This window comes from Tachyglossus aculeatus, chromosome 12 (assembly GCF_015852505.1).
Source record: "Tachyglossus aculeatus isolate mTacAcu1 chromosome 12, mTacAcu1.pri, whole genome shotgun sequence".
NCBI classification, from domain to species: domain Eukaryota; kingdom Metazoa; phylum Chordata; class Mammalia; order Monotremata; family Tachyglossidae; genus Tachyglossus; species Tachyglossus aculeatus.
In genome coordinates, this window is record NC_052077.1 from 41185674 (window position 1) to 41257762 (window position 72089).

The 72089-nt window shown below is 42.3% G+C and overlaps 2 non-coding genes across 2 annotated transcripts; both read right to left on the reverse strand.

The window, feature by feature from the left end:
- Positions 1–33430: 33430 nt before the first annotated feature.
- Positions 33431–33568, reverse strand: LOC119935910. Its single transcript, XR_005453508.1, has one exon. It is a non-coding gene; the product is annotated as a small nucleolar RNA SNORA7 (small nucleolar RNA).
- A 34314-nt stretch (positions 33569–67882) lies between these two features.
- Positions 67883–68020, reverse strand: LOC119935982. The gene has a single exon (XR_005453576.1). It is a non-coding gene; the product is annotated as a small nucleolar RNA SNORA7 (small nucleolar RNA).
- Between the last annotated feature and the right edge of the window lie 4069 nt (positions 68021–72089).

Below are 72089 nucleotides of genomic sequence, written 5' to 3' on the forward strand. Positions count from 1 at the left end.
CTTGGTAGGGAACTGTGATCATTGATGAACTACTTAATGGGATTCAAAGCGTACCATCGGTATTGTTAAACATGTTGTGAAAATCCAGCTCCAAGAGATATTTTTCTCCCCAGCTACTTTTAAAACATTTCTGAGGACATGAAAAGAGGGATTTGCAATTGTCAAATGTAAACAAAAATGTGGCATACGGCAGTGAATTTTGCCCTAAAATATTTAAAGACTGTGTTGTATTCTTCTTTCATTTCAGAGATGTCTTAAATCTGGGTATTTCTATTTTTGTCCCATGTTATGCATTTCTTATACTATTTCCTTTGATGCAAAGCTATTTACTCTTCTTTTTTTTCCTGAGACAAGGAAAATTCTCTCTCCTTATCATCTGACTCCTTGGTTTCACCTATGATTTACACTGCTAGAACCATCACACCAACAATTGGCACTGACCGCCTAATGGGTTCAGAGCACTGTACTAAACACATGGAAATCTAAACTAGAAGTAGTAGATACGATCCCTCCCATGGCAGGTACACTGAACTGTGTGCAGAGCACTGTACCAAACATTTGGTAGATGCAATAGAGTTAAAAGACACCAGCCCTGATTTCAAGGACTTCACAGTTCTATAATAATTAATAATAATAATAATTCTGGTACTTGTTAAGCGCTTACTATGTCTCAAGCACTGTTCTAAGCACTGGGGTAAGTACGAGGTAATCAGGTTGGACAGAGTCCCTATCCCACATAGGGCCCCCGCTCTTAATCTCCATTTTACAGATGAGGTAACTGAGACCCAGAGAAGTGAAATGCCTTGACCAAGGTCACACAGCAGATGTGCGGCGGAGCCAGGATTAGAACCTGTGACCTTATGACTCCCATGTCCATGGTCTATCCAGGTGCAGAGCACTGTATTAAACCCTTAGGAGAATATTATAAAGTTAGAAGACACGGTCCCTGCCATGCAGGAGTTTACTTTCAGTAGAACACTATACTAAGCCCTTGGGAGAGTAGCTTAGAGTTAATAACAATTATTACTAGAGTTATTATTGTGGTATTTGTTAAGTGCTTACTATGTGCCAGGCACTCTTCTAAGCACTGGGGTAGATACAAGGTAATCAGATTGTCCCCCGTGGGGCTTACCGTCTTGATCCCCATTTGACAGATGAGGTAACTGAGGCACAGAGAAGTTAAGTGGCTTGCCCAAAGTCACACAGCAGACAAGTGGCAGAGCTGGGATTAGAAGCCATGTCCTCTGATTCCCAAGCCCGTGCTCTTGCCACTAAGTCATGCTGCTTCTCAAGATCCTTACCCTCCGGGAGTTTACAGCCTAACAGGGATAGAATGGGGGACAGAAATAGAATAATTGACCAACAGACATGGAAGAAGGAAAAGTGGATCCCTTGGGAGACTATGATAGATTAGGAGATCGAAACCGGCCCTCAAGGAGCAAATGGTTTAATGAGGGAAGAAATGGGGGGAGGAAAAGAGACAGAAGTATTTACAGACAGAAGACAAAAAAGGGCAATGGATAGGTAGCTCATTGTCAAATAGGAGAAAATGTAAACTCATACGCAAAGAAAGCTAAAGTGCATAGTTGGTGTGGGAGAGCTGCAGTGGTGGAAGGGAGATTGGTTTGTTTTTTTTAATGGTATTTGTTAATCGCTTACAATGTGCCAGGCACCATACTTAGCCCTGGGGTCTATACAAACTAACCAGGTCGGACACAGTCTATGTTCCACGTGGGTATCACCGTCTCAATCCCCATATTTACAGATGAGGCAACTGAGGCCCAGAGCAGTTAAGTAATGTGCCCAAGCTCACTTAGCAGACAAGTAGAGGAGCCGGGATATCTGTAACTTATTTATTGCATCTGTAATTGGTTTGTTTATATTAATGTCTGTCTCCCCCATAGGTTATAAGCACTTTGTGGGCAGGGAATTTGTCTGTTTATTAATATAATGTACTGTCCCAGCTACTTAGTACAGTGCTCAATAAATTGGCCGACTGATGGACTAATTGACAAACCCAAGTCCGTCTGATTCCCAGGCCCGTGCTCTATCCACTTAAGCCATGCTGGGGAGGAGAAAAATGAATTCAAGGAGGTTTTAGAACATCTTCCACCCACATCCCCACAACAGACCTCAGTTCATGGCATCCTTCAAATGAGGATTCTGCCTCTCTCTCAGCCCCATCACCATTTTCCAGACTAACGAGTACCATCATCCATCCCACTCAGGGTCTTCTCCAAAAATTCAGCATCATGTTCCAAAGAACGGAAATTCCAACAACCCCTGGATATTAGCAGCATCTGTTTGGATCATCCTGGAGCAGATAATTAAAGGAAGCGAGCTCAATTTCCCCAGCTGATCTTCCGGAAATGCTGAGGGGGCCCGCGATCCCGCGAGTTAGCATGTGCATATAAATCTCCCATAAATCAATAGATAGTGGAAGTACCTAAGGAGAAATGCTCCATAAAGGATAAATTCCTTTTAATCCCCTTCCTGGCTACAGACGGAACAAACTAATATATAAATGTGTTATTTATGTATTTATTAGGATTGACAGTCTCCGCACAAAGCTAATTACAGCCAGAACGCACAGTGCATGTTTTATGCATGGTGGCTGTGTTTAGAAAGCCATGAAACTCAAGGTCTGCAATTTAACAAAAAGAAGGTCAGAAGCCCACTTGGCCTTTTCAGGGGGAGGGGGACACCCTCATTCATTCATTCAACCGTATTTATTGAGCGCTTACTGGGTGCAAAGCATTGTACTGAGTTTTTGGGAGAGTACAATATAATAACAAATAGACACAGTTCCTGACTATATTGAATTCACATCATCATGACCCTGTGGCTATTAACAGGTACTATCGATCCCTTAGTGACTTAGTGGCCTAGTAGATAGCCTCTGCCACCTGTCTGTCTGCTGTGTGACCTTGGGCAAGTCTTCCTACTTCTCGGTTCCCTCATCTGAAAAATGGGGATTAAGACTGTGAGCGCCAGAGGGGACATGGGCTTTGTCAAACACGATTAGTTCGTATCTACCCCAGTGCTTAAAACCCTACCTGGCATGTAGTAAGCTATTGACAAATACTATAAAAAAAGGAAAAAAACAAACCCAATAATCTGCATCAGGGTAAGAGCAACCACAATGAGTGCTAATTCAACATTTTTTTAATAACCACCCAGATACTAAAATGATTTATTGTTGGCCTACAGTCTATTTGCTGTGTCCATCCATGCTGAAGGGATTTGCTTTAGCTACAAGGAGTTTAGGGCTAACCTCATACTTCCAATACTTTCTTTTGACTCCATGTTTGCCCCATTCTCTTGGAAGCAGTGAGGGTATATGAACTGTCCATTGTGGAAAGGAAGTCTAGTCAGGAAACAGACTCCTCCAGCTGAGAAACAGACTGGATATGAGTTTTCATCTGAATGGTCTGAGTATTGAGTGACCTTGGGCAAGCTACTTCACTTCTCTGTGCCTCAGTCACCTCATATGTGAAATGGGGATGTAGACTGCGATCCCCACGTGGGACAACCTGAATAGCTTGTATCTACCCCAGTGCTTAGAACAGTGCTTGACATATAGTAAGCACTTAACAAATGCCAACATTATTGTTATTATTATTATTATTATTATTATTATTATTATTATTATTATTATTATTCAGATGAGAACTCTGGTCTGGTGAAAAGCACCATAGCACAAAGACATCATGAGGTGTCATTAAAACCATCATCGGCCTTCTAACGCCACCCTACTTTCCGTGCCTCCGACTCATCTCTCCCAACTAGGCAATGCTGATTCTCTAGCCTCTCTGGTCCTCGGTTTCCTCATCTGAAAATGGGGATAGTAGTCCCTGGCACTCACGCCCTCATAAGGAAGTGACACCAAAATAAATATGATTGGTTAATCAACCGAATAAGATCACTGATTTTAAAGTGCTTTGGAAAAATCTAAATGTAATTCATAGATATTATTTTGTATTACTGCTCAAAGTTTTGATCCTAGAGTGTACTTTTAAAATAGAGTTTTATGTATTAGTTTCTTCCATACTTATGCTTAACTGCCCACCCTCCAGGTTTTTGCATAGAATACTTATGCTACCCTTAGTTTGTATAAAACATTTGATTAAACCAACTTTTCCAGCTGATCAGGATCAATTTCACCCTTCACGGTGTCAGCTGCCTCAAAGACTGTGCTTCAATACTGTTAGTTTTTATATATTCTGCTAGGCAGAACTGAATTTCATAAAATTAATGGAATCTTCATCAATTATTTATTCATTCATTCATCCAATCGTATTTATTGAGGGCTTGCTGTGTGCACATACCTGTACTAAGCGCTTGGGAGAGTACAATATAACAGTAAGCAGACCCGTTCCCTGCCCACCACGAGCTTGCGGTCTAGAGGGGGAGATGGACATTAAACTAGACTGTGAGCCCGCTGTTGGGTAGGGACCGTCTCTATATGTTGCCAACTTGTACTTCCCAAGTGCTTAGTACAGTGCTCTGCACACTTTAAGCACTCAATAAATATGACTGACTGACTGAATGAATGAATAGAAATATGTAAAATACAGATATGGACATAAATGATGTGGAGCTGGATTTAATAAATTAATAGTATGTTTTGGTAATAATAATAGCATTTGGTAAGCACTTCCTATGTGTTAAAAACTGTTCTAAACACTGGAATGAATACAAGTTAGTCGACTTGGACATAGGCCCTGTCCCTCACGGGGCTCGCACTCTAAGTCAGAACAGAAGCAGGGGTTAAATCCCCATTCTATAGATGAGAAAACTGAGGCAGAGAGAAGTTCAGTGATTTGACCAGTGTCACCCAGCAGACAAGAGGCAGAATTGTGGGATTAGAACCCAGGTCATCTGGCTCCCAGGCCTGTGCTTATTCCACCGGTCCACACTGCTTCTCCGTAAATGAACAATTCCTCCATGCTTTCTCTGTGCAGAGCAGTGTACTAAGGATTTGGAGAGTGTGACAGTGCTAGTAGACACAATCCCTCCCATAGCCCATGAAGATTCAGTGGAATTGAAAACCTATTAGAAAAGACCAATCCTAAAACTTCTACGGGGTCATATTTTGTTTATTATCCAGGAACTGGTGAGCCAATATCTGAAGAAAAATATTTACTCTCATATTTAAATTTGATTTTCCATTTTCTCAGCACTTTTGAGACTTGTTCACACTCTTTAGAAAACATTGCAAGGCAAAGGAAATTAAAATAAGCAGATGAGGGTTTTGGTGGCAGCAAATGAAGGCCTGTGTCATTGTCCATTCGTTTTTACTCCCAAAATAAGATTTTTACACAGAATACTAACAGAAGTGACGGCATTTAAGGAACCTATAGACTGAAAGCTCACCATGGGCAGGGGTTGAGTCTACCAACTTGGTTTTGTATTTTCCCAGAACTCTATGACCTTTGAACATTTGGAATTTGCCCCAATCTCAACCCTAGAGCAGTTACGTACAATTCTATAAATTATATATTGTACATTCATAATAATAAATAATGTATAATAATATAAGCATAGATACATTCATATATTATAAATTATTCTTTTATGTTAATGCCTGTCTCCCCTTCTGGACTCTAAGCTTGTTGTGAGCAGGGAAAATATCTACCAACTCGGTTGTAGTGTACTCTCCCAAGCACTTAGCATAGTGTTCTGCACACAATAATTGTTCAGTAAATACCATCGACTGACTGATGCTCTACACACAAGAAGTGCTTAGTAAATGCCTTCAATTGAGTAACTGATTTATTGAGTACCCACCAGATCCAACGTACTGCACTTGGGAAGTGAGGAAACAGGGAAGAGTCAATCAGTCAGTCAATCCTATTTACTGAGTGCTTACTTGTGCAGAGCACTGTACTAAGCACTTAGGAGAGGACAATATTACAATATAGCATTCATTCATTCAATCATATTTATTGAGCGCTTACTGTGTGCAGAGCACTGTACTAAGCGCTTGGGAAGTACAAGTCGGCAACATACAGAGACGGCCCCTACCCAACAGCTGGCTCACAGTCTAGAAGGAGGAGACAGACAACAAAACAAAACATGTAGACAGGTGTCAAAATCGTCAGAACAAACAGAATAAGAGCTATATGCACATCATTAACAAAAAAATAGAATAGTAAATATGTACAAGTAAAAATGAATAGAGTAATAAATCTGTACAAATATATACAAGCGCTGTGGGGAGGGGAAGGAGGTAGGGTGGGAGGGATGGGGAGGAGGAGAGGAAAAAGGGGGCTTAGTCTAGGAAGGCCTCCTGGAGGAGGTGAGCTCTCAGGAGGGCTTTGAAGGGAGGAAGAGAGCTAGCTTGGTGGATGTGTGGAGGGAGGGCATTCCAGGCCAGGGGGATGACATGGGCCGTGGGTCGACAGCGGGACAGGTAGGAATGAGGTACAGTGAGGAGGTGAGCGGCAGCAGAGGAGCGGAGGGTCCAGGCTGGGCTGGAGAAGGTAAGAAGGGAGGGGAGGGAAAAGGGGGCCAGGGGATGGACAGCCTCGAAGCCGAGAGTGAGGAGTTTTTGCCTCATTTGTAGGTTGACAGGCCGCCACTGGGGATGTTTTTGAGGAGGGGAGTAACATGCCCAGAGTGTTTCTGCACAAAGATAATCCAGGCAGCAGTGTGAAGTATAGACTGAAGAGGGGAGAAACAGGAGGATGGGACATCAGAGAGGAGGCTGATGCAGTAATCCAGTGGGGATAGGATGAGAGACTGAACCAGCAAGTTAGCGGTTTGGATGGAGAAGAAAGGGCAGATCTTGGTGATGTTGTGGAGGTGAGACCGGCAGGTTTGGTGACGGATTGGATGTGAGGGGTGAACGAGAGAGCGGAGTCTAGGATGACACCAAGTTTGTGGGCTTGTGAGATGGGAAGGATGGTAGTGTCGTCAACAGTGATGGAAAAGTCAGGGAGAGGGCAGGGTTTGGGAGGGAAGATAAGAAGTCCTGTCTTGGACATAATTAGTTCAAGCAGATATATCCCTTTGCCTATATTGAGCGCACAATCTAGAGGGGGAGACAGACATTAGTAGAAAGAAATAAATGACAGATCTGGACATAAGTGCTGTGGGGTTGGGAGGGGGAATGAATAAAGGGAGCAAGTCAGGGTGGAAAAAAAAAAGAGAGTGGGAGACGTTTCTATTGCCCTCAGTTAGCTTAAAGGTATCATAATGAGAGGGAGAGGGAGAGGCAGTTTTCAGTCCATCCATGCAGACATCTTTTTAACGAAGAGACCCAGTGGCATCCACTTAACAATAATAATAATAATAATAATAATAATAATAATAATAATAATAATAATAATAATTGCATTTGTTAAGCACTTACTATGTGCAAAGCACTGTTCTAAGCTCTGGGGGGGATACAAGGTGATCAGGTTGTCCCACGTGGGGCTCACAGTCAATCCCCATTTTACAGATGAGGGAACTGAGGCACAGAGAAGTTAAATGATTTGCCTAAAGTCACACAGCTGACAAGCAGCGGAGCTGGGATTTGAACCCATGACCTTTGACTCCCAAGCCCGTGCACTTTCCACTGAGCCATGCTGCTTCTGGGATAAACCCTTTGAAACCCATTTAGAGAGGAGGTGACACTTTCAACATTAGTCCTGAAAAGGAAAAAAAAATAAAAAAAGAATAAAGGTTTGTTTGCAGTGTTTATTGCTATGTGGTGTCTACCTTGTGCATTAAGTACACTGGTCTTTTATTTCTGTTTGAGTTGTACATTTTGACACTTTGGAAATTGTTACCAGGCACAGAGAGTTTCATTAGGAAATGCCTAAAGGCTACAGGCTGAGAGCCCTGTTGGGTAGGGACCGTCTCTGTATGTTTCCAACTTGTACTTCCCAAGCGCTTAGTACAGTGCTCTGCTGCTTTTCACAATGTTGAATACTACATCAGGTTCCTCGCTAACTTCCCAGCTTCCTGTCTCTCCCCACTCGAGTCCAGGCTTCACTCTGCTGCCCAGATCGTTTTTCTACAAAAAATGTTCAGTCCATGTTTCCTCACGTCTCAAGAAGATGCGGTCGCCATCCTCCTCCCCATCAAACTCCTTACTGTCATCTTTAAATCATTCAGTCAACTTGCCCCCTCCTAACTCACCTCACTGCTTTCCCACTGCAACCCATCCTGCACATTTCATTCCTCTAATGTCACCCTCCTCATAGTACCTCTATTTCGTCTCTCTCATGACTGACTTCTCCCCTGCAGCCCGCCTCCGGCCTGGAATGCCCTTCCACTTCATATCTGCAACCCAATCACTCTCCCCACCTTCATAACCTTATTAAAATCACGACTCCTCCAAGAAGCCTTCCCCAACTAAGCCCTCTTTTCCTCTTCTCCCCCTCCTTGGATTTTCACCCTTTATTTAGAAGGGAAGAGAAGCAGTGTGGCTTAAAGGAAAGAGCACGGGCTTGGGAGTGAGGTTGTGGATTCTAATCCTGGCTCCACCACTTGTCTGCTGTGTTACTTTGGGCATAAGCACTTGGTACAGTGCTCTGCAAACAGTAAGCGCTCAATAAATGCGATTGACTGAATGAATGAAATTGCTTAACATCTCTGTGCCCAAGTTACCTCATCTGTAAAATGTGGATAAAGACTGTGAGCCCCACGTGGAACAACCTGATTACCTTGTATCTACCCCAGTGCTTAAAACAGTGCTTGGCACATAGTAAGTGCTTAGTAACTATATTATTATTATTATTATTATTATTATTATTATTATTATTATTACCCATCCCTCAGCCCTACAGTCCTTATATCCATATCAATCATGTCTTTTTATTAATGTCTGCCTCCCCCTCTAGACTGTAAATTCATGGTGGACAGGGATTTTATTTTCCAATGTTATTGAATTGTATGAGAAGCAGCGTAGCTTAGTGGAAAGAGCACGGTCTTTGGAGTCAGTGGCCATGAGTTCAAATCCCAGCTCTGCCAATTGTCAGCTGTGTGACTTTGGGCAAGTCCCTTAACTTCTCTGTGCCTCAGTGACCTCATCTGTAAAATGGGGATGAAAACTGTGAGCTCCTCGTGGGACAACCTGATCATCTTGTAACCTCCTCAGTGCTTAGAGCACTGCTTTGCACATAGTAACTGCTTAATAAATTCCATTATTATTATTATTATTATTATTATTATTATTCTCCCAAGTGCTTAGTTCAGTGCTTTGCACACTGCTACTACTGATTGATTGATTGGTATGACCTGTCCTGGGGAATATATCATCGAAGGAATATCTCGTGATCCCAAGGTGAAAGTAGCTGGACTTTAAATAAAATAAAACCAGAAACTTGTACTCCTATCTGATGCCTTTCCTTGAGTAGGTGAAGATGTTTTCATTAACACTGCGGTAAATTAATGCTAAAATAAAATTACTTGGGTTTTTACCTGCCAACACCTTGAACCAGTTCTTTAACTTTCTCTTTGACTTATAAAAGTCAACCATCTTCCCAACACCTGCCAATGAAAAGATTTTGTTTTTCATCCAGTTTGGAGCAATTACTACATGAGGAAGAAAATTAGAAATCTCAAGTCTTTGAGCACTGCTTTATTGCGTTGTAGCATTTCCCCACTGAAGGGCACATTTTATTATCAATATAAACACCATACTGATATCAAGGAAGGGACTGTAAGGAGTAACATATGTTTTGAATAGGTCACGATGAATTAAACAACCATGTAATTCCCCAAATGTATAAAGAAAATGACAAAGTTGGACTATGTTCCCAACTTGTACTTCCCAAGCGCTTAATACAGTGCTCTGCACTCAGTAAGTGCTCAATGAATACGATTGATTGAATGAATGAATGACTGCAGTGTTGAAGATGGAGGATGCTGAACTTTGACGTAAAACTATTGGTCCAGATTTGAATGCGATGCTCATACAAATTATGCCTAATTGGAAAGCCGGTACTTCGCTTTTCTGTGTGAAAATGAGGCAGTCAATCAATCAATCAATAGTATTTATTGAGCACTTACTGTGTGCAGAGCACTGTACTAAGCGCTTGGGAAGTACAAGTTGGCAACATATAGAGACAGTCCTTACCCAACAGTGGGCTCACAGTCTAAAAGGGGGAGACAGAGAACAAAACCAAACATACTAACAAAATAAAATAAATAGAATAGATATGTACAAGTAAAATAAATAAATAAATAGAATAATAAATATGTACAAACATATATACATATATGCAGGTCTGAAATAACATTTCAGATGGCCAGTGTAAGATTGAACACACTGCCTTGCTTCTCTACAGTTCTCTCTGTCAGACAGAGAAGCGGCCTAGTGGAAAGAGCACAGGCATGGAAGTCAGAAGATCTGAGTTCTAAATCCAGCTCCACCATTTGTCTGCTGTGTGACCTTGGGAAATCACCTGACTTCTCTGTGCCTCAGTTTCCTCATGTGTAAAATGGGGGTTAAATCTGTGATCCCCACGAGGGACAGGGTCTGTAGCCAACCAGGTTGTCTTGTATCGACCCCAGCACTCAATACAGTGCCTGGCACATAGTAAAGGCTTCACAAATATTAGAAAAGCAGTATAGAAATTTAACAAATACTAGAGAAGCAGTAAACAAGCAACTATAGAAGCAGTGTGACTCAATGAAAAGAGCACGGGCTTTGGAGTCAGAGGTCATGGGTTCAAATCCTGGCTCCACCACTTGTCAGTTGTGTGACCTTGGGCAAGTCACTTAACTTCTCTGGGCCTCAGTTCCCTCATCTGTAAAATGGGGATTAAGACAGTGAGCCCAACATGGGACAACCCAATCACCTTGTAACCTCCCCAGTGCTTAGAACAGTGATTTGCAAATAGTAAGTGCTTAATAAATGCTATTATTATTATTATTATTTATTATTATTATTAATAAATACTATTATTATCCACTATACTCTGCTGCTTTTCACAGTGAAGCAGTGTGGTTCAGTGGAAAGAGCCTGGGCTTTGGAGTCAGAGGTTATGGGTTCAAATTCCGGATCCACTAATTTTCAGTTGTGTGACTTTGGGCAAGTCACTTCTCTTTGGAGAAGCAGCGTGGCTCAATGGAAAGAGCACGGGCTTTGGAATCAGAGATCATGGGTTCAAATCCCAGCTCCACCAATTGTCAGCTGTGTGACTTTGGGCAAGTCACTTCACTTCTCTGTACCTCAATTACCTCATCTGGAAAATGGGGATTGAGACTGTGTGCCCCCCGTGGGACAACCTGATCACCTTGTAACCTCCTCAGCACTTAGAACAGTGTTTTACATGTACTAAGTGATTAATAAATGCCATCATCATTATTATTAATATTATTCTCTGTGCCTCAGTTACCTCATCTGTAAAATGGGGATGAAGACTGTGAGCCCCCAGAGGGACAAACTGATCACCTTGTAACCTCCCCAGTGCTTAGAACAGTGTTTTGCACATAGTAAGCACTTAATAAATGCCATCATTATTATTATTATTAAATCCTGTATCCACCAATTGTCAGCTTTGTAACTTTGGGTAAGTCACTTCACTTCTCTATGCCTCAGCTACCTCATCTGTAAAATAGGGATGAAGACTGTGAGCCCCCCGGAGGGACAACCTGATCACCTTGTAACTTCCCCAGCGCTTAGAACAGTGCTTTGCACATAGTAAGCGCTTAATAAATGTCATCATTATTATCATTATCATTATTATTAATGTTCATAAACTCAGCTCTTCACTTCTGGCATGGGAGGATCTAGGAGTACCCACTGGAGGCGTGTAGGAGAGTAGAGCCACTTTTTGTTCCCTCTTTGATGTTCCTGAGATAGGCATGTTCAGTCGGGCTCTTCGGGAACATGAACTGCATGGTGGCAAGTAGGAAATAATAATTGTGGTGCTTGTAAAACACTTACAATGTTGCAAGCGTGGTACTAAGCCCTGGAGTAGATACAGTCCTCTAAACTGTAAACTCATGGTGGGCAGTGATACAATGATAACATTGTATCTAGCCCAGTGCTTAGAACAGTGCTTTGCACATAGTAAGCACTTAACAAATACCAGTATTATTATTATTATTATTATTACTCTCCCAAGTGCTTAGTACCATGCTTTGCACACAGTGAGCACTCAATAAATACCATTGATTGTTTGATGCAAGTAATCATGCTGGACACAGTCCCTAGCCCACATGGGCTCACAATCTAAGAAGCAAGGAGAACAGATATTGAATCCCTGCTTTGTAGATGAGAAACCTAAGGCACAGAAAAGGTAAGTGACCTACCCAAGATCACACAGCAAGCAGGCAGGCTGCCTAAATCCCAGGCCTGGGGTCTTTCCTCTAAACCAGCAGACCACCCTGCTCCTCAAGACTGTAAGCTTATCTCTAGACTGTAAGCTCATTATGGGCAGGGACCCTGCCTGCCAACTGTGTTGTATTGTACTTTCCCCGAGCCCTTATCACAGCCCTCTGCACATAGTAAGCGCTTAATAATTACCACTGATCGTTCGATTCTCATTTCTTTTCATTCTTCCTCAATTCTTCATCACGAATAGTCAAGACTGTAAGCTAGCCTGTAGACGGTAAGATCATTGCGGTTAGGTAATGTGTCTGTTATAGTGTACTCTCCCAAGTGCTTAGTACAGTACTCTGCACAAAGTAAGCGCTCAATAAATATGATTGACTGATGGACTGAGTGACTAGGCCGCAGAGATACATAGGTAGCCGACTTTCTCCTCACGTTTCATGGAGAGAAACATTTCCTCTGAGTCTCCCCCTCTTTGCTTCTCTCACGTCCCTCCTCCCCCGCACAAAGGAACCCCCAAATTTCCCTCTGTGTTTATTGGGACCCCCTTCCCACCAATCTTGGGGAGAGAGCCAGACACCTGTATTGAATGGAAATGATAAGTTGCCTATTATTTGTAAATAATGTAAAATGGAGCATGGCTTCATTATAAACATTCCCCACGGTCCTTCCCCTACTTTTTATTTAACTTGCATTACTCTCTCAGTGGGGGGAGGCCCGCACTATAGCAAGTGAAATGGCTGTCAACTGATTTGAATGTCACAGAAGTTACCATGAATAATTGAAAGACTGCATTCAGGTGAGCTCATTTAGAAAGTAGAAATGGTTGGGAAATTAGTCAAAGCTGATGAACAATGGGCCAGATGAAAACTGTTGTACATTGATCTTACAGTAACTCTGGAAACGAGCAAGGGAGAATTGTACGTCTGCATTTCAGGGGGCCGTTTCTGTCTTGGATGTTTAGACTGAGTGATGATATTTCCATGGGCGTATAGAGATTCCAAAATGCTAGAGAAACTTCACTCTGAAAGCGCTTTTCTTGTAATAAACCATATTGATGAGGGCTTAGAGATTTCTGTTTCATTTAGATTACATTCATCTCTGACAGAATGCATGTTTTGATTAGGACACCTTTAGGAAATGATATTCTTCTGAAAACCTAAACCCATCTGGATCCCACATATTGTGATGGTGGGATAAGTGTTTGTAGTGGTGAGAATAAACTCTATTAGTTTATTGGGAATGAGTCTGTTTACTGTTATATTGTACTCTCTCAGTCACTTAGTACAGTGTTCTGCACACAGTAAGCACTCAGTAAATACTATTGAAGGAATAAATGAGTGAATGCTGGTTTCTGCTGAGAGTGTAAGCTTGCTGTGGTCAGGGACTGTGCCTGATATTGTTTTGTTGTACTCTCTGGAGAACTTAGAGCACTTTCCAGCACACAGTAACTGCTTGATATATATGATGGTATAATTGGTTGATTAATGAGCAGTTATGGAGTGCAGTGCACTGTTCTAAGCATTTGGAAAGATACATCAGAACCTCAAGGCCCATTTCTTGCCAACTGGGAGCTTACATTCCTTGGAGCTGGATTCAAAGGATAGATTAGGCACAGTGAATACTACCGTGAAAATTTCCCTTAATGTGAGGTTATGCGAGAACTCGCATCTCCCCACATATTTCCAACCCTGTATAGGAAGACTTGGTGCACTTAAAAAAAAAAATGAGCCATGGGCTTGCTCTTTTGTTCTTTAAGCAGTGCTCCGGGTCTTGAAGAAATTCATTTCCTCTTTTCTGTTGAAGTTTGGACTCCTTCTTCAAATAGCTTTTTCTCTCTCTGGAAACAGGATAAGTAAAGCCTAATCTAAATAATATCCATACTGCTGGAGCTCAGCAGGCAGAGCGAACAACCAACCAGTATAATAATAATAATGGCATTTGTTAAGTGCTTACTATGTGCCAAGAACTGTTCTAAGTGCTGGGGAGGATAAAAGGTGACCAGGTTGTCCCATGTGGGGCTCTCAGTCTTCCTCTCCATTTTACAGAGGAGGAAACTGAGGCACAGAGAAGTGAAGTGACTTGCCCAAAGTCACACAACTGATAAGTGGCGGAGCCGGGATTTGAACCCATGACCTCTGAATCACAAGCCCGGGCTCTTTCCATCGAGCCACGCTGCTTCTCGTCATTATCACCATCATCACCAGTGGAATTTATTGAGCACTTACTATGTGCAAAGCACTATACTAAGCACTTGGGCGTGATCATCTAGCCATTGACACAAACCCTCTTCAAAGTGAGCTGACTACAGCTCTCCCAAGCTTCAAAGCCCTCTTATCATTCCATCTCCTTCAGGAGACCCTCCCGGATTCATTTCTTTTCTCCTTGGGTCATATTTTTGTGGGTAGGAAATGTGTCTACCTACTCTGCTATATCGTACTCTCCCAAGTGGTTAGTACAGTACTTTGCACACAGTAGGCACTCAATAAATCAGACTAATTGAAATCTGACCAGCAAAAGTTGCATTTTTTTTTATTCTCTCCCCTCCTCAAAAATCTCCCGTGGCTACCAGTCAACCTACACATCAGGCAAAAACTCCTCACCCTGGGCTTCAAGGCTGTCCATCACCTCGCCCCCTCCTACCTCACCTCCCTTCTCTCCTTCTCCAGCCCAGCCCGCACCCTCCGCTCCTCTACCGCTAATCTCCTCACTGTGCCTCGCTCTCACCTGTCCCGCCGTCGACCCCCGGCCCACGTCCTCCCCCGGGCCCGGAATGCCCTTCCTCTGCCCATCTGCCAAGCTAGCTCTCTTCCTCCCTTCAAAGCCCTACTGAGAGTTCACCTCCTCCGGGAGGCCTTCCCACACTGAGCCCCCTCCTTCCTCTCCCCCTCCTCCCCATCCCCCTGCCTTACTTCCTTCCTCTCCCCACTGCACCTGTATATATGTATATATGTTTGTACGTATTTATTACTCTATCTATTTTACTTGTACATATTTATTCTATTTATTTTATTTTGTTAATATGTTTTGTTTTGTTGTCTGTCTCCCGCTTCTAGACTGTGAGCCCGCTGTTGGGTAGGGACCGTCTCTAAATGTTGCCAACTTATACTTCCCAAGCACTTAGTACAGTGCTCTGCACACAGTAAGCGCTCAATAAATATGATTGAATGAATGAATGAATGAACTGCCGCCTCCAAACTTATGCATGGACAGTCTTCTGAGCTACCTCTACGCCTACTGATTTCCAACCTCTACTACTTAAGCATCTCCTCACTGTACCTCGTTCTCACCTGTCCCACCGTCAACCCCCAGCCCATGTCCTCCCCCTGGCCTGGAATTCCCTCCCTCCGCACATCTGCCAAGCTAGCTCTCTTCCTCCCTTCAAAGTCCTACTGAGAGCTCACCTCCTCCAGGAGGCCTTCCCAGGCTGAGCCCCCTTTTTCCTCTCCTCCTCCCCATCCCCCCTGCCCTACCTCCTTTCCCTCCACACAGCACCTGTATACATGTTTGTATAGATTTATTACTCTATTTATTTCACTTGTACATATTTACTATTCTATTTATTTTGTTAATGATGTCCATCTAGCTTTACATCTATTTATTCTGATGACTTGACACCTGTCCACATGTTTTGTTTTGTTGTCTGTCTCCACCTTCTAGACTGTGAGCCCGTTGTTGGGTAGGGACTGTCTCTGTATGTTGCCAACTTGTACTTCCCAAGTGCTTAGTACAGTGCTCTGCACACAGAAAGTGCTCAATAAGTACTATTGAATGAATGAGTGAATCTACTCATCATGTAAGCTCGTCGTGGTCAGGGAATACCACTGTTTATTTTTGTATTGTACTTTTCCAAGTGCTTAGTTCAGTGTTCTGCACCTAGTAAGTGCTCAATAAATATGATTGAATGAATGAATGAATGACTCCATAGATACAGCTCTCTAATAAGGACTGTCTGTATATGTTGCCAACTTGTACTTCCTAAGCGCTTAGTACAGTGTTCTGCACACAGTAAGTGCTCAATAAATACTATTGAATGAATGAATGAATGAAATAAGTTGGATTTGGTTCTGCCACTACACTGTAAGCTCCTTGAGGACAGGGCTAGTTTCATGCCACCCCATTATACTCTACCTAGTTTTAAGTACAGTGCTCTGCATCATCATCATCATCAGTCGTATTTATTGCGCGCTTACTGTGTGCAGAGCACTGTACTAAGCACTTGGGAAGTACAAATTGGCAACATATAGAGACAGTCCCTACCCAACAGTGGGCTCACAGTTTAAAAGAGTGTGAGTCTAAAAGACTGTCTCTGCACAGAGAAGGAGCTCAGGAAATACTCCTAATGGATCGATAGGAAATCTACACTCTCCTCCTTTAACTTTTTCACTCTTACAGAGAGTGGATAGGAAAGCTCAGAAACCTGGGATGGTATGTTGATGACCAAAAAATATGATCCAGTTCCCGCTGAGTGGACATGGCAACCACATTCTTTGCTTTCTCAGTGAACAAGACGATGTTCACTGGCAGGAGGCTATGGATTTCTGTTATTCTCTCTGTTCTGTTCTGTATTCTCTGTTATTCTAAGATCTTTGCGTTCTCTTGTGTCACATAAACCAATTAAAAATCTTGATCGAAATACACAATGATAATTATAACGGTAATAGCAATTGTTGCTATGATTATCAGTAACAATTCAATAATAATGATAATAGTAATAATAATAGCAATATAAAAGTAATAGTGGTATTTTTAGATGCTATTTGCCAGGGGGATTTGGGGATCACCAGGATGAACGCAGTCCCTGCCCCACTCTAAGGGGGATGGAGTACCTTTTGTTTTGCTTTTTTAAATTCCATTCTTCAAATGAGAAAGCTGAGGCCCAGAGAAGTCAGGTAACCTGGCTAAGGTCACACAGCAGGGAAATGTTCGAGTGAGGATTAGAACCCAGATCCCCCGATTCCCAATGCTGTGCTCTTTCCACTAAGCTCCTTCCCTTCCGTCTCCAATCAAACTGCTTCCACATTAAACCGAGTACTTGTCCAATCCTGCTGAATCAGCTTCCTTGCTGACCGCCCTGCTTTCTGTCTCTCCCGGCTCCAGTCCATACTTCACTCCGCTGCCGGATCATTTTCCTACAAAAACAGCAAGATGTGTTTCCCTCCACATCAAAGAAGAACTCCTCACCTTCAGCTTTAAAGCAGTCAATCCCCTTTTCCCCTCCTTCCTCACCTTTTCTCTCCTGCTACACACACTTTGCTGCAGCGTGGCTCAGTGGAAAGAGCCTGGGCTTTGGAGTCAGAGGTCATGGGTTCAAATCCCAGCTCCGCCACTCGTCAGCTGTGTGACTTTGGGCAAGTCACTTAACTTCTCTGGGCCTCAGTTACCTCATCTGTAAAATGGGGATTAAGACTGTGACTGTGACATCCTAATCGCCTTGTAACCTTCCCAGTGCTTAGAACAATGCTTTGCACATAGTAAGCACTTAATAAATGCCATTATTATTATTATTATCATTATTACTCTAATGCCAGCCTACTCACTGTGCGACACTCTCCCCTGTCTCCCCCTCTAGACTGCAAGCTCACTGTGGGCAGGGAATGCATCTGTTTATTGTTACAGGAAACTCTCCCAAGAGGTTAGTGCAGTGCTTCGCACAAAGTAAGCACTCAATATGATTGAATGAATGAATGGAATGCCCTCCCCCTTCATATCCAACAAATACTCACCCCTCCTTCAAAGCCTTATTTAAGGCTCGTCTTCTCCAAAAGGCCTTCCCAGACTAAGCCCTCCTTTCCTCTTTCCCACTCCCTTCTGCATTGTCTTGACTGATTCCCATTATTCATCGCCCCTTCCAGCCCCACAGCACTTATGAACGTATCTGTAAATTTATTTATTTCTGTAATCATCTCGCCCCATTTTAGACTATAAGCCTGTAGTGGGCTGGGAATGTGTCTGTTATATTGTACTCTCTCAAGCGCTTAGTACAGGACTCTGCACATAGTAAGTGCTCAATAAATAGGATTCACTGTCTAAGCCATGCTGCTTCTCATTTATGGACTCATAAAAGAAGTAGAAGTCCTAGTTTGGGTCATTGTGCATTGCGGACTTCAAAATTTAATTTTTCATCTGATAGAAGAGAGTGACATCCTGTCGGGAATATTGTCTTGAACATTTAGTTTTCTCCCAAACCTAGCTGGGCTAATGCAGTTCAGTCAATACTGTTCGTAGGCATAAGTGTTTGAACGAGCAAGAAAAAAACACGGTTTCACGTGGTTAACAGCTGCAGTAGTAGCTGCAGCTGTGACTTTTGGACACAAAACCATAGGGAGTCCAATACTCTGCTCCTCTAGCCACAATACCCTACAGCTTTTTAGTTTTTGTTTTTATTTTGGCTATTTGTCCTTGTCTTTCAGGGGGTTTTAGTGTTCTAATTTCATTTATTTAGTGCTTTTATATTTTTTTTCCCACATCTCATCTTCTGAATCTGCTTCCCATCCCTTCTCCTCACTTCTATTCTGAGTTCCTTGAAGGCCAGAGACCATGTGTCCTTTTCCAGTGCTTATTACAGGACTTTTCACCCAATACGTGCTTAATGAATACTACTAATATTTCTACAACTACTACTACATTTTAGGGACTGTCTCTCCCTCTCAACCATGAGCTCCTTCAGGACATGGAATGTGCCTATCAACTCTGCCTGAGGTTATGGGTTGGGAAGCAGCATGGCTCACTGGAAAGAGCCCGGGCTTTGGAGTCAGAGGTCATGGATTCAAATCCTGGCTCCATCACATGTCTGCTGTATGACCTTGGGCAAGTCACTTAACTTCTCTGAGCCTCAGTTACCTCATCTGTAAAATGGCGATTAAGCTTGTGAGCCCCCCATGGGACAACCTAATCACCTTGTATCCCCCCCAGCGCTTAGAACAGTGCTTTGCACATAGTAAGCGCTTAATAAATGCTATTATTATTATTATTATTATTATTATTAATTCTAATCCTGGCTCCACTACTTATCAGCTCTGTGACCTTGGGGAAGTCACTTCACTTCTCTGTGCCTCAGTTCCCTCATATGTAAAAGAGGATTTAGACTTTGAGCTCCAAGAGGGATAGGGACTATGTCTAACTCTGCTTGTAATAATAATAATAATTGTTTTTATGGTATTTGTTAAGCGCTTACTACTACTACTTCTACTACTAATAATGATAATAATGATGGCATTTGTTAAGCACTTACTATGTGCCAAGCACTGTTCTAAGCTCTGGAGAGATACAAGGTAATCAGGTTGTCCCACGTAGGGCTCACAGTCTTAATCCCCATTTTACAGATGAGGTAACTGCGGCACAGAGAAGTCAAGTGACTTGCCCAAAATCACACAGCTGATCAGTGGCAGAGCCAGAATTAGAACCCACGACTTCTGAATCCCAAGGCCGGGCTCTTTCCACTAAGCCACGCTGCAGGTAACTGAGGCACAGAGAGGTTAAGTGGCTTGCCCAAGGTCACACAGAAGACTGGTGGTGGTTAAAAACTTAACAAATACCACAATTATTATTATTATTATAATACCCAAGCACACAATACAGTACTCAGCACACAATAAGAACTCAATAAATACATTTGATTGATTAGTTGATTACGTATTACCAGTACTACTTAGCATTAAGGCCCTGGTGCAAATACGTAATGCTAGGAAACTTCAAGAGCAATAGTGCCAGATTCTGTGCATTTTGAAGGATATTTGATATGTGAGCTTGAGGCCTTATCAACCTGTTTTCCCTTTTAATTTCTTTTCGCGTAAGCCGGCTGTAGCTTAGTGAATGCTGGGAACGTTCCCGATTCTGTCGCGCAAAAAGTCAAGGGAATGGTTTAAGAAGCAAGAAGACCCCGGCTCAAAATGTGGTTCTCGGAGTAAACACGAGGCTGTTGTCATCAATTATGGATGAAATGGTCAGTCCACTCCTGTTCCCATCCTCGGCCGACACGGCGTCCCTCCCGCCGACTCTGCTTCTGGAAGTTGGGCCTCTGCTCTCATAACTGTCTACGGTAAGGAGAGGCAGAAACCTCTCCGGGAGCAAGTAGCCGGAGAAATCAATCAGACTGGGGTAGCGAGCGAGGAAGGGTGCTGTGTGTTCCCAGAGGTCTAGCATAGTTACTTGCCCAGAGTAGGGGCACTCAGTAAATGCTGTTGATGAGGAGGCTGAGGGATAGAAAATGGGTACTTTATTCCCATTTTACAGATGAGGAAACTGAGGCTCAGAGAAGTTAAGTAACTTGCCCAAAGTCACCTGACTGTCAGTCCTTTTTTCTTTCTCCATGGTCATGCGGCCTCTCTTTCCAAGGCATCTGGTTTTGAAATATGCAGTGCTTTAAGTGGCAGCCAAGTGACTTCAAAGGATCCTGCATTCTTCTCTCCACCGAAATAGTGTGTGTCTGTGTGTGTCTTTGTGTGTGCACACGCACCCCCGTTCTTGGGTAAGGATCGTCTCTTGCCGAATTGTACTTTCCAAGTGCTCAGTACAGTGCTCTGCACCCAGTGAGCGCTCAATAATAATAATGATGGTATTTGTTCGGCGCTTTCTATGTGCCAAGCACTGTCCTAAGCACCGGGATAGATACAGGGTTATCAGATTGTCCCACATGGGGCTCACAGTCTCCATCCCCATTTTACAGATGAGGGAACTGAGGCCCAGAGAAGTTAAGCAACTTGCCCCACACAAGTGACAAGTGGTGGAGCCAGTATTGGAACCCACGACCTCTGACTCCCAAGCCCGGGTTCTTTCCACTGAGCCATGCTGCTTCTCTAAACATTCAACAAATACGATTGGATGAAAGAGTGAATAAATATATATATATACATATATATATATATATATATATATATATATATATATATAGTAATCAATCAATCGTATTTATTGAGCTCTTACTGTGTGCAGAGCACTGTACTAAGCACTTGGGAAGTACAAGTTGGCAACATATAGAGACGATCCCTACCCAACAGTGGGCTCACAGTATATATATTCGTTCATTCAATCGTATTTATTGAGCGCTTATACTATGAATATAAATTATATTTTTGTGCTCACGTGGCGTGCTGGTCTAAGATCTGTGTTTTATAGTATGAGTTTTCCTTCCCAGGGAGTTAGTCGGGAATATAACCTCCACATTATTAGAGAAATGAGTCCGTTCTCATCTCATTAATACCATTCAGTTCATCTCATCCCGATTCTTTCTTTTTTCTATCTGTGAACTTCAAACCCCCCATGAATGTACATATTTCCTGCTGTGGCACTTTTTTGTGATAAATATTTATACCTTACACCCTTGCATTTACAGTTCCACCCACAGCTTAAAAAGTTTTTAACAACGTATACATTATTAAGTGTTCTGCAGTGCTGTTAAGCTGTTATCTCCCATTAATACCACCTGTTTGTCGCAAATCTACAAGGAAGAAGCTGAGCTCAACAAAAAAGCCATTTTCTTGGCCTTTTTTTTTCTTTTAGTTTTTTTCTTTTCCTTGTTGAACTGTGCTGATGTTTCTATCACCTTTTAAAAGCCATAGTCCTCCCTTTCTGGCATAAGGAAACACAATCTATCCTCCAGAAAAGTCAAAGAAACATCATCTGGGAATGCATTCACTATAATAATAATAATAATAATAATAATAATAATAATAATGATAATAATAATAATAATAATAGCTATTATTATTATTATTATTGTATTTGTTAAGCACTTACTATGTGCCAGGCTAAACACTGGGGTGGATCCAAGCAAATTGAGTTGGACATAGTTCCTGTCTCCCCCGGGGCTCAGCGTCTCAATCCCCATTTTCAGATGAGGTAACTGAGGCACAAAGAAGTGAAGTGACTTGCCCAAAGTCACACAGCAGACAAGTGGCAGGGACAGGAGAAGAACCCACGACCTTCTGACAACCAAATCTACCAAATTGAGAAGCAGCGTGGCTCAGTGGAAAGAGCACGGGCTTTGGAGTCAGAGGTCAGGGGTTCAAATCCTGGCTCCACCAATTGTCAGCTGAGTGACTTCGGGCAAGTCACTTCTCTGTGCCTCAGTTACCTCATCTGTAAAATGGGGATTAAGACTTTGAGCCCCCTGTGGGACAAATTGATCACCTTGTAACCTCCCCAGTGTTTAGAACAGTGCTTTGCACATAGTAAGCGCTTAATAAATTCCATCATCATTATTATTATTAAATCTGTGCTCTATCCACAAGGCTACGCTGCTTCTCTATCAGTTCAGGAGAACAATGTTTAGCCTCTTGATAATATATTAGAGTACTATTTCTTTTTAACTCCCTTGCTTTAGAACCAGGGAGGTTTTTTTTTTTCATTAATGAGCACCTTCAAGAAAGTTTACTTTGATTTTCTCTCAATCAATCCATCAATCAATCAATAATATTTATTGAGTGCTTACTGTGTGCAGAGCACTGTACTAAGCGCTTGGGAAGTACAAGTTGGCAACATAGAGAGACGGTCCCTACCCAACAGTGGGCTTACAGTCTAGAAGTCTCTCAATTTCAAGAAATTTATTCCACAAATTTAATCAGTCCTTGACCCTTACCAAATATGATTATTATTCCAACCTTGGGTGTTCTTAGAATTGAACGGCCAGGGTGGCAGAATCCACCATTTTTTTAAGAATTTAGAATCAATCAATCAATCAATTAATCATATTTATTGAGCGCTTCCTGTGTGCATAGCACTGTACTAAGCGCTTGGGAAGTACAGGTTGTCAACATATAGAGAACATCCCTACCCAACAGTGGGCTCACAGTCTAGAAGGGGGAGACAGAGAACAAAACAAAACATATTAACAAAATAAAATAAATAGACTAGATATGTACGAGTAAAATAAATAAATAGAGTAATAAATCCGTACAAACATATATACATATATACAGGTGCTGTGGGGAAGGGAAGGAGGTAAGGTGGTGGGTGGAGAGGGGGAGGAGAGGGAGAGGAAGGAGGGGGCTCAATCTGGGAAGGCCTCCTTGACTTCTCCTAATTTATAAGAGTGTTGAGTACTCAGTAATGTGTTCTGCACGCAGTAAATGCTCAATAAATACCTTTGATTTGTCAGTTGTTTCTGGCTCCATTTACATTGTGAGCCCGGTATAATTATTTCAACATTTTGCATAGTGCTTTGAACATTTCCATTACATAGTCTAACCACTGTAAACCGCTTTATAATTGTCTCCCTCATGAGGATATAAGCTCCTTGTCAGCATGGAATGTGTCATTTCTATATGCTGTACTTCCCAAGGGCCTAAAATAGTGCACGACACCAGGAGTGTGCTGAATAAATACTAATAATTATTTATTGCTGCTAATCCTGCTGCTGCTACTACTATTAGGGTGGCTCAGCATAGCTCAGTGGCAAGAGCCCAGGCTTGGGGGTCAGAGGTCATGGGTTCAAATTCCGACTCCACCAATTGTCAGCTGTATGACTTTGGGCAAGTCACTTCACTTCTCTTTGCCTCAGTTACCTCATGTGGAAACTGGGGATGAAGACTGTTAGCCCCACATGGGACAACCTGATCACCTTGTATCCTCCCCAGCGCTTAGAACAGTACTTGGCACATAGTAAGTGCTTAACAAATGCCATTATTATTATTATTATTATTACTACTAAGGCTCAGTGGAAAGAGCTTAGGCTTGGGAGTCAGAGATCATGGGTTCAAATCCCAGCTCCACCAAATGTCAGCTGTGTGACCTTGGGCAAGTCACTTCACTTCTCTGTGCCTCAGTTCTCTCATCTGTAAAATGGGGATGGACTGTGAGCCCCTTGTGGGACAACCTGATCACCTTGTATCCTCCCCAGCGCTTAGAACAGTAATAATAATAATGATGGTATTTGTTATGAACTTATTATGTTCCAAGCACCATTGTAAGCACTGGAGGAGCTGCAAGGTTATCAGGTTGTCCCAGGTGAGGCTTGCAGTCTTAATCCCCATTTTCCAGATGAGGGAACTGAGGCCCAGAGAAGTGAAGTGACTTGCCCAAAGTTACACAGCTGACAAGTGGTGGAGCCGGGATTAGACCCCGTGACCTCTGACTCCCAAGCCCGGGCTCTTATTACTAAACTAAGGCTGCTACAACTACTATACGTAGGTGGTGGGCTCCGCAAGAAACAGGAATCATGTCTAATTCCCTCCTTCATACTCTCTTCTTGTGCTGAGACAAGTGCTCCTCACGCAGTAAATGTTTAACAAATACCATTACTATTATCAGTCCATCAATCGATCGTATTTATTGAGCACATATTATTTGCAAAGCCCCCTACTACTACTACTGATAATAATGATGATAATAATAATCAAAAGTGTAAACTGAGTGCTCACTCTGGGCTGAGCCCTGTGTGCAGTGCTTGGGTGAATACAACAAAAAGGTACTCCTTGCTCAGACATGATCTCTCCCCTCAAGGAGTTTATAATCCAGCAGGGGACTCAGACATCAATCTAATTTATAGGCAGAAGGAAGCAGGAAAATGCATTTGGCAGTGAAGGAGTGCATTCATTAATTCATTCATTCTTTCAATCATATTTATTGGGCACTTACTGTGTGCACAGTATTCTACTAAGCATTTGGAAAGTACAATTCGGCAACAGAGACAATCCCTACCCAACAAAGGGCTCACAGTCTAGAAGGGGGAGACAGACAACAAAACAAAACAAATACACAGGTGTCAATAGCATCAATAGTGCATGTATACAACTTTGATTCTGAGTCCTTGGCTTAGTGGATAGAACAAGGCCCTGGGAGTCCAAAGGACCTGGGTTCTAATCCTGTCTCCACCACCTGTCTGCTGTGTGACCGTGGACAAGTCACTTCACTTCTCTGGGCCTCAGTTACCCCATCTGTAAAATGGGGATTAAGACTGTGATCCCAGGCGGGACAGGGACCCAATTTGCTTGCCTCTAACCGAGCTCTTAGTACAGTGCTTCCCGCAAAGTAAGAGCTCAATAAATGCCACAATCATTATTAATATTATTATTACTACAGTGGCTGGATTTGTTCTTGGAAAGATGAGACCCCAGTCCTATTGTGTATCATTTCTTCCTTTACCCTGACACACAAAATGCACGTGACCATTCATCATTCACGCACACACACCGGGCAGGGAAATGTGTCTATTTTCATAATGCACTCTCCCAAGTGCTTAGTACAATGCTCTGCACACAGTAAGTGCTCAATAAATACGATTGAGTGATTTATTTGCATATCTGTAGTTTATTCATGTTGATACCTTTCTGGACTGTGAGCTTTTGTGGACAGGGAACAGAACTGCCGTCTCTGTTGTACTGGACTCTCCCAAGCACTTAGTACAGTGCTCTGCATGTTGTAAGTGCTCAATAAATATCATTGATAGGTGGTTGTCATGTAAAAAGATCTCAAGGGACTGTGAGCCCCCTTCTAGACTGTGAGCCCATTGTTGGGTAGGGACTGTCACTATATGTTGCCGATTTGTATTTCCCAAGCGCTTAGTACAGTGCTCTGCACACAGTGAGTGCTCAATAAATACGACTGAATGAATGAATGAAGGATTTAGGAATGAGCAAGCTGGTAAAGGGGCTTTGAGCCCTCTAGGGATGTTCGTTAAGAGAAAGACTGGTTTTTTTTGTCTGCCCCTCTAACAGTCCTTGCCCTGCCGAAGAAGCTAGAGGTGGAAAAATCAGACATTTCAAGGTGTTATGTTAGAAAGAGAAGGTTATTACATATTTTTGTTGAGTTGTCTCATTTAGATGACAGAATGGAAGGTCAACTTGTCAACAATCATCCCTTAATTAAAGAAAAAAAAAAGGAGCTCAAGGATGAGAAAGAATGAAATGCTAGTTTTTCTTTAAAAGCATTTATCTACAGTTTACACAGAATTCAGTAAGGATTTTATCATTCTTGGGAAAGATGCCTTGATAAGCCCTTAATTAATGTTAATTAATAACAGTCTGGTCTTTTTAATGGGTAATGCCCCTTTTGTTTTGTGAAAAATAAAACTATATCTTTCCTCCTTCCCAGAGAAGAATGGAGAGGGCCATTTTCCAGGTGATTTCTAAAGAGAAATATCCTTCTTACAGGATATTCCTATCCTGAGCCCCACAAGCCATAATCCCAGCGTGGCAGCATTATCACTGTCATCATCATCATCATCAATGTTATTTATTGAGAGCTTTCTATGGATAGAGCACTGTACTAAGCTCTTGGGGAAGTCCAGTACAACAGAGTTGGTAGACACGTTCCCTGCCCACAGTGAGTTTGCATTCTAGAGGGGACGATCAATCGATCTATGTTATTTATTGAGTGCTTTCTGTGGCCAGAGCACTGTACTAAGCTATCGGGAGAGTCCAATACAGCAGGGTTGTTAGACACATTCCCTGCTGACAATGAGCTTACAGTCTAGAGGACATCCTCAGAGCAAGGAGAGGGTAACAACAATTTACCCCTGGCCGATAATTAGGCTGTGAGCCCTTATGTTGGGTAGGGATTGTCTCTATCTGTTGCCAAATTTTACTTTCCAAGCGCTTAGTACAGTGGCCTGGAATGCCCTCCCTCCACACATCTGCCAAGCTCGCTCTCTTCCTCCCTTCAAAACCCAACTGAGAGCTCACCTCCTCCAGGAGGCCTTCCCAGACTGAGCCCCCTTTTTCCTCTCCTCCTCCCCATCCCCCCCCGCCCTACCTCCTTCCCCTCCCTACAGCACCTGTATATATACTCGTGCAGATTTATTATTCTATTTATTACTTGTACATATTTACTATTTATTTTGTTACTGATGTGCATATAGCTTTAATTCTATTTTTCTGACGATTTTGACACCTGTCTACGTGTTTTGTTTTGTTGTCTGTCTCTCCCTTCTAGACTTTGAGCCCGTTGTTGGGTAGGGACCGTCTCTAGATGTTACCGACTTTTGATGATGATGATGATGATGATGATGATGATGGCATTTGTTAAGTGCTTACTATGTGCAAAGCACTGTTCTAAGCGCTGGGGATGTTACAAGGTGAACAGGTTGTCCCACGGGGGGCTCACAGTCTTAATCCCCATTGTACAGATGAGGTCACTGAGGCACAGAGAAGTTAAGTGACTTGCCCAAAGTCACACAGCTGACAATTGGCGGAGCCGGGATTTGAACCCCTGACCACTGACTCCAAAGCTTGGGCTCTTTCCACTGAGTCACGGTGCTTCTGCACACAGTCTCTCCTGGGACAAACAGGCTTTTAAATGCCCAGTATAAGTTCCACGGTTATGTTCCCATTTCTGTTAAGACTGGAACATCTTCATAGGGGCTCACCTGTCAACATACATGTCCTAATTTTAGCACTGACTATCCACGGCTTATGATTTTAATGAAATCCAGTACGTTCATGCCAAAGATCAAAAGACCAATAGCCCAACTAAAGCCATGAAATGCAGAAAATCTTTACCATTGTCTCCATGTTTTATTGTTTCTAGAACGGCGGCAGTTAGGTATTTCCTCTCTATCCTTAGCACTTAGAAAATTGTCTCTTGTATTTGTGTATTCATGTGCATAGCCAATTATTTATTCATCGTGTTCATTCTAACAAACCCTTAACGTTCCTTCGTCGTCTTAATCTCGCTGCTGCAAACCTCTCTGCCCACCCTATTGGAATGTAAGTCCTTTGAGGACAATGATTGAATGTCCTCCTTCTGTTTTTATCTCTCGAGTGCCCAGTACAGTTCTTCACACTCAGTGGACTGAGAATCAGTTAGTCTGATTAGAAGTCAGAGGACTCGATTCAAATCCCCGCTCCACCACTTTTCCTCTGTGTGAATTTGGGCACGAGATACTTGTATCTACCACAGTGCTTAGTAGAGTGCGTGGCACATTGTAAGTGCTTAACAAACACCATAAAAAAGTCACTTAACTTCCCTTCACCTCAGTTATCTAATCTGTAAAATGGAGATTGAAACTGTGAGCCCCATGTGGGACATGGATTGGGCCCAACCTGTTTTTTATTCATTCAATCGTATTTATTGAGCGCTTACTGTGTGCAGAGCACTGTACTAAGTGCTTGGGAAATACAAGTAGGCAACATATAGAGACGGTCCCTTCCCAACAGTGGGCTCACAGTCTAGAAGGGGGAGACAGACAACAAAACAAAACCTATTAACAAAATAAAATAAATAGAATAAATATGTACAAATAAAATAAATAAATGAATAGAGTAATAAATCTGTACAAACATATATACATATATACAGGTGCTGTGGGGAGGGGAAGGAGGTAAGGTGGGGGGATGGGGAGAGGGAAGAGGGGAGAGGAAGGAGGGGCTCAGTCTGGGAAGACCTCCTGGAGGAGGTGAGCTCTCAGTAGGGCTTTGAAGGGAAGCTTAGCTTGTCTCTGCCCAGCACTTAGTACAGTGTCTGGCACACAGCCCTTAGCAAATACCAAAAGAGAGTAGACCTTCAATTGATTGCCTCGATGATAACAATGCATAATCCTGCAATACTAAATCTTTCAGCATCTATTTCCAAATCAGTAAAGTTTATGGCAGATTCTTTCTTGGTGGAAGGAAATTTTGAATGTGTAGGGTTCCTGAACTTTTTCACACTGTCTAGCACTCGCTATCATACTCACCGCTCCAGTTATCCAAACCTTAATGGAGTGACCCAAATGAATTCATGCAGCTGGCAGAGGTGTCTAATTTTCTCACAGAGTCTCACTCATGCACTGATGAATCTGAATCTAAAGACCACCTCAAAATAACCCATCTGTTATTTTTGTGCGATATTGTGATATCCTTCTTAGTCGGAGCCATTTATTGAGAACAATTTGCATCTACAAATTTGTTATAATCATCACATATTCTAGCTTCTCCATCACATAAGGTATTAAATTTTCCTTCTTCTTCCTACCATCCATTCTTTTTTATCACTGCACCCCGGCTCTGGCAGGCTTTCATCTCACACCAAACTAATCACTGAACTTGTTCGCATTTCTCTAGCTGTGAAACTCTTGCTTGGAATATCCTTCCAACCTGGAATTCCATCCCACTTCATATCCTGCAGACCACTGCTCTCCCCATCTTCAAAGGCCTTCTGAGATCACATCTCCTCCAGGAGGCCTTTCATGATTAATTTCTTGTCTCTCCAGACTACGTTCCTCCAACTGTGTGGCCCAGAGGATAGAGCCTGGGCCTGGGAATGAGAAAAACCTGCTTTCTAATCCTGACTCTGTGCAAGTCATTTCATTTTTCTGTGCCTCAGTGACCTCATCTGTATAATGGGAATGGGGACAAGGAATGTATCCAACTTGATTAGCTTATATCTAACCCAGCACTTGGTAGACTGCCTGGCATATAGAGAAGCAGCACGGCTCACTGGAAGGAGCCCGGGCTTGGGAGTCAGAGGTCATGGGTTCAAATCCCAGCACTGCCACTTGTCAGCTGTGTGACTTTGGGTAAGTCACTTAACTTCTCTGTGCCTCAGTTACCTCATCTGTAAAATGGGGATTAAGATTGTTGAGCCCCACATGGGACAACCTGATCACCTTAGATCCTCCCCAGCGCTTAGAACAGTGCTTTGCACATAGTAAGTGCTTAACAAATACCAAATTATTATTATTATATCGTAAGCACTTAAATACCATAAAAAATGAATTTCGGTCTGCTTATCTTCTCCATAAGATTGTAAGGTCTTTGAGAGCACAGAATACATACATTGCTGCAGTTGTACTCTTCCAAGTGATCAGTAATAGTAGCAATTCACTGCTTTAGGACATAGCGGGAAATTTTATTGATGGACTCAATGAGTACGTGAAGCTGTGTTCCTGATTGATTGATTGATTCATTCACTCATTCAATCAATCATATTTATTGAGTTCTTTCTGTGAGCAGCGCACTTACTAAGTACTTGGGAGAATACAATACAACAATAAACAGACACATTCCCGGCCCCCTTCTAGACTCTATTTATTTATTTATTTTACTTGTACCTATCTATTCTATTTATTTTATTTTGTTAGTATGTTTGGTTTTGTTCTCTGTCTCCCCCTTCTAGACTGTGAGCCCACTGTTGGGTAGGGACTGTCTCTATATGTTGCCAATTTGTACTTCCCAAGCGCTTAGTACAGTGCTCTGCACACAGTAAGCGCTCAATAAATACGATTGATTGATTGATTGATAGAGGGGCTTTCAGTCTAAATTCTCAGTAGTCCATGAGGAAAGCGATATAAACTTTCCGTCCCTCAAATCTCCACCGTAACATAAGAAGGTGGAGCACCCTTTAGCATTCTCATCCAAGATAGAGCTGGCAGAGTAAGCAGGAAAAGGCCAAAGTTCAATCAATCAATCAATCAATCAATCGTATTTATTGCGCGCTTACTATGTGCAGAGCACTGTACTAAGCGCTTGGGAAGTACAAATTGGCATCACATAGAGTTCAAAGATGAATGTCATGGGAGATGGAGTAATATTTCTTTTGTAAGCTTTCTCCCGTCTGTTCTGCTGCCTGAAACAGTGGAAGAATTTTCCCGAATGGGACTTGAGCTCTCCAACACCGAGAACTCATTCATTATTAAAATGACTTTGTGTGTACCATTTTCTCAAGAGGAACAGGATGTTGAGCATTCTCCCTGAAATGAGGAATCGTTTGCCGAGTGAGGCGGGGGGAGATAGCTTGTTGTGGATGTTTAATTCACTCAACTGAAAAGATGAGCCAGCAGCTAATGCCCTTACAAGATAAGGAGGGGCTCTTCTGGAGTATAAAGGAAGCCATTAGACCATCTATGGATTATTTTTGTGGGGGTTACCTCTCTGAGTATGTGCAACTGCAGGATAGAAAGTGTAGGAGATACTGGATTTGCCTGTCTACTTATTTTTATGATATTTGTTAAGCATTTACCATGTGCCAAGCACTGTTCTTTGCCGTTTTCCCTGCCCTCCCCCGTCCTCCTTCTAGACTGTGAGCCCATTGTTGAGTAGGGATTGTCTCTCTTTGTTTGCTAAATTCTACTTTCCAAGCGCTTAGTACAGTGTTCTGCACACAGTAAATGCTCAGTAAGTATGACTGAATGAATGAATGGCTATCTTTGCCTGCTCTATGCTTCCCCAAAACTAGAGGTCCTGAGTACAAATCCAAAATGGGCCTGTTGTTTCTTAGAGAAACAGCATGGCCTAGTAGAAAAAGCATGGGCTTAGGGTCAGGAGACCTTTGTTCTAATCCCAGATCCATCAGTTAATAATAATTATAATAATGATGACATGTATTAAGTGCTTACTATTTGCAAAGCACTGTTCTAAGCGCTGGGGAAGTTACAAGGTGATCAGGTTGTCCCACGTTGGGCTCACAGTCTTAATCCCCATTTTACAGATGAGGTAGCTGAGGCACAGAGAAGTTAAGTGATTTGCCCAAAGTCACACAGCTGACAATTGTCAGAGTCAGGATTTGAACCCATGACCTGTGACTCCAAAGTCCGTGCTCTTTCCACTGAGCCATGCTGCTTCTCAGTTGCCAGCTGTGTGGCCTTGGGCAAGTCCTTAAATGTCTCAGTTTCTCAGTTTCCTCATCTATAAAATAGGGGTGAGGTATCTGTTCTCCCTCTCTCTATTAGGCCGTGAGGGCCCACGTGGGACAAGGATTGGATCTGACCTGATTATCTGGTATTTAGCCCAGCATTCATTCAATAGTATTTATTGAGCGCTTACTGTGTGCAGAGCACTGTACTAAGCTCTTGGGAAGTACAAGTTGGCAACATGTAGAGACGGTCCCTACCCAACAGCGGGCTCACAGTCTAGAAGGGGGAGACAGAGAACAAAACAAAACATATTAACATAATAAACTAAATAGAATATGTACTAGTAAAATAAATAGAGTAATAAATCTGCACAAACATATATACAGGTGCTGTGGGGAGGGGAAGCATCATCATCATCATCATCAATCGTATTTATTGAGCGCTTACTATGTGCAGAGCACTGTACTAAGCGCTTGGGAAGTACAAATTGGCAACATATAGAGACAGTCCCTACCCAACAGTGGGCTCACAGTCTAAAAGGGGGAGACAGAGAACAAAACCAAACATACTAACAAAATAAAATAAATAGAATAGATATGTAAAAGTAAAATAAATAAATAGAGTAATAATTATGTACAAACATATATATATATATATATATATATATATATATATATAGGTGCTGTGGGGAAGGGAAGGAGTTAAGATGGGGGGATGGAGAGGGGGACGAGGGGAATAGTACTAGGGTAAATGCTTAGTGAATTCCATACATTCATTCATTCATTCAATCGTATTTATTGAGCGCTTACTGTGTGCAGAGCACTTGACTAAGCGCTTGGGAAGTACAAGTTGGCAACATATAGGGATGGTCCCCACCCAACAGTAGGCTCACAGTCTAGAAGTCAAAATAAAAATAATAAATATCACTGATGGATTGATTTTAGAGGGTTTATGAGGATTTAGGTTGAGTTCCTACACCTACAGTTCTTCCTCTTACCTGAATGATTTGAGCTAGGACACAGTGGTAATGATAATAGTAATAATTGTTGTCTTACGCTGTCGAGTCATCTCCAACCCATAGCGACGCCATGACACATCTCTGCCAGAACGCCCCATCTCCATCTGCGGTCGTTCTGGTAGTGGATACCTAGAGTTTTCTTGGTAAAAATCCAGAAGTGGCTTACCATTGCCTCCTTCTGAGCAGTAAACCTGAGTCTTCACCTCCAACTCTCTCCTATGTGGCTGCTGCCCAACACGGGTGAGTTTCGACTCTTCCTCCCTTCAAGGCCCTGCTGAGAGCTCACCTCCTCCAGGAGGCCTTCCCAGACTGAGCCCCTTCTTTCCTCTCCCCCTCGTCCCCCTCTCCATCCCCCCGTCTTACCTCCTTCCCTTCCCCACAGCACCTGTATATATGTATATACGGTTGTACATATTTATTACTCTATTTATTTATTTATTTATTTTACTTGTACATTTCTATCCTATTTATTTTATTTTGTTGGTATGTTTGGTTCTGTTCTCTGTCTCCCCCCTTTTAGACTGTGAGCCCACTGTTGGGTAGGGACTGTCTCTATGTGTTGCCAATTTGTACTTCCCAAGCGCTTAGTACAGTGCTCTGCACATAGTAAGCGCTCAATAAATACGATTGATTGATTGATTGATTGACTTGTTGCAGATGGCCTTCCACTCGCTAGCTACGGCCCGAGGTAGGAATGGAATGGGTTGGCCTCTGCTTGACTCAACCTCCCATAGTCGAGACTGGTAGAGGACTGGAAACTCTCCAGGCGCGACCCTGAGAGGTTAATAGTAGTAATAATAATGATAAAATAATTATAATTATGGTATCTCTTAAGCGCATACTATATGCCAGTCACTCGAAGAACTGGCGTAGATACAAGCAAATAATATTGGACCTATTCCCTGTCCCACATGGAGCTCGCAGTCTTAATCCCCATTTTACAGACGAGGTAACTGAGGCCCAGAGAAGTGACGTGACTAGCCCAAGCTCACACAGCAGAGAAGTGGCAGAGCTGGGATTAGAACCCAGGTCCTTCTGAATCCCAGGCCTGGGCTCTATCATCATCAATCGTATTTATTGAGCGCTTACTGTGTGCAGAGCACTGTACTAAGCGCTTGGGAAGTACAAGTTGGCAACACATAGAGACAGTTCCTACCCAACGGTGGGCTCACAGTCTAAAAGGGGGAGACAGAGAACAAAACCAAACATACTAACAAAATAAAATGAATAGAATAGATATGTACAAGTAAAATAAATAGAGTAATATCTAAATAAATAAATAAATAAATAAATAAATAAATAAATAAATAAATAAATAAATGAATCAATAAATGAATCAATAAATAAATAATAAAAAAATGAATAGAGTAATGGAGGAGGTGAGCTCTCAGTCGTGTTTGGAAGGGAGGAAAAGGGCTAGCTTGGTGGGTGTGCAGAGGGAGGGCATTCCGGGCTATCCACTAGGCCACACTGCTTCTTGGAAGTGGTTGCCACTGAAGGCTTCTGAAATGGAAGCAGGAGCGCAAAACTAGCTTTATACCCAGGATATGCCCGAGGGTTGCCTCATGATTTATGGCAGTCAGATATTCTAATTAACTTTATGGATAATGCTGCTTTTTAAATCCAGCAGATGAGTTTCGGCTCTATGATTAGCAATGAGGATGCAATGTCACTTCTCGTTTTACAGAGTACGTTTCTATTAGAAAATCATTATGAAAACAGCTATCGATAATGATGAATTCGGATGCATCCCTAATGACTTAATTAAAACTGTGGAGGGATTTCACTTTGAGTGGGCATCCTGTTGTCGGAGGGAAAGCACAGAAACTCCATCACAACCTGAACATGTTATTCTCAGAGGGTCCAGTGCACAATACATGCAATTGAGAAGCAGCGTGGCTTAGTGGAAAGAGCCCGAGCTTGGGAGTCTGAGGTCGTGGGTTGTAATCCCGGCTCCTCCATTTGCCAGCTCTTTGACTTTGGGCAAGTCACTTATCTTCTCTGTGCCTCAGTGACCTCATCTGTAAAATGGGATGAAGACCATGAGCCCCAAGTGGGACATCCTGATCACCTTGTATCTACCCCAGGGCTTAAAACAGTGCTTGAAACATAGTAAGCGCTTAACAAATGCTATTATTATTATTATCATTATTATTATTATTATTATTAATAATAATAATAATAATAATAAGTGAAAAATAAGAGTAATCGATAATAAAAAAAGAAAGAGGCCTTGTCAAATAATTTGACTATTCTTAGTAATTAAAGACTAATTATTATAGGAAAATAAATTATAAAATTATAATTATATAATAATTATGAAATAGAGCTCCAGATGTTAGTATTAGCGTCTAATAAAAATAATTGTGGTCTTTCTTTTATTCATTCATTCATTCATTCAATTGTATTTATCGAGTGCTTATTGTATACAAAACACTGTACTAAGCATTTTGGTATTTGTTAAGCACTTACTTTGTGTTAACTACTATACTAAGCACTGGAGTAGATACGAGGTAATCTGCTTGGACCCAATCTCTCTCTCTCTTTTTTTTCTTTTTATGGAATTCGTTAAGCGCTTACTATGTACCTGGCACTGTACTTACCACTGGGGTAGCTACATGTTGATCAGATTGGACAAAGTCCTTGTCCTACATAGGGCTCACAGCCTTTACCCCCATTTTACAGATGAGGTAATTGAGGAACAGAGAAGTTAAGTGACTTCACCAAGGTCACTTGGTGGAGCCAGGATGATTAAAACCCTGGTCCTTCTGACTCCCAGGCCTGTGGTCTAACCCACATGGGACTCCCAATCTCAGTAGGAGAGAACAGGTGTTGAATCCACCATTTTGCAGATGAGGAAATTGAGGCCTAAGGAAGTGAAGCGACTTGCCCAAGGTTAAGTTTGGTGCACCAGAATTAGAATTCAGGTCTTCTGACTCCCAGGGTCATGCTCTTTCCACTTGGGCAAGGCACCTCTACTGTACTTCCATTTGATTTCTAAATTCTAGTGCAGTGTTGTGATATTTAGGGAACCAAGATACTTTAAAACCAGCATCCCCAAGGAAATCCACCAATGCTCGGATCAAACAAATTCAACTTCTTTTGAGTGGAATTTTTATCTTTTACATTCTTCCTGTGGTTGACGTTCTAGACGGCATGCTTCTGTGACACTAGTAATTGGATTAGATCGTGATTGCTTTCAGGAAGGAAAAATCAAGCTGTTCCATAACTTCTAGGTCCACAATTGAGATACAAGTGATCCATTTGGGAAGCAGTGTGGCCTAGCAGAAAATGGATATGCCTGGGAGTCAGAGGAGCTGGCTTTGAATCCTGGCTCTGCTATGTTCTTGCTGTGTGACCTCGAGCAAGTCACTTAATGTCTCTGTTTGTTGTATGGTGTTTGTTAAACCCTTCCTATGTGCCAGGCATGATAGTAAGCATTCATTCATTCAATCGTATTTAATAATAATAATAATAATGATGGTATTTGTTAAGCGCTTACTATGCGCAAAACACTGTTCTAAGCACTATGGGATACAAGGTGATCAGGTTGTCCCACGTGGGGATCACAGTCTTAATCCCCATTTTATAGATGAGGGAACTGAGGCACAGAGAAGTGAAGTGACTTGCCCAAAGTCACACAGCTGACAGTTGGAAGAGCCGGGACTTGAACCCATGACCTCTGACTCCAAAGCCCGTGCTCTTTCCATTGAGCCACGCTATTTATTGAGCACTTACTGTGTGCAGAGCACTGTACTAAGCGCTTGAACTGGGGTAGGTACAAACTATCAGGTTGGACACCTGACAGTTGGACCCCCCCCCCACCCCGGCCCTCCCTCCTTCCCCTCCCCACAGCACCTGTATATATGTTTGTACAGATTTATTACTCCATTTATTTTACCTGTACATATTTACTACTCTATTTTATTTTGTTAATATGTTTTGTTGTCTGTCTCCCCCTTCTAGACCGTGAGCCCGCTGTTGGGTAGGGACCGTCTCTATATGTTGCCAACTTGTACTTCCCAAGCGCTTAGTACAGTGCTCTGCACACAGTAAGCACTCAATAAATACGATTGAATGAATGAATGGATGAATGACACAGTCCCTGACCCACATGGGGCTTGCAGTCTTAATCCTCATTTTACTAATGAAGTAACTGAAGCACAGAGAAGTGAAGAAACTTGCCCAAGGTCACACAGAAGACAAGTGGCAGAGCCAGGATTAGAATCCAGTTTCTTCTGACAATGAGACCCGTGATCTACTCTGTGCCTCAGTTTCTTCATCTGTTAAATGGAGATTCCGTACCTGTTCTCCTTCATACTTAGCCTGTGAGCCCCATGTAGGACCTGATTACCTTGTATCTACTCCAATGCTTCATACAGTGCTTGGCACATAGTAAGCACTTAACAAATACCACGATTATTAAGAAGGGAGACCTAAAGCCATTAATACAGAGGTAGTAAAGCCACTTCGTGGTGCTAATGGGAGGCTCCATCTGGGAAACACTGATACCTTTAGAATAAAGGCGAGCTAAATCATTAAAATGAGGAATTCTGGATCAATTAAGAAGAGAGAATTACATTATCTTAATGCCTTTATGGCTTTCTTTGTTGCTGAGTTCATTGAGGAAGACACTCATTTCTAAAGATGCAATTTATTTAGTAATGGCAAAGGTATAAATAATCCATTCAGGGAAACAGGGGGAAAAATTGAAAGTCTTAGAGGCCAGATAATTGCAATTGTGGAGTTTCCTTTGCCTTGAAAAAACATACTGTCCAAATTAAGTAGAACCGGGGAGTTTCAATTAGGTTTTTTTTTTTTTTTTCCAAAGTGCTGTTTCTCTGATTAGGAAGTTATCTTCAATTCCTAGACAGGAAACTTGCCAAATGTTTTGCTGGAGTGACCTCGGATGGGCTGGAAGTTGTGGTTTGGGCCCCACAGGGGGCCGTAAGCAAGTGTGTCCTAGTGGGTAGAGCACAGGCCTGAGAGTCAGGTTATGGGTTCTAATCTCAGATCTGCCATTTGTCCATCGTGTGACCTTGGATAAGTCATTCAGTGGAAAGAGCACGGGCTCTGGAGTCAGAGATCATGGGTTCAAATTCTGACTCTGCCAACTGTCAGCTGTGTGACTTTGGGCAAGTCACTTAACTTCTCTGTGCCTCAGTAACCTCATCTGTAAAATGGGGATCAAAACTGTGAGCCCCCCGTGGGACAACCTGATAACTTTGTAACCTTCCTAGTGCTTAGAACAGTGCTTGGCAGATAGTAAGCACTTAAAAAAATGCCATTATTGTTTTTTTTTCCTCTGGGCTCCAGTTTCCTCAACTGTAAAATGGGGATTGAGACTGTGAGCCCCTTGTGGGACAGGGACTGTGACCAACCTGCTTTGCTTGTGTCCTCCCCAGCGCTTAGTACAGTGCCTGGTACATACTGTCTACATGTTTTGTTTGTTGTCTGTCTCCCCCTTCTAGACTGAGAGCCTGTTGTTGGATAGGGACCGTCTCTATATGCTGCCAATGTACTTACACGGTAAGCGTTCAATAAATACAATTGAATGAATCAATGAATGGGGAGACAGACATTAATATGAATACTGTCTGTCAGTATTCTGAATACTGTCTGTCAGTAAACACTAACAAGTGCTTAGTACAGTGCTCTGCACACAGTGAGTGCTCAATAAATACTATTGAATGAATGACTAACTGAAATGTAAGCACTTTTTATGTAGGAGATGTGTCACTTTTAGTTGCAATTTCCCAATTTTTTAGAATTGTCGGAGTACCTAGTGGATGCCCAATACATGATAATAATTATTATGATAAAAATAAATACCATTAGCACCATTAGCATAATTACTATTATTATTGTGGTGTTTGTTAAGCACTTACTATGTGTCAAGCACTCTACTAAGCACGGGGGTAAATACCAGATAATCAAGAGGGAGAGCAGGTATTGAATTTCCATGTTTCAGATGAAGGATCTGGGGCACAGAGGAGTGAAGTGACTTGTCCAAGGTCACACGGCAACTAATTGACAGAGCTGGGTTTAGAACCCAGGTCCTCTGATGCCAAGGCCCTTGCTCTTTCCACTAGGCCATGCTGCTTTGGTCTTTGTACAATTCATTCAGTCCTATTTATTGTGCGCTTACTGTGCACAGAGCACCGTACTGAACACTTGGGAAAGCACAATATGACAATAAACAGTGACATTCCCTTGAGGCTTAATATGTTGCCAGACAATCCCATGTTTCTGAAAAAAAAAATGGTCTTATAGGTTTCCATTTGTTTAGCTCTTTTTTGTTCTGTTTTGCTGTTGTTATAATTGTTTCACCTTGGGCATTCAGATTTCCTGTGGCATTATCTGATGCTGTCAGTGTCTGGCATATGGCATGCACAATAGAAAATGAAGCAGGGTTAGGCTTAAAGAGACAAGGCAGCTGGCAAATTTAACAGCTCACTACCAGTTTGCTTATCATTTTGTGAGTGGATACTTGGAAGAAAAATGTGTTTCCACGTCTTCAAAATAGACATTCCTTTCCTGACCACTGCTATTTTTCCATATTCTGGTTAGCCAGGATGCATCTTTTCCACTCGGCTCTCAATATTTTTAAATGATGTCTCTTTGCCTCCATCCCCCATTAGATGCAAAGCCCATCGAGGGCAGAAACTCTTGTCTCTCCTAATTTTTGTTATAGTCTTTGTTAATTGCTTACTCTGTGTCAGGCACTGTATTAGGGCTGGGGTAGATGGAAGCTAATCAATATGGACACAGTCCCTGTCCCATATGGAGCTCACAGTCTTAATCCCCATTTACTGAGGAGGTAACTGAGGCACAGAGAAGTCAGTGATCGCCCAAGTTCCCACAGCAGGCAAATGGGGGAACTGGGCTTAGAACCCAGGTCCTTCTGACTCATTCATTCAGTCGTATTTATTGAGCGCTTACCGTGTGCAGAACACTGTAGTAAGCACTTGGGAGGGTACCATACAACAATAAACAGACACATTCCCTGCCCACAACGAGTTTACAGTCTAGAGGACATTGTGCTTCTCTTGAAGCAGTTTGGCTTAGTGGAAAGAGCCCGGGCTCGCGAGTCAGAGGACATGGGTTCTAATCCTGACTCTGCCACTTGCCTGCTGTGGCACCTTGGGGAAGTCACTTTGCTTCTCAGTTCCTCAGCTACCTCATCTGTAAAATGGGGATTAAGACTGTGAGCTTCAAGTGGGACAACCTGATTACCTTGTATCTACCCCAATGCTTAGAACAGTGCTTCTCCTCTCCTTTCCTTTCCTCTCCTCTCCTTTCCTCTCCTCCTCTCCCCACATTGCCCCCTCCCTCCCCCTGCCCTACCCTCTTCCCCTCCTGACAGCACTTGTACATAGTTGTACATATTCATTACTCAATTTATTTTATTAATGTTGTGTATATAGGTATAATTCTATTTATTCTGATGATATTAACACCTGTCTACTTGTTTTGTTTTGTTGTCTGTCGCCCCATTCTAGACTGTGAACCCGTTGTTGGGTAGGGACTGTCAATCAATCAATCAATCAATCATATTTATTGAGCGCTTACTGTGTGCAGAGCACTGTAGAGCACTGTCTCTATATGTTGCCCATTTGTACTTCCCAAGCGCTTAGTACAGTGCTCTTCACACAGTAAGTGCTCAATAAATATGATTAAATGAATGAATGAATGCTTGGCACATAGTAAGCACTTAAGAAATACTATTATTATTATTATTATTATTACTAAAATAATAATAATAATTCCAACTCTGCTACTTGTATGTTGTGTGACCTTAGGCAAATGACTTAACTTCTCTGTGCCTCAGTTACCTCATCTGTAAAATGGGAATTAAAATTGGCGAGCCCCACGTGGGATAACTTGATTTCCCGGTATCTACCCCAAAGCTTAGAACCGTGTTCGGCACACAATAAGCACTAAAAAAATGCCATAATTACTATTGAACTCCAAGTGCAGAGAAGCAGTGTGGCCTAATGGAAAGAGCATGGGCCTGGGACTTTGGAAACCTATTTTGGGGGTGGTTTTTAGGAGTTAAGGGGACGTTTTCCCCCCATTAGGAAACTCTCCATGCAGTTCACATTGCGTGAGTCAGCGGTTCATTCTTTCATTCATTCAACTGTATATATTAAGCACTTACTATGTGCAGAGCACTGTGCTAGGCGCTGGGAAAGTACAATTCAGCAACAAATAGAGACAATCCCTCCCCACAATGGGCTCAGAGTCTAGAAGACGGCATAGGCCTGCCTATTAATGGTTGCAAACCTGTCGATCGATTAATCAGTCAGTGGTATTTATTGAGTGTCTACTGTGTGCAGAGCGCTGTGCTAAGCATTTGGAAGTGTCTAGTGTAACAGAGTTGGTAGAAACATTCCCTGCCAACAACGAGTTTACAGACTATTGGGGGAGATGGGCAACTCTTTGCGGAAATTAGCTTCCTCCACCTGTCTACCTAGAGAAGCAGCGTGGCTCAGTGGAAAGAGCACAGGCTTTGGAGTCAGAGGTTATGGGTTCAAATCCCTGCTCCACCACTTGTCAGCTGTGTGACTTTGGGCAAGTCACTTCATTTCTCTGGGCCTCAGTTCCCTCATCTGGAAAATGGGGACGAAGACTGTGAGCCCCACATGGGACAACCTGATCACCTTGTAACCTCCCCAGTGCTTAGAATAGTGCTTTGCACATAGTAAGTGCTTAATAAATGCCATTATTATTATTATTATTATTATTATTATTATTACCTATGAGTAAGTCTGTCTATTTCACATTCCCCAGCTGTGGGAAACAGCTTAGCCTAATGGATAGTGCCAGGGCCTGGGAATTAGAAGGATCTGGGTTCTAATTCCAACTCTGCAACTTGTCTGCTATGGGACCTTGGGCAAATCACTTCACTTCTCTGTACCTCATCTTACAAATGAGGATTAAGAGTGTGAGCCCCATGTGGGACAGGGACTGTGTGTGTCCAACTGGATTAGCATGTATCGATCCCTGCATTTAGTACAGTGCCTGGAACAGAGTAAATGCTTACCAAATACCATAATAAAGGACTGCGTCCAACCTGAATTTCTTGTACCTGCCCCAGTGCTTTGCACAGTGCTTGAAACGTTTCAAGTCCTGAACAAAATATCGCAATTATTTTTTCCTTTCACCACTTTGTCAATCATCAATCGTATTTATTGAGCACTTACTGTATGCAGAGCACTGTACTAAGCGCTTAATTATAATGATGGCATTTATTAAGTGCTTACTATGTGCTAAGCACTGTTCTAAGTGCTGGGGGTGATACAATGTGATCATCTTGTCCCACGTGGGGCTCACAGTTTTAATCCCCATTTTTACAGATGAGGGAACTGAGGCACAGAGAATAATAATGATGGCAGAGAAGTTAAGTGACTTGGCCAAGGTCACACAGCAGACTTGTGGTGGAGCCAGGATTCGAACCCCTGACCTCTGACTCCAAAGCCCGGGCTCTTTCCACTGAGCCACGCTGCTTCTAGACTGTGAGCCCGCTGTTGAGTCAATGGCTCTCGACAGCCCTGTGGTTGATTTCTAAATAAGTAAAAGACCCTAGGAAGATTTATTTTTTCCTTCTCTCAATAGTGCAGGACTTTACTCTTCTTTCTTGCATATTTACTTTGAGTTTCTAGAAATAGAGAATAAAATATTTTATTTTTGAAGTCTTCCATTTCAGGGCAGTAATACTCCATGCCCAGGAAATCCATTGCTAATTGACTAATTAGTTCTAAAGCCATTTCAGATATTCTAATAAGGCTGCATCTATCGGTACTTTAAACTTTCAGTTCTACTAAAGAGACCGTGGGGAAATAAGGTATCATATTCGCTTCATCTGGACAGATACAATAACGAGTGAAATGGCAAGTTGTAAATGAAGTATTAATGTCCTGATCTCTCCTATATCTCCTCCTCCTCAAAAAGGCCCTTTCTTTCTCTCGAGACCAATTTTTCTAGGGATGGACTCAGGCCTTACTCTAAATTTCTCAAGGTACTGGAAAGTGCCTAGTGACTATTTTGTGCTTTGACTTCAAATTAGTATTTCACTTACAGTGCAAATAGGCTCATGTATGCAATGCTATTGTTGAGTTGCTTCTTCTGCTACTACTCCACACATGATTCTTCTTCAGTCAGTCACTTTTTGCTCTCCGTGCCTCCATCCAAGAACTGATATTTGTAATTACAGGAAATGAGAAATAGGGATTTGCTCTATTGAAGGTTTCTCCTCTTTAATATTCTTTTTCCTCTGTTAAATCTTGAATGATGTCATCACTTCTGTTTCAGCCATTTCCATTCTTTTTTCATTACCCACCAGGCAATCCTACATATAAATTACTTTCTGGATTAAAAGGGGTCATTTCTTCTCCGTAGATGACTTTTGCCAAAGTTTCCACACTCCTGCTCTTTTGTGCTCCTGACAGCATGGAAGAAATGGTTGTGCTCTGGGGAAAAATGCAGACTTTCTAGCCATCTGGAATTCTTCACTCCATTGAGGTTAAAGAAACACCTAGTTTTGTCCAATGTTGCACAGTCATTCCTTTGTCGCAAGGATTTTCAGAATTGGAGATTCCTGTTTTGGTTTATTGATGCATCTCCTCTGAATGTGAAAGGATCCAGGTAGGATGTATATCCATTTTACAGCTGGAACCTTGAGACGCCCGTGTGTCAGTCACTTAAGGGCCAAATAATCACCCTCCAAGGCCCGTTTTGTGATCTCAACATCCCCACTCAATCTGCAGAAGCTAATCAAATACTCCTTTGAAGAGATTTCGCACACTCCGGGGTTCTCGACGACGCTGATAGCATCCGACTGCTTAGTGAGCTCTAGCCACCTCTTAGCTCTTGCCCTCTCTTTTCATCTCCTTCCCCTCTTCTCCTCCCCAGGCTGGAATCAAAGGAAATGGGGTCAGTTGCGGCCTAACCGCTTTGCAAAGGGGAGAGAGAGCAGTGCTGTTCGACAGCCCTCTTGGAACTGAAGTGACGCCCACCCAACATGGCAGAAGGGAAGATGTCTGACTGTATTTTTGGGCTCTGCTGTGAAAAAAAAACCATCTCCCATTGACACAGACACTCGGGTATGCAATACAAAGCCAAGTCAACTGCAGTCTGCCAGCTTGCCCCGAGTTATTAGAACTCTAATTATTAGCATTACATTATTAGCTCACTGCGGGCAGGAATGGTATATCTTTTATTGACCCTCCAATCAACCAATAATATTTTTTGACTACGTACTTTGTACAAAGCACTCAACTCCATGTTGAGGAGAGAATTCTGCTAGTAAAACACTTCTTTCTTCTATCTGTAAATAACAATAATAATAATGATAATGATAATACTACTACTACTACTACTACTACTACTAATAATAATAATAATAACATTTATTAAACACTTACTATGTGCAAAGCACTGTTCTAAGCACTGGGAGGCTACACGATGATCAGGTTGTCCCACGGGAAGCTCACAATCTTAATCCCCATTTTACAGATGAGGTAACTGAGGCCCAGAGAAGTTAAGTGACTTGCCCAAAGTCACACAGCTGACAAGTGACGGAGTTGGATTTGAACCCATGACCTCTGACTCCAAAGCCCGTACACTTTCCACTGAGCCACTGTAATTTATAATGTGCCCGTCGCCCAGTTAGATGTGAACTCCTTGTGGGTAGGAATCAAGTTTCAGTTTTAGTCTTCCAAATGTTTCATAGAAATCAATCTATCAGTGGTATTTATTGAGCACGTACTATTACCTGAGCACTGTACCCTATGATTTTGGGGGAGCACCGTGCAATAAAATTGGTAGACATGACCTCTGCCCTCAAGGTGCTTAAAATCTAGTGGGAGGAGCTTACAATCCAGTGCTTAGACCAATGCTCTGCATAGGCTAGGCACTTCATGAATACTATTGACTGAAGATTCTCTATCCATTTCTCTCCATGTCTCGAAAAGGATAGGTATAAAAGTGTGGAGATGGTACAACGTTGTTTGGATTGTAACTGGAAAGATGGGATATGGAGGTCAGTTCTGTTGGGCTTCTCCATTCCCTCCAAGAAGTACCCCATGCATCGGGCAGACCTGCAGGTCAGAGGACTTGGGTTCTAATCCTGCTCCGTCACTTGCCTGCTCTGTGACTTTGAGCAGGCCCCTAAGCTTCTCTGCGCCTCACTTACCTCATCTGTAAAATGGGGATTAAGACTGTGAACCCCACGTGTGACAACCTGATTGCCTTGTATCTACCCCAGTGCTTAATAATAATAATAATAATAATAATAATAATAATAATAAGGATGGCATTTATTAAGTGCTTACTATGTGCAAAGCACTGTGCTTAGAACAGTACTCGGCACATTGTAAGTGATTAACCACCATTATTATTAGTGTTATTATTAATAATAATACTAATAACGGCATTTGTTAAGTGCTTACTATAAGCATAGCATACTATGTGCATAGCATACTATGTGCATCATCCACGTTTTACAGATGAGGGAACTGAGGCACAGAAAAGTGAAGTGACTTGCCCAAGGTCACACAGCTGACAATTGGTGGAGCCGGGATTTCAACCCAAGACCTCTAATTCCCAAGCCCGTGCTTTTTCCATTGAGCCACGCTGGTTCTCTAGTAACTAGTAACACATTTCTGTGTCTGAGTAATTAATGGTGATTTGGAGAAATAAAGTCAGTTCAGCTTCCCCTCTGATTTCCTTCCACCTACTCACATTGACTTTTTAAATTAGTCCTTTCCGACTTCTCATTTCTTCACCCGGACTTTTCATGGCTGCAGCTGTGAGTTTGAGTTTGTCATCTCGCAGAGACATGACGGAAATGCACATCAAGAGGTAAACAGCTCCCTTACCAATCCCGTCCCCACTCGTGCAGAAAGAAGGAGGCTCAGTCTCAGCGGATATGTTTCCGAAACCATTTCTTACAATTTCCTATTAGGGTTTGGAAGTAATGACAGGAAATTATCCTGTTCTTGAAATAGTTCAATAGTTTCGGTGCCGCGATATGGTCTGCATGGCCATCTCTGAGAAACGACGGTTTGCTTCATTTTCATTCAGAGCCTGGAATGCTGGAGGAGAATTCCAGCTCCCAGGCCCCCTTTAAGTTTTCTTGACTTGTGGAATTTGTTAAGTACTGACTGTGTGCCAGGCACTGTACTAAGTGCTGGGGTGGCTTCAAAGGAATGGGGTTGATTCATTCAATCTTATTTGGATTAGTTAGATACAGTCCCTGTGCCACATGGGATTCCCAGTCTCTATCCCCATTTTACAGATGAGGTAACTGAGGCACAGAGAGTGAAGTGACTTGCTCGAGGTCACACAGCAAAGTCACACCAGCAAACAAGTGGTGGAGCTGGGATGAGAACCCATGGCCTGAAAACAGGCCTGTGCTCTATGCAGTAGACCATGCTGCTTCTCTACTGTTCCCCTAGCTCGCTTTGAGCAGGAAATGTGTCTGTTTACTGTTCTAAAAAGTAGCAGAATGGTTCAGTGGAAAGAGCCCGGGCTTTGGAGTCAGAAGTCATGGGTTCAAATCCCGCCTCCTCCAATTGTCAGCTGTGTGACTTTGGGCAAGTCACTTCACTTCTCTGGGCCTCAGTTATCTCATCTGTAAAGTGGGGGTGAAGACTGTGAGCCCCACATGGGACAACCCGGTCAGTTTGTAACCTCCCTAGTGCTTAGAGCAGTGCTTGGCACATAGTAAGCTCTTAATAAAATAGCATCATTATTATTTATTATTATTATTCTATCGTTCTCTCCTTAGCACTTACAGTGTTCTGTTCACAGCCAACTCTCAATAAATATGATTGAGAGCAGTGCTCTGCACACAGTAAACACTCAATGAATACCATTGATGATGATGATGATGATGATGATAGGTCAGTCGATTAATCAGTTAATTAGATTTGGTGAGTACTTACTGCATGAATGGTATTGAAAAGCAACATGGTGCAGTGGAAGTCAGACGGTCATAGGTTCTAATTCCAGCTCCATCACTTGTCCACTGTGTGACCTTGGGTAAGTCACTTCTCTGGGCCTCATTTACCTCATCTGCAAAATGGGGATTGGGACTGTGAGCCCCACTTGGGACAGGGACTGTGTCCAACATGTATCCACCTCAGCATTTAGAATTCAATCAATTGTTTTACTTGTTTTGATGTCAGTCTCCCCCCTTCTAGACTGTGAGCCCGTTGTGGGCAAGGATTGTCTCTGTTGCTGAATTGTATTTTCCAAGTGCTTAGTACAGGGCTCTGTGCACAGTAAGTGCTCAATAAATACGATTGAATGAACAAATTGAGCTCACAATCTGTATGTAGTGCACCGTGCCAAGCATATGGGAGAGTACAGTTAACAGAGTTGGTACAGTGGAAAGGGGTTGCTAACTTGCAAAACTCCAATTTAAGGAAAATCTGCTGTCTAGGTCTTGCTTATTCTGAAACTGTAACCATGTGCAAAAATGTTAAAAACATCCTTTAAAAAGGGAACACACCATAAAATCAATTAGTGAAAATTATTGATAATTATTTGCCAATTAGTAATCACTCAATATTTATGACAATGAATGAGTGAATGAATGAAACATGGGGGGGGAGAGAGAGGAAGAAAGAAGGAAAGAAAGAAAGATGGGAAGGAAGGGAGGAAGGAAGGAAGGAAGGAAGGAAGGGGAAGGAAGGAAAGGAAGGAAGGAAGGAAGGAAGGAAGAAGGGAGGGAGGGAAGGAAGGAAAGGAAGGAAAAGGAAGGAAAGGAAGGGAGGGAAGGAAGGAAGGAAAGGAAGGAAGGAAGGAGAGAAGGAAGGAAGGAAGGAAGGAAGGAAGGAAGGAAGGAAGGAAGGAAGGAAGGAAGGAAGGAAGGAAGGTGGGAGGGAGGGAAGGAAGGAAGGAGGAAGGGAAGGAAGGAAGGAAGGTAGGAAGAAGGGAGGGAAGGGAGGGAGGGAAGGAAAGAAATGAAGGAAGGAAGGAAGGAAAGGAAGGAAGGAAGGAAGGAAGGAAGGAAGGAGGAAAGGAGGGAGGAAAGGAAGGAAGGAGGGAAGGAGGGAGGGAAGGAAGGAAGGAGGGAGGGAAGGAAGGAAGGAGGGAAGGAAGGAAGGAAAGGAAGGAAGGAAGGAAGGAAGGAAGGAAGGAAGGAAGGAAGGAAGGAAGGAAGGAATTGTACTTAAGTATTTACTGTGTGCCAAGTGATGTGGTAGGTATGTGTTGACATACTGCATATAATTCCTGTCCTACTAAGGGCTCACAGCCTCAAGACAAGGGTAAAGGCATCACGGGGTAGGCAGAAGCAGCATGGTTAGAGTACGGGTCTGGGACTCAGAAGGTCATGAGTTCTAATCCCAGCCCTGCCATTTGTCTGCTTGGCAAGTCACCTAACTGCTCTTGATCAAGTCACTTCACTTCCCTGGGCCTCAGTTACCTCATCTGTAAAATGGGGATTAAGACTCTGAGCCCCACATGGGACAACCTGATCACCTCGTATCCCCACCCACCCCCACCCCCAGAGCTTAGAATTGTGCTTTGCACCTAGTAAGTGCTTAACAAATGCCATCATTATTCTTTGTGCCTCGGTTGCCTTATCTGTAAAATGGGAATTAAGGCTATGAGCCCCATGTGGGACAGGGACTGTGTCCAACCTGATTTGCTTGTATCCACCTCAGTACTTAGTACAGTGTCTGGTACATAGTAACTGCTTAACAAATGCCACATTTAGCATTTATTATTACTAATATATCTTATTCTCGTTTAGCAGAGGAGCCAACTGAGGTCCAGAAAGGTTAGATGACTTTGTTTACTGCTCTAACTGACTTTGGTCACACAGCAGGAAAGTGGAGCTGATGTGAATTGTGCTATTTGTTAAACACTTACTATGTGTCAAGCACTGTTCTAAAGTGCTGGAGTAAGTCCCACAAGGTGCTTATGGTACAATAAGGAGGGAGAAAATGTATTAAATCCCTAATTTGCTATGAGGGAACTGAAGCACAGAGAAGTGAACTGATTTACCCAAGGTCACACAGCAGAATACCTTGATCTCCTGACTATAGTGTTACTACATTTTCCCAACACTACCATAACCCCTGGTCTGGAGCCATGGTTGTCTCTGTCTTGGTTTCTATCTCTCCCGAGGCTGTGTGACCCTGGGTAAGTCACTTCACTTCTCTATGCCTCAGTTACTTCATCTGTAAAGTGAGGATAAGACTGTGAGCCCAGAGACTGTGTCCAACCTAATTTGCTTGCATCCACCCCAGCATTTGGTACAATTTCTGGGACATAGTGCTTAACAAATACCATTATTATTATTATTATTATTATTATTATTATTATTATTATTATTATTATTATTTTACACTGTTTGCTTTCCACATTCCTCCTATAAAGGTCACCTCTCCCAGGCACTGAAACCAAAGGTGCTACTTCTGTTCTTCAAAGCAGCATATAGTCTGGATGCGTTTCTTACCGGTTGGCTTTGTGTGGTGGTGGAGAGAAGGGGAACAGAGCGGGATAGAGTTCAATTTCGGAACCCCCCTGCAGCTGTAGACTAATAGAGTGGAATAGATGTTTGCCAGTAGGAAAGGTCAAAACACTTTCATTACGTTTGTTTTCAAAAGTTTACAGAAAATGCACTCCAGGTTGAAAATTGGTGTTCACTTTGGTAACTTTAGAAAGCATTACAATTAAAAATTAGAATAAATGGTTCACTCAGGTTTTACATTGACAAATGATGGAAGGGGCTTCATGCCCTGTGCATAGACTTGTTTCTGATTGTGTTTCCTTTTCACTTGAATATCCAAGCAAGGCAGAGAGAGGTCCAAAAATAATTGCTATATTTTTCTCCCCAATGTGGCATTTAAAGAAAATATATTTCAAATCTGCGGCTTTCAAACAAATGGACCATGGACTAGCATATGTATTGGTTACTATAATTACATTATTAGTATGCATTCATATAGCGCTTTGCCTTATACTTTCTAATAATTGTTGCTTTTAGACTAGAGGGCTTTATAAAAGGTGCAGACATTCAGCTTTTTTTTTGGTACTTCATTTACCTACAAAATCCATTAGGCTTGTCCAACGGCTTAGACCTAATTTCTCAAATGGAGTCTTACTCTCTAGATCTGTCTAAGGTTCCTGAAAACATTGCAGCTTTTTTGTTGCAGCAGAGGAATAGGACGGAAAAGTAACAAGGCGAATCCTTTATCCAGAAGAAAGTGAATTTAAAAGGTTAATAAAAGTTGTCAGTACCTTCCGCCTATCATGACTGGTACAAGTTAAAGCGGCATGGCCTTTTGGAAGGAACATGTATGTGAGAATCTGAAGACATGTGATCTAATCTTGGCCCCACCACTTTTGTATCAGGTGACCTAGGCCAAGTCATTTCCCTGCCCGTCAATTTCCTCATCTGTTAAATGGGAGTTTTTCTAGACTGTAAAAGACTGTGAGCCCACTGTTGGGTAGGGACTGTCTCTATATGTTGCCAAATTGTACTTCCCAAGTGCTTAGTACAGTGCTCTGCAAACAGTAAGCGCTCAATAAATACGATTGATTGATTGATTGAGTTAAATGCCTATTCTCCCCCCACAGCCACTTACATATTTGGGGGAAGGGAATATGTCCGATCTGAATATTTTGTATCTACCCCAGAAATTAGTACAGTACTTGCCCCATAATCCACAATTGCACCCTTTAGAATGGAGGTGTGTCATGGGCAGGAAACGTGTCTATTAATTCTGTTGTATTGTACTTAGCGCAAGCGCTTAGTACAGGGTTCTGTGCACAGTAAACACTAATTAAATACCATTGATTGATAGGGGCACCAGACTGTTTGGAAAAATCACCTGATGGTCACTCTATTGAAGACCTTTCTTATGGCTTGGCATGGCTTGAGAAGCAGTGTGGCCATGTGGATAGAGCATGCATGGAAATAAGAAGGATCTGGACTCTCATCCCGACCCTGCCACTCTTCTTCTGTGTGACCCTGGGCAAGTCACTTCATTTCTCGGTGCCTCAGTTACCTCGTTTGTAAAATGTGGATTTGGACTGTGAGTCCCATGCAGGAGATGGATTGTGTCCAACCTGATTGGTCTGTAACTACCCCAGTGCTTAGTACAGTGCCTGGCATGTAGTAAGTGCTTTACAAGTACCATTAAAAAACACAAAACAAAACAAAACAAGTTGGGCTTCACTACAGACTTTATCATCTACATCCCTAGAGTTTGGCCTAGTAACCCATCATGGGTATCTTATCATCTATGAATCTATGCAAACGCTTTGGGTGTATCGGTGCTTTTAGCTTATTGCTGTTAATAATAATAATAATGATCGCATTTGTTAAGCGCTTACTATGTGCCAAGCACTGTTGTAAACGCTGGGGGAGGGGATTCAAGGAAATGTCCCACATGGGAATCACAGTCTTCATCCTCATCCCCCTTAATCCCCTATTGATACTGATCTTATTAATGTAGTAAGATATTTGTATCAAGCTCATGAAAAGGGCACAACTGATTCTCCTTGCTCCATTCTGTCATAATAATAATAATGATGATAATAATGGTATTTGTTGAGCACTTACTATGTGCCAAGCACTGTTCTAAACACTGGGGTAGATACTAGATAATCAGGTTGTCCCACGTGGAGCTCACAGTCTTAGTCCCCATTTTACAGGTGAGGTCACTGAGGCCCAGAGAAGTGAAGTGACTTGTCCATCGTCATACAGCCGACAAGTCGTGGAGCCGGGATTAGAACCCGTGACATCTGGGAAGCAGCGTGGCTCAGTGAAAAGAGCCCTGGCATTGGACTCAGAGGTCATGGGTTCAAATCCCGGCTCCGCCAATTGTCAGCTGTGTGACTTTGGGCAAGTCACTTAACTTCTCTGTGCCTCAGTTCCCTCATCTGTAAAATAGGGATTAAGACTATAGCCCCCTGTGGGACAACCTGATCACCTTGTATCCCCCGCAGCCCTTAGAACAGTGCTTTGCACATAGTAAGTGCTTAATAAATGCTATTATTATTATTATTATTATTATTATTATTATTATTATTATCTAACTTCCAAGGCCATGCTCTTCCCACTAAGCCACACTTGTATCTGCATCTGTAGCATATCTAGCTTCTGCTGAGGAAGAACTGAGCTTGTTGCGGGTAGGACACATGTCTAATAGTAACTGTAGTATTTGTTAAGTGTTTAGTATGTGCTAAGCACTGTTCTAAGCACTAGGGTAGATACTGGGTAATCAGGTTGGGCACAGTCCCTGTCCCACATGGGGCTCACAGTCTTGATTCCCATTTTACAGATGAGGTAACTGAAGCACAGAGAAGTGAAGTGACTTGCCCAATGTCACACAACGGACATGTGGCAGAGCCAGGATTAGAACCCACATCCTCTGACACCCGGGCCTGTGCTCATTCCACTGGGCCATACTGCTTCTCCAACTCTGTTATATCAATCAATCGTATTTATAGAGCACTTACTCTGTGCAGGGCATTCAATTGTTCGTTCATATTTATTGGGCACTTACTGCAGCATGGCTCAGTGGAAAGAGCCCGGGCTTTGGAGTCGGAGGTCATGGGTTCAAACCCCGGCTCTGCCAATTGTCAGCTGTGTGACTTTGGGCAAGTCACTTCACTTCTCTGTGCCTCAGTTACCTCATCTGTAAAATGGGGATTAAGACTTTGAGCCTGTGGGACAGCCTGATCACCTTGTAACCTCCCCAGTGCTTAGAACAGTGCTTTGCACATAATAAGCACTTAATAAATGTTGTTATTATTATTATTATTATTATTATTATTATTATTATTATTATTATTATTCCTGTGTGGAGACCACTATAATTAGCGCTTGGGTGAGTACAATATAATAATGAACAGACACATTCCCTGCCCACCACGAACTTACTGTCTAGGCGGGGGCCATACTAAGTGCCTGGTAGAGTATATAGAACAGTGTACGTGCTTAGTACAGTGCTCTGCACACGGAAAGTGCTCAATAAATACAATTGAATGAATGAAGTACAACACACACATTCCTCCTCATGTACTCTCCTAAACACAGTGCTCCGCTCAAAGTGAGTGCTCAATAAATATTATTGATCACCTCAAATAACACTTCTGTGAATGTCCAGTATAGGTGGAAGGCGTTTATCATGGGACTTTGAAGTCATGAGTGAAAATCTCTCAATTTTTCTAGTAGCAGAAATTAAACAGATAGAAAGAACTATTGCACGTCTTAGCCACTGTGATAGTTTGCTACATTGTTATTTCCTAAGCACATGGTGATCTGTAAGAAGAAACAGCGAAGCAGTGTGGTCTAATGGATAGAGCACAGACCTGGGTGTCAGAAGGACCCAGGTTCTAATTCCTGTTCCACCACATACCTGCTGTGTGACCTGTATATATGTTTGTACATATTTATTACTCTATTTATTTATTTATTTATTTTTACTTGTACATATCTATTCTATTTATTTTATTTTGTTAGTATGTTTGGTTTTGTTTTCTGTCTCCCCCTTTTAGACTCTGAGCCCACTCTTGGGAAGGGACTGTCTCTATATGTTGCCAACTTGTACTTCCCAAGCGCTTAGTACAGTGCTCTGCACACAGTAAGTACTCAATAAATACGATTGATTGATTGATTTACCTTCTCTGTGCCTCAGGTACTTCACCTGTAAAATGTGGATTAAGACCGTGAGCCCTCTGTAGGACTGTGCCCATTTTGTCCATGCTGAGATGCAGTGTAGCTCAGTGGAAAGAGCACGGGACTAAGAGTCAGAGGTCGTGGGTTCTAATCCCGGCTCCTCCACTCATCAGCTGTGTGACTTTGGACAAGTCACTTCACTTCTCTGGGCCTCAGTTCCCTCGCCTGTAAAATGGTGATTAAGACTGTAAGCCCCACGTGGGGCAATCTGATAACCTTGCATATACCCCAGAGCTTAGAACAGTGCTCAGCACATAGTAAGCGCTTAACAAATACCATCATTATTATTTTGATTAACTTGTATCTACTCGAGCACTTAGTACAGTGCCTGACACTACAGTGTTACAGTGCCTTCCCCTTCTAGACTGTGAGCCCACCGTTGGGTAGGGACCGTCTCTATATGTTGCCAACTTGTACTTCCCAAGTGCTTAGTACAGTGCTCTGCACACAGTAAGCGCTCAATAAATATGATTGATTGACACATAAGTGCTTAACAAATACTATTTTTAAAAAATGGCTCCTCCCACAGTGTTTTAAATAATAATCTTGAGGGTGTGGTTAGCATCAATTATGTGGCAAACACTGTATTAAATGCTGGGGTAAAGTAGAGTATGGAGAGATACTAGATACTAGATATGGAGAGATACTAGACTGTGAGCCCGTTGTTGGGTAGGGACCGTCTCTATATGTTGCCAACTTGTACTTCCCAAGTGCTTAGTACAGTGCTCTGCACACAGTAAGCGCTCAATAAATATGATTGATTGACAAGTAAGTGCTTAACAAATACTATTTTTAAAAAATGGCTTCTCCCACAGTGTTTTAAATAATAATCTTGAGGGTGTGGTTAGCATCAATTATGTGGCAAACACTGTATTAAATGCTGGGGTAAAGTAGAGTATGGAGAGATACTAGATACTAGATATGGAGAGATACTAGACTGTGAGCCCGTTGTTGGGTAGGGACCGTCTCTATATGTTGCCAACTTGTACTTCCCAAGCGCTTAGTACAGTGCTCTGCACACAGTAAGCACTCAATAAATACGATTCAGTGAATGAATAAGAGATCATTCTAGGTGACTGAAATGAAAGGCGGAGATTTTCCTCCTGTATCTGAATGAAACTATTTTAACAGAGAGGGAAAAACATTAAAAAAGCAAATGTCATTTGTAGAAGAAATTTTGTCTTGGAAACTGGACTTAAATGTGGAGAGATTCTACCGGGCTGGAACTTTTAACACTTTTTCTCTGGAAAAATTATGTCATGCAAACAGAAATGAGCAGCGTGGCTCAGTGGAAAGAGCACGGGCTTTGGAGTCAGAGGTCACGGGTTCAAATCCCGGCTCTACCAACTGTCAGCTGTGTGACTTTGGGCAAGTCACTTAACTTCTCTGGGCCTCAGTTACCTCATCTGTAAAATGGGGATTAAGACTGCGAGTCCCCTGTGGGACAACCTGATGACCTTGTAACCTCCCCAGCGCTTAAAACAGTGCTTTGCACATAGTAAGCACTTAATAAATGCCATTTAAAAAAAAATGAGCGCATTATATGATTTGCACAAGACAGAGTTGACTTGGGTTTTCAGGATTTGGACAGAAAGAATACTACAGAGCAGAGGGTTGAAAGGCAGTGATGAACAGAAAGCTGCAGTAATTGGCTTGAAATGCCTTGTTGAAGAATTTTGCTTTTATTATGAAGGAAGATTCACAATGAAAAGTAAGAAAAAATCAGAAACAGTGAATGTGATTAGGGGGTGATTATTGACAGAGCATGAGATCATTGATAGTCAGCCAGAAAGCTTGATTGAGTTCTAAAGCCATTTTCTATGATCAATGAGAAACAGCTGCACATTACATTACATTACAGTCTAATATTGTCAAGGCATTTCTGGGTACCTAATAAATCAAGAAGGGGGTTGAAATAGGTTTGGATGCACCAGAGCCCTGTGATGCGCTGTCTAAAAGTCTTTATTCTTTTTTTTTTCTTTTTTTTCTGCTAATGGGCATAGATCTTCCTCTAACGTTTTCTTTCAAGAAATACTTTTAACTTTTGAAAGCTTCATTGATATGTTGAGGACCTCTGATGATAATAATAATAATCAAGGTATTAAGTACTAGCTAGATGCTAAGTGCTGGGATAGATTCAATCAATCAAGACAGTTCAAGATAATCAGATCTGACACTGTTTCCCATCCCAAATGAGGTTCACAATCATATAATGGAGAGATATAGTAAGCACTCAATAAATACTAATAGTAGTAATGCTGGTAATAATAGAAATACAAGGTAAGCTCTTACTATGTGTCAAACACTGTTCTTAGTGCTAGGATAGATTTAAATCAAGCAGGGCTCAGTCCCCATCCCTGATGGGGAGCACAATCTAAGTAGGAAAGAGAACAGGTATTGAGTCTCCATTTTCAGTTGAGCAGAGAGAATTCAATTCAATTCAAAGCGAAGTGAAGTGACTCGCCCAAAGTAACTCAGCAACTGGGTGGAGCTGGAATTCGAACCCAGGACTCCTGGCTTCCAGGCTCATGCTTTTCCCCCTGAGCCATTCTGATCTTCTTGATTGATTTTTTTTTTTTATCTCTGTTTTACAAATGAGGAAATGGAGGCCTGGAAATGTGGCTTGGTGTGTGATTCTTATAGGGTGATCTGGTCAAAGTGGCTCATTTAGATGCTGGAGAATTAATCAGTGCTCATTTTGGAGAGGAAACATGTCTGCTACTTCTGTTGTAATAATAACAATAACAATAATAACAATAATAATAATAATAATAATAATAATAGCATTTATTAAGCACTTGCTATGTGCAAAGCACTGTTCTAAGCGCTGGGGAGGTTACAAGGTGATCAGGTTGTCCCCCGTGGGGCTCACAGTCAATCCCCATTTTACAGATGAGGTAACTGAGGCACAGAGAAGTAAAGTGACTTGCCCAAGGTCACACAGCTGACAATTAGTGGAGGTGGGATACGAACCCGGGACCTCGGACTCCAAAGCCTGGGCTCATTCCACTGAGCCATGCCGCTTCTCTGAAGCGTTGTACTCTCCTGAGCACTCATTCATTCATTCAGTCATATCTATTGAGCGCTTACTGTTTGCAGAGCACTGTACTAAGCGCTTGGGAAGTCCAAGTTGGCAACACATAGAGATGGTCCCTACCCAACAGTGGGCTCACAGTCTTGAAGGGGGAGACAGAGAACAAAACAAAACATATCAACAAAATAAAATAAATAGAATAAATATGTACAAGTAAAATAAATTAATGAATAGAGTAATAAATATGTACAAACCTCAGTAAATACCAGTGACTCATATTCATTAGTCACTTACTATATTTATTGCTCCGGAAAATACAATAGAGTAGTTAATCACGGTTTTAGATCCTGAGCTCCCAAGGGACAGGGATCATGTTAAGTTTCTTACCGTGTATTCTCTTCCAGTGTTTAGTACTGCTACGATGCAATACCTGTCCACAGTAAGCTTAAAGTCTAGAGGAATTGTTGGAATAGAAGCAGCGTGGCTCAGCAGAAAGAGCACGGGATTTGGAGTCAGAGGTCACGGGTTCACATCCCGGCTCCACCGATTGTCAGCTGTGTGACTTTGGGCAAGTCACTTAACTTCTCTGTGCCTCAGTTTCCTCATCTGTAAAATGGGGATGAAGACTGTGAACCCCCCGTGAAACAGCCTGATAACCTTGTAAACTTTCCAGCGCTTAGAACAGTGCTTTGCACATAGTAAGTGCTTAATAAATGCCACTGGATTTCTGCGTTCTTTTTTTAAAATCCTACTGTTCAAATTGTGACTTCTAGCTCTCTTCAACTTTCCCCCAGGCTTAGTCCAGCACTCTGCACAAAGTCCTCAATAAATACTATTGATCACCCTTATCGTTTTTTTTTTTCAACTGGTATTTCAGTGCATACTATTTGTCAAAAACTATTCTAAGTCCTGGGGTTAAGTTAATTAGGTGGACGTGGTCCCTGTCCCATCTGGGGCCCACAGTCAAAGTAAGAGGGAGAACATAGAAGCAGCAGGGCTCAGTGGAAAGAGCCCGGGCTTTGGAGTCAGAGTGCATGGGTTCAAATCCTGGCTCTGCCAATTGTCAGCTGTATGACTTCGGGCAAGCCACTTAACTCCTCTGGGCCTCAGTTTCCTCATCTGTAAAAATGGGGATTAAGACTGTGAGCCCCCCGTGGGACAACCTGATCACTTTGTAACCTCCCCAGTCCTTAGAACAGTGCTTTGCATGTAGTAAGCACTTAATAAATGTCATTATTATTATTATTATTATTGTTGTTGTTGTTGTTATTATTATTATTACTACCTCATCTGTAAAATGGGGATTAAGACTGTGAGCCCCATGTGGGACAACCTGATCACCTTGCATCCCCCCAGTGCTTAGAACAGTACTTTGCACATAGTAAGCACTTAACAAATGCTATTATTATTATTATTATTATTATTATTATTATTATTATCAAGTATTGAATCCCCACTTATAGTTGAGGTGACTGAGGCAAAGATAAGTAAAGTGACTTGCTCAAGGTCATACAGCAAGCAGTTGTAGCGCTAGGATTAGAACCCAGGCCCTGTGGTTCCCAAGCCAGGGCTTTTCCCACTAGGTCATGCAGCTTCCCTACACTATTTATTGATCATCGAATCTGCTCACTGAGTATATTCCCCACGAAGATGCCACAGCTCTCTGATTGGGATTTCCCACTTTCTGGGACTTGACTGCAAACTCCTCTAGAGTATAAACATCTTGTGGGCAGGAAACATGCCTCCCAACTATGTTACATTGTACTCTCCCAAGCACTGAGTGCAGTGCTCTGCACACAGTAAACAGAACAGTGCTCTGCACATAGTAAGCACTTAACAAATGCCATTATTATTATTATTATCATTATTAATAATAAATGTTCAATAGACACCAGTGATTGATTCATCCTAAAACATCTGGAGAAAGTTAAAATGCCCTCCCTGGGGCAAATGATAGATGTCTGCTCAAACCACGACTACTTATATTAATGACTGTAAGCTCATGATAGGCAGGGAAGTTTCTACCAGCATCTCTTATATCATACTCTCCCAAGCGCTTAGTACAGTGCTCTGCACACAGTAAGCGCTCAAAAAATACGACTGATTTTTTGATGCATACTTATGGGCCAGTGTGACTCCTGTTTTGTTTTTTTTTTTAATTTTCTTCATCCTCTTGTTTTCCTTCTCTTTTGAAGGGTATCAGCGCCTATTAATGGGGTGGGGTGTTTGAGGGAGAGTGACAGACAACCCACAGACTTAGAAAAATTCTCCAACTTCCTCAACATTGTGTGATGGGATAAATGTGTCCCCTTTGGAGATAAATCAAATACAGAAGAAAGACATGTAATGCATTGCTTTTCATTCATGCATTCACTCAATCATATTTATTGAGCACGTACTGTGTGCAGAGCACTGTACTAAGCGCTTGGGAAGTACAAATCGGCAACATATAGAGATGGTTCCTACCCAACAACGGGTGTCCAGTAAATGTATGTATGCAGTAATTTCATTCCACTAGTATTTTGTGTGGATTTCTTCAAGCATTAAGGTAAATCACTAACAAAGTGCTTAAAAGAAACACCTGTCTTCGCCTTTACTTTGATCAATCAATCAATTAATGGTATTTTTTGAGCACTCACTCTGTGCAGAGTACTGTACTATGTACTACTAGAGAAGCAGCGTGGTTCAGTGGAAAGAGCACGGGCTTTGGAGTCAGAGGTTGTGGGTTCAAATCCTGGCTCTGCCAACTGTCAGCCATGTGACTTTGGGCACATCACTATACCTCAGTGACCTCATCTGTAAAATGGGGATTAAAACTCTGAGCCCCCCGTGGGACAACTTGATCACATTGTAACCTCCCCGGTGCTTAGTACAGTGCTTTGCATATAGTAAGCACTTAACAAATACCATTATTATTATTATTATTATTATTATTATTATTATTATTATTTGCTCAGGAGAGTAGAAGAGGATTAGCAGTCACATTCCACTTGCCATAACTTGGCAAGTTATGCTTTATATATGAAGAATTTAGTAAAATATTGCTACTGCATCCTTAAGATTTCAGATAAAAGCAATTTAAGGCTATTAATCTTTTACTTGGCAACATTGTCATGGTGTTCATCATTCGCTTTTTTCACATTAGTCTGCCCTCTGCCCATGGTAACCATATGGAACTAGCTAAGTATGAAATAATCATCTGTCGTGAAGATGAAAACATCTTGGGGCTGATATCCAAAAGCCCCTTGAAATGAATTGAGGCCACTCAGTACACCCAACCCTCTTCTTAATTGTCGGTTACCAGTCCCCACACCACCGTTTTTACTTTTAGATTGTGAACCCCCAAGGAACAGAAACCTGTCTAATTCCCAACTATGTATTCTTTCCCAGCACTTAGTACAGTGCTGTGCAGAGAGTGAGCAGCAGATAGGCTTGTTTTTCCTCCTGCTTTCAAGACATCTCTATTTGGATGTCCTACCTCCACTTCACACTTAACACATCCAACTCCTTATCTTTCCATCCAAACCCTATCCTTCCCCTGATTTTCTGCTCACTGTAGACAGGACCACCATTCTTTCTGACTCACTATCCCATAACCATGGTATCACGCTTCATTCATCTCTCTCATTCAACCCACATATTCAATCTGGTACTAAATCCTGTCAGTTCAACATCCACATCACTAAAATCTGCCCTTTCCTGTCTGTCCAAACTGCAAGCATGTTAATCCAAGCCTTAATTATTGTAGCACCCTTCCTTTCTGACCTCCCTGCCTTCTGTCTGCCCCCACTCTAGTCCATACTTCATTCTTCTGCCTTAATAATAATAAAAATAATAATGATGGTATTTAATAATGGATCGGCTCCAGCTCTCCAAATCTCCAGCTGCGACCCTGAGAAGGGGTCTCATCGATTGACAAACTTTTTAATAGAGTTTAAAAGAGTTTAAAGGCCTTTGTATCTATTGAACTGATCATCAATCAATGCCATGTATTGAGCATCTAGCTGCATGAGCTGCTTTGGGAGGATTTAGGTACTATTATCATTTATCGGGTACAGAGCCTTCCAGGTACAGAGTCCTTTTGTGAACACTCCTTATGATGGACAGAATTCTGTACCAGGAGGTTGGGAGAGTACAATAAAAATAAAAATGGTCCCTGCCCTCCAGAATTGTACAATTTCATGGAACTATTTCCAGGAAAAGGAAAGTTGGCCTCCCACATCAATGTATAACAGATTTCTAAGCTCCCAATCTCTTAGGCAAAGCACTTCTCTTCAGAGCACACCATGTGACAGCCAGCGATTCTGACTCTTTTGAAGCTTATCACTAATACAGAGTATTTCTTTCCCATAAAAAAGATGTAATTCCTATTAACGTCCTTCAGTTAAGCAGAAAAGAAGTGATTAACCAAGCAAAACAATTGGTCAGATCACTTATCTGCCCACTCAAAGCTGAAGGAATTATTCGCACTTGAAGTTCTTTAGCCTTGCATGGACAAATGCCTATTAAGAACTCAAGAACATTCATGAAGACAGCTTCTTCGAAATTCCTCAGCAATTCCTTTATGTTGTCCATATATTATTGTCTCTAAGAATCTTGTCTAAAAGTATAAATTAATTTTGAGTTACATATATCATAGATGTAATGCCTTTTTTACCCTCTATCTTTCTCTCTTTGAAAATGTACATTCTTTTACATGTCATAATTACTCTTACCTAATTGCTCACTTTTAAATGGAGTATATGCCGTCTGACACAGGTGTCCATTCAATTTTGATTCCAGGCTTGTTAGATAGTGTCTGATGAAAGGTTGGACCATGTAGCTTTCTACAGCTGATGCTTTATGCTGCTTCTCTGTGCTCCAGTGCTTACTATATGCCAGGCACCAAACAAAGTGCTGTGTTAGATTCAAGCTCATAAGAATGGAAACAGTCCATGGCCTTGGTAAAAATACTACTAATAACTGGGGTATTTGTTAAGCACTTTCTTTGTGCCAGGTGCTGTATTAAGCGCTGGGTATATGCAAGGTAATAGGGTTAGACACAGTCCCCGTCCCACACTGGGCTCATAGTCTTAATCCTCATTTTACAGATGAGGTAACTGAGGCACAGACAAATGAGGCGATTTGTCCCAGGTCACGTGGGTGATGAATAGCAGAGCCGGGATTAGAACCCAGGTCCTTTGACTCCAGGCCTGGACTCTTTCCACCAAGCCATGCTGCTTCTCCTGCTTCTCCTTGGGTAGCTTTTCAGTCTTCCCTTAAATCACTTTTTTATTTCCTTCCATCCATTTCACTAGACATAGGTATACTTAACCCCACTGTAGCATTCTGTACCACTTCTACTACCCAAGCACTAACTCACATACAAAATCACTTCGCTTTTCTCCTATCTCTTAATTATTTCAGTGTCACCCTGTCCACTGGGGTTTTAGTACCTTGAAGGCAGTGATCAAATCTCCTAAATCTATTGTTCTCCCACAACCATTTTGAGTGCTGCTGCCCTCATAGATGGTACTCAATAAGTATGGCTGGCTGACTGATCCCCTTAACTCACCTTATCCATGAAGAAAGATGGATTTGGGGTATCTTTCATTCTCCCTCTCCTTTGAAGCTGGTTGCAATTTTTCCTACCAGAGTATCACTCCATTCCCATCGCTTGGTGAAAGCCCAGTCTGTATCTATCCATGCACCAAGAAATCCAAGTATTTTCCTGTGTTTCCATATATTCAGAGAAACAGCGTGCCTTAGTTTCAAGAGCATGGGCTTGGTAGTCAGAGGATGTGCGTTCGAATCCAAGATACGCCACTTGTCTGCTGTGTGACCCTGGCAAGCCACTTAACTTCTCTGGACCTCAGTTACCTCATCTGTAAAACAGGGATAATGACTGCCAGCCCCACTTGGGACAATCCGATTACAGATTACAATCCTAGAACAGTGCTTGGCATGTTGTAAGCGCTTAATAGTAGTGGTTGTGGGGAGTTAGGGAAAATGTGTTTCATTTGTCCAACTGATTGAGAAGCCATCTAACAGCCCTGAGGATGAGTGAGTGATGGGACCCTTGGGTGCTAAGTCTGTCATTTCCCTGAACCCTACACAGGCCTCCTGCTGACTTTGGCAATCTTGGCCCCACCAAGCTGATGTTTATGAGGTAGAACAGCTGTTGTGAAAACACAGCTGTTCCCCAGATCTGATGCCTCTGGAGGAGGAAATATTTCATAGAAGTGTTCTTTTCCATTTTTTTTTTTCAAGTGTGGCAGTAGGGGGTGAAATAGGTTGGAGATTTGAGAGGTTAATTGAAACCACCCCTCACTATTGCAAAAATATGAAATAAAATAATGAATCAGGCTCTTTATTTCCTGGGCAACAGAGTTGCTCTTTTTCTTCTCTGTATTTCTCTTGTCAGCTTCCTCAGATTGGGTGGTTTGAAAGCACAGCTCTCACAAAAGATTGACTGTAACAAGCGCTTAACAAATAGCGGAATCAACCCTTTCAGATTTCAAAGTCCTAGCTGGAGAAAGAAGCTGAGAAGTAGTGGCTTAGTGGTTAGATCCCAGGCTTGGGAGTCAGAAGAACCTGGGTTCTAATCCTGCTCCATCACTTGTCTGCTGTTAGACCTTGGGCAACTCACTTAATTTCTTCGTGCCTCAGTTATCTCTTATGTAAAATGGAGATTAAGACTATGAGACTCACGTGGGAGCTAATAATAATAATAATAATAATAATGGCATTTGTTAAGTGCTTACTATGTGCCAAGCACTGTTCCAAGTGCTGAGGGGTTACAAGGTAATCAGATTGTCCCACATGGGGCTCACAATCTTAATCCCCATTTTACAGATGAGGTAACTGAGGCCCAGAGAAGTGAAGTGACTTGCCCAAAGTCACCCAGCTGACAAGTGGCAGAGCCAGGATTGGAACCCATGACCTCTGACTCCCAAGCCTACGCTCTTTCCACTGTGCCATGCTGCTGTGTCCTTCCTGATTAGCTTGTATCTACCTCAACATTCAGTACAGTGCCTGGCACATAGCAAGCATTTAACACATACCAAAAAAAAAAGGAATTTTGGGAAAACCGTGCAAGTCAATGGAAGGCAATCACAAAATTTTACAATCCACTGATTCATTCATTCAGTCATATTTATTGAGTGCTTACTGTGTGCAGAGCACTGTACTAAGTGCTTGGGAAGTACAAGTTGGCAACATATAGAGGCAGTTCCTACCCAACAACGGGCTCACACTGATCTTATCCCATTAGTAATTCCCTCAATTCCTAAACTTTTTTCCACTATAGAAAATGAAAAATTTCATTTTACAATCCATTCCCCACAAAGAATTACTCTGTAGCTCAGGCATCAACTCTTTCACCTCAGTATTAATCAATCAACAGTATCTAATAATAATAATGATAGCATTTGTTAAGCACTTACTACGTGTGAAGCACTGTTCTAAGCGCTGGAGGGATACAAGGTGATCAAGTTGTCCAACGTGGGGCTCACACTCTTCATCCCCATTTTGCAGATGAGGTGACTGAGGATCAGAGAAGTTAAGTGACTTGCCCAAAGTCACACAGCAGACATGTGGCAGAGACAGAATTTGAACCCATGACCTCTGACTCCCAAGCCCGTGCTCATTCCACTGAGCCACGCTGCTTCTCTGAGTGCTTATTTATTGAGTGCTTATGGTGTGCAGAACACTGTACTAAGCACATTGACCAAAACTGACAACTCTTAGTGACCCAAATCTAGAGTTGTTAGAAAATTAATTGAAAGGAAAACAACAATTACCGATGGCTTTGATTCTGTAATTTTGAGGGGTTTCAAACGCTTTCGACTTTTTCCTCTTCTCATCGAAATGATCTGTCCTAGTTATTCTAATAAGAACACATTATCATTGCTAGCTATGTGATGAAAATAGGATGGTTTTATGCCATGATTTGAGGGGCTCTCTTGGACACGTAACTATGCCCTTCTAAAATTAAATGTTTGGGTTTTGAAGAGGAAAATGGGTCTGTCCAGCTAGTCTTAATAACCCAATAAGAAACATCCTCACAGTGCTCACAGTTTCTTTTACTTCTGTGTCAGGAATCAGAAACTCAGCCTATGGAGCCCCATAACTAGTTAAACTTGTGGTATTTAAGTGTTTACCATACGTCAAGCACTGTACTAAGCACTGGATAGATAAAAGATATTCAGGTCAGACGCAGTTCCACCACACATATACGTCTCACAGTCTAAGGGTGGGAAGACAGGGATTTGATCACAGTTTACAGATGAGGAAACTGGGACACAGAGAAGTTGAAAGATTTGTTCAAGGTAAACCGTGCAAGAGAGTGGCCATAGTGGGATTAGAACCCAAGTCCCCTGACTTCCAAGTTTGTGTTCTTTTAAAAAAACCACAGTGCTGCTCAACCCTGACAACGATCTTTGGTTCACTGGCCAAACAGGGTTTTATATTCCTGCCCTGATGAAACTTTGTGTTTATTTTCAAACTCCGTCTTGTTTGGGTTAGGTAAAAAAAGCATGATTTTCACCAATATCCATATATACCTCCCTCATAAAGTGTCTATCGCTGTGGCTCAGAAGCTAGCTTTTTCACCCAAGCCTTCGTCCGCTCAATCGAACAATGTATTTATTGAGCATTTATTATGTCCACTCATAACATGGCCTATGTTTTTTAGTTCTATATTTGTCAATGTTTTATCTCCTGTGGTTTCTAGTATGGATCAATTCTAATGATGACCTTAAGAACCAAAGCAACTAATAATGATAATAATAATGATGGTATTTGTTAAGCACTTACTATGTGCCATGCACTGTTCTAAGCACTGGGTTAGATACAAGGTGATCAGGTTATCCCACGTGGGGCTCACAGTCTTCATCTCCATTTTACAGATGAGGGAACTGAGGCCCAGAGAAGTTAAAGTGACTTGCCCAAAGTCCCACAGCTGATAAGTGGTGGAGCCGGGATTAGAAGCCATGACCTCTGACGCCCAATAATAATAATAATAAAGATGGTATTTGTTAAGTGCTTACTATGTGCAAAGCACTCTTCTGAGTTCTGGGGGGATACAAGGTGATCAGCTTGTCCCACATGGGGTTCACAGGCTTAATCCCCATTTTACAGCTGAGGTAACTGAGGCACAGGGAAGTTATGTGATTTACCCAAATTCACACAGCTGACAAGTGGTGGAGTCAGGATTAGAACCCATAACCTCTGACTCCCAAGCCCCTGCTCTTTCCCCTAAGCCATGCTGCTCTTTCTATTATGGGTTTTTAATCAATCAGGATATCGTGTACCAAACACTTTAATAAGCACTTGGGAGAGTGTAGAATACAATAGAGTTCAGAGCCATATTTCCTGCCCACCAGAAACTTAAAGTCTACAGCAGGAGATGTGCACTGTGGGTATATAATGCTGAGATGGGTGAAGGTTGGTGTCTATCCTTGTATGTAGTACAGTGCTTCGCATGTAGTAAATGTTTAATAAATTATCATTATCTTTAAGACACTCAATCATTTAGTACATGCCAAGCACTGTACTACATACAAGGATAGATACAGGACTATTAGGTTGGATACAATCCTTGTCCCACACGGGGCTCACAGTCTAAGGAGGGAATAGGATTTAATTTCCATTTTGCCATTGAGGAAATTGAGGCACAGAGAAGTGAAGTGACTTACCTTAGGTCACACAGTGGGCATGTGACAGAGCTGAATTAAAACCTAGGGCCTCTGACTTCCAGGACTGTGTTCTATCCACTGGGCCAAGTGACTTTCCTAGGGAGGGAGAGCTTCTGGTTCCCTGGCTGATGATAAGGAGTTTCTGTGTGAAATAAGTCAACAACCTGATATAATATCAACCTGATTATCTTCATGCATCTTCCCCAGAGCTTAGTGCAGTGCCAGGCACATGGTAAGGTCTTAACAAACACCAGAAAAAAAAAAAATGAAACAACTTCCCCTATCAGTAATGTAATATATTTGTCCTCCGACTAGACTAGTAAGCTTCTTGTAGATGGACTCATATCTACCAACTCCATTGTACTGTACTCTCCTGAATGCTTAGTACAGTGTTCTGCACACAGTAAACGCTCAACACCATTGATTGATTGAGTGCAGGGACCTCTGGCCTGAAGCAGGGGACGATAGGAGAGACAGAGAGAATATCCTCCTCCCTAAACTGTGACCTCCATGTGATACAGGGACTGTGCTCTACTTGTTAGCCTTTAATCTACCCTAGAACCTAAAACAGTCCTCCGTATGTAGGAAGTGTTCAACAATATTATTATTATTAGCAAAAGATCAGGCCAGGTCAACTACAGATCTGATGAGCCAACATAGCTTGGCTTTTGATGGTGTCTTTCACAATACAGCAGGTGTAGACAATGTCGTCAAGTGGCATAGACATAAAGATGCTACCTGAAGATGTCATCAATAAGGCCTCGGGAAAGCGCATCTCGGCAGATATATCTGAGCTGAATTACATCTCCAGTGACCCGCCACAATTTAACGAGGTTCGGATATGTAGGAGACAGCGTTTTCTACCGTACTTCTTGACATTTCCCTCCCTCCATTGATAGCAGCTTAAACTGCAGTAATTTCAAAGGATGGTGTTTACTGAATTTCCGTACAAGTGAGCCAATGAGGGTGGCTGTTTATAGCCTTCCTGTCCAAGACGTGTAAATAACTAGCATTTGCTTTCCACAGCCACTATTTCCTTGCTGTATCATTGTTTTACTCTGACATTTTTACATGGGAAATGTCTAGATCAAATATAGTGAGGTGTAGGAGCCACTGGAACGGAAATTCATGAAGAAAAATACTGTTAGGTGGAAAACTTGACCCGTGCTGAAATAAAAACTGATTATGGTGCATAAAGACAATTCACAAGAAGCTAATTTTACAATGCATCAGGCAACTTTTCTCTTAAAAGCTGAGAAAAAAATCCCCGTTTTCTCATTCTCACTAAAAAAAGCCTACAAATATTCTAAATATACTGGAAATTCATTGTCTCAAGATTTTTATACGTTCATTCAATGAAAGTGGAAAAAAAAAACCTGCTTCCAATCTCAGGCCAAATCTTTGGGGTGGATTCAACGTTAGGAGAGAGGGAGCAGTTTCTGTCCCACATGGGAATCTTGTCTTATACCATCGAGTCGTCTCTGAGCCATAGCGGCGCCATGAATGCATCTCTCCGGGAATGTTCCACCTCCATCTGCAACCGTTCTGGTGGTGGATCCAGAGAGTGTTCTTGGTAAAACTACAGACGTGGTTTACCATTGCCTCCTTCCGCACAATAAACTTGAGTCTCCGCCCTCGTCTCACTCCCATGCTGCTGCTGCCCAGCACAGGGGAGTTTTGACTTGTAGCAGATGGCCTTCCACTCGCTAGTCACTGGCCAAGCTAGGAATGGAATGGACAGGCCTCTCCTTGACTCTCCCTCCCATAGCTGAGACTGGTAGAGGACTGGAAACTCTCCAGGTGCCGCCCTGAGAGGGGACATGGGAATCACAATGTACTTTAGACCCATTTTACAGATGAGAAAACTGAGTTTTAGAGAGGTCAAGGTCACACGATAACCCAGAGAAAGAGCTGGGCCTGGAACATGAGTCTCCTCAGTCCTTTTTGTGGGCTCTTTCCACTAGACTACACTGCCTTCCATGCTGCCAAGGCTCTGACTACTAACATTCAATCGATCAGTGATATTTATTGAGCACTTATTGCATGCAGAGCATTCCGCCAAGCTAGCTCTCTTTCTCCCTTCAAGGCCCCACTGAGAGCTCATCTCCTCCAGGAGGCCTTCCGAGACTGAGCCCCTTCCTTCCTCTCCCCCTCGCCCCCCTCTCCATCCCCCCATCTTACCTCCTTCCCTTCCCCACAGCACCTGTATATATGTATATATGTTTGTACATATTTATTACTCTATTTATTTATGTATTTTACTTGTACATATCTATTCTATTTATTTTATTTTGTTAGTATGTTTGGTTTTGTTCTCTGTCTCCCCCTTTTAGACTGTGAGCCCACTGTTGGGTAGGAACTGTCTCTATATGTTGCCAACTTGTACTTCACAGGCACTTAGTACAGTGCTCTGCACACAGTAAGCGCTCAATAAATACGATTGATTGATATGGGACATTATGGTACAGTAGAGTTAGCAGAGGTGCGTTCAATCGCATTTATTGAGCGCTTACTGTGTGCAAAGTACTGTACTAAGCGCTTGAACACTGTGCTAAGCGATTGGTGCTGTACAATGTGCTTGTCCCTGCCCTCAAGAAGCTCTAGTCTATAGGGTGAGACAGACTTTAAAATGGATTAGGGATAGGAGAAATAGTAGGGTATGAGAATGTTTACAAAAGTATTGTAGTACTACTAAAAATAAACATGGTATTTATTAAGTGCTTACTACCTACTAAGCTCTGTACTAAGCACTCGATACTCAGATTGGACACATCATCATCATCAATTGCATTTATTGAGCGCTTACTATGTGCAGAGCACTGTACTAAGCGCTTGGGAAGTCCAAATTGGCAACATATAGAGACAGTCCCTACCCAACAGTGGGCTCACAGTCTAAAAGGGGGAGACAGAGAACAAAACCAAACATACTAACAAAATAAAATAAATAGAATAGATATGTACAAATAAAATAAATAAATAAATAAATAAATAGAGTAAAAAAAATATGTACAAACAGATATACATATATACAGGTGCTGTGGGGAAGGGAAGGAGGTAAGATGGGGGGATGGAGAGGGGGACGAGGGGGAGGAGAGGGGGCCGAGGGGGACACATCCCTGCCCTACATGGGGCTCTCACTCTAAGTAGGAGAGCAGGTATTTAACCTCCATTTTATAGATGATCAAACTGCAGCATGAGAAAGTTCAGTGACTTTCTTGCCCAAGGTAAGACCCAGCAGAAAAGTGGCAGAGCTGGGATTAGAACTCAGGTCCTCTGGCTCCTAGGCCCGTGCTCTTTCCACTAGGCCACACTGCTTCCCAGTTCCTTCCCCCAACACACACTTTTTCTTCTTTCCTTTGGGCCACCTAGGTTTAATAACTTATATTGGGATATGAAATATTCATGATTTTCCTTATTAAAAAAATGATGTCCTTTTGCCGTGGTAAATTATTAAGTATATTATATGAATGGTAAGTTATCTTTGAGTTGCAGGACTACATAACTAGGGGGTTGAGGGTTTGCACTATAAAATCTTAACATTTGGGCCTAACCTCCATTTAGTGTTGTTACACCAAGCTCTTATGACTTGTTCATGTTAGCTCTTAATGAGTAATAATTATAATGATAATAATAACAGTGGTATTTGTCAAGCATTACTCTAAGGCAAACACCACACTAAGCGCTGGGGTAGACACAAGATAATAATAATAATAATAATAATAATAATGATGGCATTTGTTAAGCGCTTACTATGTGCAAAGCACTGTTCTAAGTGCTGGGAGGGATACAAGGTGATCAGGTTGTCCGACGTGAGGCTCACAGTCTTAATCCCCATTTTACAGATGAGGTAACTGAGGCTCAGGGAAGTTAAGTGACTTGCCCAAGGTCACACAGCAGACATGTGGCGGAGCGGGATTCGAACCTATGACCTCTGACTCCAAAGCCCGTGCTCTTTCCACTGAGCCATGTCACGGGGCTCACGGTATAAGTGCAGAGAGGCAGTGTGGCCTAGTGTATACACCTTGGGCCTGGGAGTGAGAAGGACCTGAGTTCTAATTGTGGCTCTGCCACTTGTCTGCTCTGTAACCTTGGGCACGACACTTCACTTCTCTGTGCCTCAGTTACCTCCTGTGTCAAGTGGGGATTAAGACTGTGAGCCCCATGGGGGTCAAGGACTGTGTCCAACCCAGCTTGCTTGTATCAATCCTTGCACTTAGTACATTGCCTGACACATAATAATAATAAGAATAAGAATAAGAATAATGATGGCATTTATTAAATGCTTACTATGGGCAAAGCACTGTTCTAAGCGCTGGGGAGGTTACAAGGTGATCAGGTTGTCCCACATGGGGCTCACAGTCTTCATCCCCATTTTTTACAGATGAGGGAACTGAGGCCCGGAGAAGTGAAGTGACTTGCCCAAAGTCACACGGCTGACAATTGGCAGAGCAGGGATTTGAACCCATGACCTCTGACTTCCAAGCCCGTGCCCTTTCCATTGAGCCACGCTGCTTCTCTAAGCACTTCACATGGGAAGTGCTTAACAAATGCCACCATAATTATGAAGTAGGAGGGAAACAGTTATTGAATCCTCACTTTGCAATCAAAAACTCGATTATGTTCATTGAATGTTTATTGTGTGCAGAACATCATACCATGCACTTGGGAGCATGCAATATAACAGAGCCGGTAAACACGGTCCGTGCCCATGATGATCTTCTACTCTAGAAGGGAAGACAGATATTAGTATAAATACATTACAGATATAATAATAATGGCATTTATTAAGTGCTTACTATGTGCAAAGCACTGTTCTAAGCACTAGGGAGGTTACAAGGTGATCAGGTTGTCCCACGTGGGGCTCACAGTCTTCATCCCCATTTTACAGATGAGGTAACTGAGGCACAGAGAAGTGAAGTGATTTGCCCAAAGTCACACAGCTGATAATTGGCGGAGCCGGAATTTGAACCCATGACCTCTGACTCCAAAGCCCATGCTCTTTCCACTGAGCCACGCTGCTTCTCAAATAGTGTACATAAATGCTTTGGGGCTGAGGGTGGGGTGTTGGAAGACTGCAAATCCAATTTCAAGGGAGATACAGAAGCAAATACATGTTGATACAAACAAATCGGGTTGGACACAGTCCCTGTCCCGCACAAACAAATCGGGTTGGACACAGTCCCTGTCCCGCACGGAGTTCAAAGACTCAATCCCCATTTTACAGATGAGGGAACTGAGGCCCTGAGAAATGAAGTTCATTCATTCATTCAATAGTATTTATTGAGCGCCTACTGTGTGCAGAGCACTGTACTAAGCGCTTGGGAAGTCCAGGTTGGCAACATATAGAGACGGTCCCTACCCAACAGCGGGCTCACAGTCTAGAAGAGGGAGACAGACAGCAAAACAAAACGTATTAACAAAATAAAATAAATACAATAAATATGTACAAATAAAATAAATAAATAGAGTAACAAATACGTAGAAACATCTATACATATATACAGGTGCCGTGGGGAGGGGAAGGAGGTAAGGCTGGGGGGATGGGGAGGGGGAGGAGGGGTAGAGGAAGGAGAGGGCTCAGTCTGGGAAGGCCTCCTGGAGGAGGTGAGCTCTCAGTAGGGCTTTGAAGGGAGCAAGTGCAGAAGGGAGGAAGTGACTTGCCCAAGGTCACACAGCAGACAGGAGGTGGAGTCGGAAATGGAACCCAGGTCCTTCTGACTTCCAGACTGATACTCCATGATCCATCTAGACTGAGCCCACTGTTGGGTAGGGACCATCTCTATGTTGCCAACTTGTACTTCCCAAGCGCTTAGTACAGTGCTCTGCACACAGTAAGCGCTCAGTAAATACGATTGATTGATTGATTGATATTGAGTAGGGACCATCT